The sequence below is a fragment of the Hyaena hyaena genome, unplaced genomic scaffold, assembly GCF_003009895.1.
Source record: "Hyaena hyaena isolate Hyena2069 unplaced genomic scaffold, ASM300989v1 scaffold_1619, whole genome shotgun sequence".
Classification (NCBI taxonomy): domain Eukaryota; kingdom Metazoa; phylum Chordata; class Mammalia; order Carnivora; family Hyaenidae; genus Hyaena; species Hyaena hyaena.
This window is the reverse complement of record NW_024082259.1, coordinates 49,842-121,930: the sequence shown is the minus strand read 5'-3', so window position 1 is coordinate 121,930 and position 72,089 is coordinate 49,842. Positions and strand designations below refer to the sequence as shown.

The 72,089-nt window shown below is 36.6% G+C and overlaps 1 long non-coding RNA gene across 1 annotated transcript; it reads right to left on the bottom strand.

Annotated features, from left to right (window-relative positions):
• Nucleotides 1–16,664: 16,664 nt before the first annotated feature.
• Nucleotides 16,665–59,865, bottom strand: LOC120226206. The gene is made up of 3 exons (XR_005526962.1): nucleotides 59,758–59,865; nucleotides 46,819–46,927; nucleotides 16,665–17,134 (listed from the first exon to the last, which is right to left on the bottom strand). It is a non-coding gene; the product is annotated as an uncharacterized LOC120226206 (long non-coding RNA).
• Nucleotides 59,866–72,089: the final 12,224 nt, after the last annotated feature.

The following is a 72,089-nucleotide window of genomic DNA, read 5'->3' as shown; positions in this document are numbered from 1 at the left end:
AGCAATGATATGTGGGCCTCCTCAGAGCAACAAAAGATCAAAAGACCATGGGGGAAACTTCCTGTTTCCTGATGACTAAGAGTCAAATTTCTTTTACCTGTGAGTCAAGTGGAAATTCATGACCACCCTGTATACTTTGAGTTCTTCCTTTGAAAGACTCTTCCTGCAGATAGAGTATGACAGGCCAGGGTTGGGGGAGTTTCTTTAAAGGGCCATGCAGATAATCCTCTCATCTGCTAATTTACCTTGTCTCCTTGTGGGTGGTAGAGATTCACATTCCCCTTAGGGATGTGATGCTGGGTTTTAATCCAACTCTTAAGTACTTCCTCATTCAGTACCCTGTTTAACTCTCTGAAAGAACTCTTGTAGGCTTCTTACTATCTCTCTTCCTGATAGAGAAACTAAAGGTTCAAGAAAGCAAATGACAGGTCCATATTCTGATACTCAGTGCAGCACAATTCCACTACCTTCTGCTGCTTCTATGATATCAACTTTTAGAGCATTATCTCGACTACTAAAAATGGTCAAGGTAGGATCTCCCAAAGAAACGAGGACAATATGAAGGAAAATAGAGTAAGAAAAAAAAAGTAAGTAAAACACAATTTCAAAAAAGCTAGAATCTCAGTTATATGTAAAAGAACTTTTGAAAAATATCTGGGTGAATCTATGTTTATGCTGAAATCACAAAATAACAACTTTCAATTCAAAACTCATCCCTGCTATACCTTTTTCTCTTATCTATTTTAATTAAAAGTTTAACTTGAATATTAAACTTTTATGTCATCCTTATCTATTTGACCTTCCGGAATACTGCTGAGTAATATGACATTCATAAGATTACCATTGTGTCCACTTCTGTGATTTGGAATGTATTCTCAATAACCAAAGTGTCCTCCTGACTCTTTGAAGCTCAGCCATCCTGTTTTAGAGAGCCTTTCACTCAGGCTTTCAAGCCACTCTACAGACATCTCTTTATTCTCCTTTATTTTATAAATTGGGAAATAGATCAAATACAAGTTAAGTGGCATATAGAGGTCAATAGCAGATTACTTGAAGAACCGGGAAAAGACATCACCTTGGACTCACTTACAGTTATCACTCAAATAATTTGACATTTCTCAGAAGGCTGAGCTAGCCTGTGAATGTAGGAAGCAGATTAAAGAGATTATTTTTCCATGAGGTGTTCTCAAGAAGATCCACAATTAACTCCAATTCATCCAGCACCTCCTCTCCCCCTGCTCCAAACTGTCTCTACAGAAATCAGGTTGACTGTTCATCCTTTCTTTTTATTTGTTGTATCTGCTAGAGACCAATGAAGATAAAAAAATATTTAGAGTTTTGGGTTCAATATAAACTTGTGCATGCAGTTGCTTGATACAATGGTTTTATAAGCAAGTAACCAAAGTATTTTTGCAGTGTTTTTGATAAAAATTGGTTCCTTATCTCTCCACTACTAACTGACAAAAAATTTCAAAGAAATTACTCACATTTAAAAATGATTGTTAAAAGTCCTAATGACTAAATAAATAATACTGTTGAGGAGGAGGTCTAGCTCAATAGTCTGTAAACTATGGTCAAATCTAACTGCTGCCTGTTTTTATAAGCAAAGTTTTATTGGAATACAACCTTCTCACTCATCCATTTGCATTTTGTCTGTGGCTGCTTTCATGCTGCAACAGCAGGCTTGAGTAGTTGGGACAGAGACTCTCTGGCCTTCAAAGTCTAAGATACTTAAAATCTAACCATTTACAGAAAAAGTTGCCAACAACTGTTCTGGATTAAACAATAGGCAGTCCTGGTAGGTATGAATAGTAACCTTGACTAGCTTATATCACTCATAAAGTTTAATTTCCATGATCCCAAGTAAAAATTTCCAAATATCCTTCCTTAAGACCACACATCAAGTCTTGAAGTCCTCTCTGCACAGGTTCCTTTGTAAAAGTCAGATGAGGAAAGCAGATGATGACAATTTTGCTGAAAGACCACTCCACTTGCATCAGGAAAAACAAGCAAGTGGAAACATATTTCGGGCCCTCAATTTTCCATACTTTGCTCTAATTACTAGAGTAGAGTACATGCATATCTCTTATCTTTGAATTTCTTGGCATGAATTTGGTAGTACAGTATTACTTTGATTATGATTTCTTATATCTGGTGTAAATATATTCCCTCTGTGCATATTCTTTTTAGATGCAGTACAAAAAAAAAGCATGACTCTTCCTTTTTTTCTCTCTCTCGCCTTTTTCTTTAGGAGAAGCAGCTGTGAAGTCATAATTATGTTCACTTCCCACTGGCAACTGGCAAGCCCTTTATTTTTGTGTATTTGGAGCTCACCAAGAATAAAGTCCATTCCCTCCTTGAGGGGCTATTATGCCATTCCATCTAGGAATTCACAGTTTGCCAATTCCTAAAACATCTATTGTTATAAATAGCTCTTAAAAAGGGGGCCTTATGAAATGAAGTAAGGGGAAAATCTCAAAAGAATATGAAAAAAATCAACATCATCTCCAAGATATAGCAACAAATTTGCTAGCTTTTAAAAACTTATAATTATCATTGTTGGTTAATTGGTGCCATAGATTACACAGTACTGACATGTAATTTTCTAAAACAAAGAGCTTTTTATTGTGTTACATTCTGCTGTAGATTTAGGGACTTTTTTATTTTATTTTTACACATTGAAGAACAAAGGGCAAAAGTCTTGAAACATGCAAGGATTTAGATAATGAATTGCATCCTAAATTTAGAAAATATATCAGACAATACCGAATGATTCATGGTAGGAATTTGTGATCCTGCAAAGGCAAGTTATTGGGACTTTTGTTTATAAATAACCCAACTTCTCTTGGCTCAGACCTGGATGTGGGCCAGCAACATTAATGAACATTTCTTCTGCTTCACACAGACCTTCAGAAAGGTCAGAACCAGAATACTTTATTTATGTTTTATGGGAAGATGTATTTAACGTTTGTGAATCCATTTGGATAATAACATTGATTTTAATGGGCTGATAGATGTATTTGTCTTTTAATGTCCATTATAATAATGATCACCTAGAGCCTATGAAAAATTCAACATTTACTTGTTGATTAGTCTGTTTTTTATTCATAGGTGCTCTTGCCTCTTAACCAAATTTTTAAGAATCACTAGCCTCTCAAAAGTTAACCCCATTTGTCTGAGAGTATGAACAGACTATAGATTCAAGATTCTGGCTTTACACTTTGTCTGGAAAAGCAAACTTGGGTTTGGTATTTGATGTCTTCTTTGCTGTCTGGCCTGTGAAGAAACACTTCTGAGGGGAGAAGGATGTTTGTCTAGGACTCTATTGTTTAAAGAGCAGGGCTCTTTCTGTAACAGCAAGTATGAAGGTCAGGAATAAAGACCGGGAGCCCAAATGAAAGCATTAGTACTTTGTAAACATAGACCTCATGCCCTAGTCTGAATTGAATTGATGGTAATACTGCAAAGCAAATGTAGCAAACTTGGGAATGAACCCAAAGGCACTGGGCCTGAGTAAACTAAAAAGAAAGCAAAGGGAGACCTTAAGAGCCCTCTGCATGTAAGATGAGATTCTCCTTTGAATTTTATTTCTTAAGGAAGAATATCACACACAAAGGTGTACTTATGGAATTTGCATTCAATAAGTGATGACTTTTTGACATTTATTTCAAGTTTCCTTTCAGAAGAAGTGGTCTGACTGGTACTTTGGAATTACTTCATAAATAAGCAGACCTTTTGGTATACCATATGCAACCACCAAATCTAAATTCATGTATCCTATAGTCTTTCCAACATTTTAAAATCTCACATTTCAGGGTGATTTAATATTTTATTTAGAGAAAAAGACAGTGAAATACAGGCAGTATCCATTTAAGCATAAAAAATATTCTCTAAAACGGATGAGAACTCTGACCCTGAATTGCTATTCCAGTGATAGCTACAGCCAGCACACAATCAGCCATACTAGCCAATGGATTGGCCATTCCACAGCAGACTTCACTTGAAGCCAATAGATGAATCCAGGAGACAGAGCAAGAAAACATAAATAAAGACAATAGTAAATAAGGTAAGCAAAATAAACTAATAAAACTGTAGATGAAGTGATAAAAATAAATTCATAAATTAATAATGGAGACAAAGCATCAATTTTCCATCTGATTTACATTACCATATTTGCACTTTTTTTTTTATTTTAAAGAGAGGGCAAGTGACTGGGGAGGGGCAGAGAGAGAGAGGGAGAAAAAGAATGGCAATCAGGCTCCATGCTCAATATGGAGCCCCATGTGGGGCTTGATCAGACGACCCTGGAATCATGACCTGAGCCGAAATCAAGGGTTGAATGTTCAACCAACTGAGCCTCCCAGATTCTCCTTCGTTTGTACTTTTTTACTGGTTTGCCCTAAAATGGTAACTGTCAGTGGTTGAACTGGTACTATAGTGCTATAGTCACTGGTTAAGATTTGTCAGTAGGAATATTACATAGTACAGAGCACCACCTTGCTTTCCTATCTCTGAAGTTCCTTTAGTTCTTCCATTTATTCACCAATTTATTTATTCAACAAGCCTCCATTAAATATTTGCCGTGATTCAAATTTTGAATCTCCCCCACCTTAAAATTGAGAATTATACATGTAAAAGATCAATTTGAGAAAAAAATTAGTGTGTTTTTAATTTTCATTTCCATTAAGAAGAAATTTGTTTTCTGGGGGTTTACTTTTGGTTTTAGTTTTGGGGTTTTTTTTTTTGTTTATTTGTTTCCAGAAATAAATATCCTACTATTCTATACATTTTTAATTTTCATAGGAACATTCTTAAAAGTTTTGTTAAAGGGCAGAATTTATCATATTAACTTTAAAAAGCAAGGTGTGTATCTCAGTCCTCATTTGTTTCCATTAAGAACATGTTAGGAATACATAAACTTACATAAACTTTCAAATGTTCTGAGATTTGATGAGGAAATCCAAGCCTGCCCAGTTCAGACCTTTAGGATGTGCCAAACTCCCATTATTTTAGCTTTACTGAAATTTCATAAATGATGTAGGGCCCACCATTGTCCACCAGAACGCAAGTTTACAATGACTTTAACCTAATTGTGAAGGATCTTGCTTAAACCTAATAAACTTTCATATCTTCTCTTTTTATTTTTGCCATTATTTGTTAAAGAAAATGATCATATTGGACTGTGTCTTCACTTAATGAACTGTCTTTGAACCTTATTGTTTAGCACTTAGATGGATTTTGCTAACAATCAGATTGAATTTTTCCTGAAAGAAATGTAGACATTGTGACTTCATGAGTAGAAGTATGTTACAGCTAATGGGCCCATACTTCAGAACGTAATACAGTCGCATTACACTGGCATGTGTATTCCTTGGCCATAGAAACGGTATTACAAATACATTTTTCCCTCTAGAACACAATTTGTTCAGCCATCACTTAAAAACCAGCCAACCAACCAAACAACTGCAAATCAGGAAAAAAAAAGTCTAATAAAGAAGTCAAAATTTTCTCCAAAGTTAGTGCAGGGTAAAATGTTATTATTAAAAAGGGGCAAATTTTTTCTGAGGTAACTGGTTTCATATCTGCTCAAAATAGCTCTTGAGAGCCATTCATTTGGGACAATAGAAAAAGGTATTAAGAACTACTTACAGAGCAAATATTGTCAGTTACCTATGCTGTTCCCCCAAAATTAAGTACTAAAATCTCCATGAGGACATTAGACATGAGGAAACAGGCTAAAATAACTTAAGAACTTTGTCTATAGTCCCCTATGCAGTAAGAATACACCAATGACCATTACACCTAAAACGTATTTAATATCAGGTATCTGCTGTCCAAGTCTTAGAACAAGTAAGAACACTGTGGTTAGAAAGACCCTGTCTCCTGCCCAGAGTCTTTCCAGTTATTTAATCTCTTGGGTCTATCATTTGTCTCCTGAAGCAAGACTAACAATACTTCTTTTCTCTGGTCTGTCTCTTAACAAAAATGTGAAGTCATCAGAAATGTGAAGTCATAGTGCATTTGTCGCCAGCTCCCCTTTATAAATTCCTTTCTCCTCTATACTCCCAACTGATTTTCCACTTATAGGTGGATATGACTCAGAGGAAATGAAAAAAAAAAAAACATAACATTTCATCCACGCTTTATTGTGGAATAAATTCCAATCTGCCAACAGTTGTTTATTGTGTATGTACAATGGGTCAAAGAGCTAAGGTCTGGGGGTTCAAAGAAAGCAAACACATTTCATTCTTGAGTAAATAGGCAATCTTCAGGAATGGGACAGAAACAATCAAATAAGCCCGATGTTATATCCTGCATTTTAGGCATAGATAACATGCTCCTAGGGCAAAGAGGAAGGAATAATTCCAACAAAAATGGCTGGGAATAACTGTGAGGTACTGGGACAAACTTCTTGGAGACTATAGCATTTGAACTGATCTGGAAGGTTGATTATAAAGGATTTCAACTGACAAAGCAAAGATAGAGAAAACTGCATGAGCCAATGCAAGAACATTCTTACATTCTCAGCTTTTTATATTCTCACAGGACATTATCTTTACTAATGTAAAAATGATTACACAAGGTAATAAACAAGCTATACAGTGATCAAGAGGAGGGCCTCTGGGACTAAATGTTCTGCCTTCAATCACTAGACTAAGGCCTGGGCTAAGGGGATTAACTCTCCATTCTGTAATATTACCAAGTATGCAATAAGGATAAGAAGAACACTTCCCCATTGGAGCATTCTTTATAGTTACTTTTATAAAGACTTAAGTGTACGGTAATCTGGCCCAGTGACTGATACATAACAAATACTCAATAAATGATTCTAATGTTTTTATCATCATTATTACTTCTACCAATAATAATTATATGCCTAATAAAAATAATTATTTCTCCCCAAGATCAAGAGGCAATTTAAATATAAAACAAAATTTTAAACTAAAGGTATTTATATTTAATAGAATTTTTAACTCAGTTACCTGATGGGAAAAGAATTTAGGAGTAAAGGAAACATTCTAGCATCTTTCAAGTCACATGAGGTAGTTGGCTCTATATTCCAAAGGTTTACAGTCCTTACTTAGTGGCATTCGCATTGCCATAGAGAAGATTTGCTGGCTCCAGGACATTATGCTGATGTATAGAATATTTGATCTACATAACATTTGGGTTATGGAGCTTTAGAATTCTTAATCCCAGTGATGACAGTATGGTTCTTTGAGTTATTAATTAAAGTATGGAATGAGGAGGACAATGAACACACTCTTTAGTCCACTGAAGAAAGAATTGGTATCTTTTAAGGGCTGCTAAACCATACTCTATTAAGTATTTTTGAAATATGTGTTAATTCTTTCCACAAATTTGTTAAGTAAGAAGAAGGAGAATCTTATGTCTTCAAGCAAATACTGAGACCATGGGAGGTGCTGTCAAGCCCCTACTGTGTCCTACAGCTCACAGAATGGGCTCAGCAGAAGGAATTTGGGGGGAACATGCTAATCCTCATGACCCTGATGGCCCTATCCAGTCACTGTACAAGCTTCAGCATCTGGGACTAACCTCTGTTCCCAAATGTGCTGTCATCTCTCCTCTATAACACTTTCATCTGAATGTTATTCAGAGAGTATTCATTCTATCACTATCCATCAGTTGCACAGTCTGTACATATATTCTTTTGCTTATCCACAGAAATTCCAGAAGCACCAGCATTTCTTTAGCACTCCAGTACTTGATAATTAATTCAATCCATATTTTAGTTTGCACATATAGGCTCTACTTGTATCCAATATTTATTTACTTAAAAATTAGAAATAATTCCTGTGTCTTCTAACTGTATCTAGGAAAAACTTTCTTTTACTACACCATTTTAGAATGTTTACAATATACTAGAAATATAATCATATTCTTAGCAATTTTTAATTAAGATAAAATCACATAGTATCCCTAAGTTTATTTTGTTATAGCATATCTGTCATTTTTTAAAGAAAGACTCTGCCCAGAAAATGTGGAAGAAATCATCTATCTCAAGATCTTGGTGTTCTTGACTCTTCTGAAATTCTTTAAATAAAATATAATATGGAAGGTGTGTTCTGCATGTCAAAACTGTTTCAGTGTGAGACCTTCAGAGCCAGAAAACAGGCTTAAGATAATCAGACATGAACAAAACACTTTAGCTACTTTTTAAAATGTCTAATAGGGAAGTGATTATTATGAGAAGGGCCATGAGTGCCCAGACAGCCCGTATAGATTCTTTATAAAATACTTTAAAAATAGGTAATATCTTCTTAAGAGTCTTGTGCATTTAAATCACCTCTTTTTACATATTTTTGCAAGAAACAGTTAGTGAATGAAAGAAGATGAATATAATCAATAGCAGTTTAATAACACATTCACCTAAATTAATCAGATTATCCACCGACAGCTCATTGGTGACAATAAAAGTATATAGAGAAGGAATCTATTATGGGGATGTATGTAAGTCTTTAATATTTCAAGCAAGATTTTTCTATTAATCATATATGAAAGATGCAGTCCCTCATGGTATATAATTGTTGGTTCTCCTTAAAAACATGGGAACAACTCCAGGGTACCTCAATAAGTTTGCGTTGGGCCAAATTCATGAATAAAAAAGAGATTTTTCACTCTGGAGGAAAAGACAAAAGCTTTTGAGTGGTGGTGGTCATCACCAAGAAAACTTTAGTTGAATAGTAGTTTTGTTAGATACCAACACGGACGACATTGCAGTAAATCAACCTAACCTGAAAGTGCATTGTGTGTTCTATTTAATTTTTCTATATGGCAACAAACTACTTGTTATAAGGCCTTACTAGGAATGAAGTGACCCATTTCCCAACTCACTCACAGAGGCACAAAAGTGAAGACTGATCAGTTCATTATGTTGTTGTTCTTGAACTATAGAAACTTAATCACTTAGGAAAATGTAATGCTCAATATTCCTTAGCTGTGACCAGCTAATAATGGATTATTTCCCTTGCTCGATACCATCTTTAAGGTTTTTTCTCTTTTTATTAAGACTTTGTTTTTTTTTAAGCAATTTAAGGTATATAGCAAAATTGGGAGTAAGATACAGAGATTTCCCATATACCCCTGCCACGACAGGCATGTAGCCTTTCCCATTGTCCATATAATGCACCAGAGTGGTACACTGGTTACAACCGATAAAACTGCATTGACATATCATAATCACCCAAAGTCCATAGTTATTACTAGGGGTCATTCTTAGGGGTGCACATTCCTTGGATTTGGGCAAATGTATAAAGATATGTATCCGTCATTATGATATCATCCAGAGTTTTTTCACTCTCCTAAAAATCTTCTGGATTCTGGAAATCATCCTTTCCCTCCACCAATCTCCAAGCCATGGCAACCACTGGTCTTTTCACCATAAGATCATAGTTTCTGTTGTTGTTCTTGTTTAGCTATGAGATCTCCATAGTTTTGTCTTTTAAAGAGTGTCCTACATTTGGAACCAGATAATATGCAGCCTTTCCAGATTGGCTTCTTTCACTTAGTAATATGCACTTAAGTTTCTTCCATGTGTTTTCATGGCTTAGTATCTCATTTCCTTTTAGCACTCAATAATATTTCCTTGTGTGGATGGACCACAGTTTATTTATCCATTCACCTACTGAAGAACACTGTGGTTGCTTCCAAGTTTCTACAGTTATGAATAAGGTTGCACTTAAGTTTCTCCCATGTGTAGATTTTTGTATGAACATGAGTTTTCAGTTCCTTTAGGTAAATACCAACGAGTTGATTGCTGATCATATGGTTAAGAGCATGTTTAGTTTTGTGATAAAATTGTCAAACTATCTTCCAAAGTGGCTGTGTCCTCTGAGCCATCACTCTGGGGACCTGTATCATCCTAGGCCAATGATATCAACCATAACTGTACTGTGAACAGTAATCCTATCTTTCTCTCAGCATTCCCTTCCCTCCTAATTAAGTGTTATGCGTAAATGTGCTGCTTTCTTCTGTGACTTTCATCACTTAAAATTTTGTTGATTTCACCTGAGACAAACCCACATCTATATTTAACCATCCTTCCTGCTTCCTTTTCCCTTTCAATTCTTCCTCACTTACCTGACTAAAATTTCCATTCCATTTTTCTGTTTCTTCTTCTATAGATTCCAGAAATGGCCACAATTTGAACAGAAAATACAAGAATAATTCAAATAAAAAGAAAGACATGTTTTCAAAGGTAATTTATAGATAATTAGGAAAAAAATCAATGCCTTCATCTTCAAAAATTCCTAAAAATATTCTGAATTCCCTTTCAGAATTTCTATAAAATATCTCAACTATATCTTCCTTTTCTTTTAAGTAAGCAAGCTTATTATTAAGCTATAAATATTCAAAATAAATACTACACTAGTTTATCAAATTGGAGTTGACATTCTATTGCATATATTACATATAAACCCTTATGCTATATTATATGTTAATTATACTTTGGAAGTTAGCCTAAAATTCTAACTACACTGGTCAAACAACTAATTCACTAGGATACTTTTAGAAAATAACTAATTTCCAAGTTGGGGGCTTACTATATAACTACAAAATCAAATCTCATACACCGTTTTTAAACTTTATGACTTAAGTATCAAGATACTTTGTATTTTTGCTAGGCTGCCATCTGTGTTCAAGTTACCTCTAGTGACTATATCAAAATAGAACAGATCTGAAAGCAAAAACAAAAAATTGAACTCCAAACATGAAATAAGTGACAAACAGAAAATATCTCTGAGAAATGCCTTATAATTCCAAAGTAAATGTAGAAATACATTTTCACAGAAATGCTGCTTATGAAATTAAATCAGTCACAAATAATAAGGGAATAGTTTGAAAGAACCATTAATTAGATTAATGGAAAAATTTCACTCTCCCTTTATCTCTAGATGCCATATCCAGCACAATAAATTAGACTGAAGTTCACTGTTGTTGTTTTTATTTCAGTCTGGTCAAAAAGACTGAGTGAAATATAAAAAGCAGATGACCAAATGAAGTCCAAATGAATTAAGTATAGCTCCTGGTATAACTCATAGTTAATATAAGTTGAATGCCATCTCTGTGTAACAAAATTTCACCATAGAGATAGGCTAGAACTCACATTCGTCATGTGTTTGCAAGAATGAATCACTTCCAGAACCCATCTCAATAATGAAACAATTGACCTTTGGTAGCGACAGCAGGGCTGACAAGCAAGTTTCAACTGTGATATAAAATCTTACTGATTGGCTTTGGAAGCCCAGAGTGCTGTGCTAAGAATTCGGAGGTCACTTCTGTGATGAATGACAATGCTATCAATATGCTTGGTAAATGGCTGATCTAGGACTCCCCTAATATTGATATCCATGATAGCAAATAAATTACGCTCATATTGCAACATCCTCTAGTCCATGGCAACTATCAGGTGTAATAATGGTCATGAACCGCAAAAGAAACACAGTAACCTGAATACCATTTATTTGTTATCATTGACCCAAAGAGTGTTTGAAAGGTGTTTTCAATGACTCAGAAGTACACAGGTTCTTTGTGTTGCCATCTTTATACCACCTGAACTCTCCTATTCACTGCCCAGTGGAGATTCTGTTCCAAGGTCACTGGGAAAGGTGTTAGTATCACTGATTAAGCAGAACACATTTGTGCCTAGAGTTAGAATGAAAATCATCTTTCCATAGATATAATTAAAACCATGCATGACCATTGTATATATATGTATTATATATATAATATTTGTTCAACAAATACTGAGAAATACATTATAGTTAGAATTAATGCATATATATTATATATAATTTTAATAATAGGCTTTGTGATGATTCCTGGTTTAATATTAAAATTCTGGACAAAATTCTGTAATATCATGGATTTTGATATCAAAACAGTTGTAGCTCCACCATTTAGCAAGCACGCTGACATCTCACTATTTCTCTCTGAGTTTACCTACTTTCAAAATATAGCAGGGTTTCAAACTTCAGAAAATTGAATGAGACAAATGAAATAAGATATTAAATATGTTTTGTGGCTGTAAAATGCTACCAGATACCAGGTATCCCAACCAATATGTTACCTTCCCTCTCTCACTCCTATTCTTAGTGCTTTCTTATGCTTGATTGTGTTTCAAGCTGTCCAAAGAGTCCAGAGTGACTCCGCAAATGCTTGGCTTCCTGTCTAAAAGTTTCAAATAAGACTTTTGGGTGTACATCTTTTCTTCTGAGGATAGGCTCCAGACCAAAGAGAAGGTGATGGTATGTGAACTGGTTCCCTGGGTGATACTTAGCTAGTTAGTCATATGGAGAAATATAAAAGCCCAGTAATTAAATTCATCCTAGCCTGGATCCTGGATATAGCAGAGGGGGTCCTGAAGAAAGAAATGTTAAGGAATGAGTGAAGTCAGACCAGCTTGGAAAATTAAAATTTTAATAAACATTCATTATTTGAAAATGAAGGGAAGGACTTATCCTATTCCACACTTTCTTAAAGAACAACACAAAGTAAATGGTCCTAAGAGCACATTTCAGTCCTTTGTAGTTATTAATTTGTAATCACTCCCCATAATTTCAATTAGCAGGCCATGAAAGGAGTAGACAAACATACAAGGAAGGGTATATACAAGGACGTTACAAACCCAAGTGAGCACTGCCTACCTGGATACAGGAAGTAAGTGCTGCAAGCCACAGGAACATACTTGGGAGAAAGTACTCAATAGAAAGTGGCATAGTTTTAGTATCTAGACCAATGGTTAGCAACTAGACCCACAGGCTGTCCCATTTTTATAAATAAAGCTTTATTGCAACATAGCTATAGCCATTCATTTGCTATCATCTATGGCTATTTTTGCACTACAAGGACAGGGAGTTATGACAGAGACATATGGCCTGCAAAGCTTAAAATATTTATTATTCAGCCCTTCAATAAACAAACAAACAAACAATAAATAAGTAAATAAACCAAAAACCCAAGCCAAACTCAGTCAAGACTGTAACTCCCTTAGAGTCAAAATAATTGATTGGAAATCAGAAGGACAGTTTAATGATTCCATTGGTTTTCCTGTGTATTGCCATTATTTCCTTCAATCAGCAGATAATTGTGAGCTTTCCATATGTCCTAGATATAACAGAGGATACAAAAGCGTATCAGTGCAGGTATCCTACTGTAATGGAGGGAGCTTGGTGTTAGGAAGACCAGAGCTTGAAGCTGCACTTATGAATTATGTGACTTTGGGGGAGTTAACTTAGAATCTCTTTAAGCCTCTGTTTTCATAAATCTAAAATAGGGTGAATTATAATCATTCTCTACAGATGTGTCTACCTGCCATCTCTTTGTCTTTTCCCCATGCCAATAGGGAGATTATTGGAGTCACCTAGGGGGAAAGGCACTATTTAGGGTCTGGGTGTAGAATCTATAAGAAACTTATCCACGTGAATGAATCTTTGCATGGTAGTAGAGCCTGGTATGTTGCAAACATGCAAGACAGCTTAGTATGATTATTATTTATTTATATTATTTACATACATATATGTATTTATGTGGTTTTCAATCAACTTAATTGTATTTTTATCTTCAACACTTTTTGGCTTTTATGACTTCAAACCAATTTGATCATTTACACAATAGGAATTAAGTGATATTTTCAGAATTTTGTCATGGGAGTAGTGGTACAAAACAGGATAACTTTTTATTTGGGTCAGGAAAGGGAGTAATGATTTATTGAATTAATCATTTGCTTCTTCACCATGTGGACTCAGCCACAGGTAAGAAAAACTCAGGGCGACTGACTGGTTGGCTCAGTCAATTAAGCGTCCAACTTCATCTCAGGTCATGATCACACAGTTCATGAGTTTGAGTCCCACATTGGGCTTTGTGCTGACAGCTTGGAGCTTGGAGCCTGCTTCGGATTCTGTGTCTCCCTCTCTCTCTATGCCCCTCTCCAGCTTGTGTTCTGTCTCTGTCTCTGTCTCTCTCTCTCAAAAATTAAACATTAAAAAAATTTAAAAACTAATTTTACAATATCCCTGCAAACCAATCATTACAAACATTAACTGCATCATTTTGCCTGGAAGTAGAATTATTCTTTCCCACAGTGCTTTTGTATTTCCCAGATTAACACTTTTTTTTGGTGTCACATTAAAAATGTATTCAAATGTCTAAATTCTATGTAAGCTGCTTTCAAAAAATATATTCAAAAGTAGAAACAAGGTTTTAGGGATACAAAAGTAGGAAGCATGAATGAATGATCACTACATATAACATAAGACCCTTGGTATAATGAAAAAGGATTAATTTAGCAGTTCAGCGTCAACTTCTGTTGGGGGGGTGGTGGGGGTGGAGATAACGTGAAGCATTGTGACTCTACTCATAAGGAAACCATTTTCAGTTGATTTCAAGCAGGATACCTCTGCTGCCTCCTGAAGGATTTGGTGCCTTTTCTCTGAAGCTTAAGAAATTATGTTACCCAAGAGTGGGTGAATCTGGGGTGTTGTCTCTTTACCTCTTCATGCAGTGTGACTGAGATAGGAAGATATTGCTGTCGGCCTCTGGGTACTTCAGTTTCTATTGCCTAAAATATATTTCCAAAATTAGAGAACATGAGCTTAACTTTTCTAATTATTGAAGAATTTTTCAGCCTCAGAAGACATAGCTCTAGATTTCTGAAATAAATCAAAAAATTATTTAAAAATTTTTCCTTCCCCAGCCTTCCTTCTTCCAACACAGAAGATTTTCCTAAGGGAAGACTTATAAGAACTTCCCAACAGAGGACATTTTTAGGAGATAAATGGAAAATTACAGTCATATCAATAGAATCTAAAAATAAAGCAAAATATATGAAAAAGAAAGGGATGCTCTTCCTCCGGCTTTACCTATTCACATCTTAACAGAGGACAAATCCTCTCGAAGAAGTCTACCTTGACCCCCTGACGTGTTGTAACAGCCACACTCATTTATTATCATATTCACTGCTTTCTCACTTTCATAGCATATTATCACTATCTGGAGTTTGGTGTGTGTGAGTCTGTGTGTGTGTGTGTGTGTGTGTGTGTGTGTGTGTGTGTGTGTGTTTTAATGTGGCTACTGACTATTCTTCATCTCTCATTTGAATGTAGACTTTATAAGATCAGGGACTCTTCTCTATTTAGCTCACTCTGGCACATAGTAGACATTGAATAATATGTGTTGTATGATTGAATGAGATGTTCTGTAAGAGTGTTCATCTGCCACCTCTCCTTGACATTAAGCCCCAGTAAAGATGGGCATCTATCAAAAAGTAAACATGTGTTCTAATCTTACAACTTGGGGATATTCTCCCTTCTATTGCTGCAACAAACTTCTTACTAATGTGTATGGAAATCAACTTGAAAACTCTAATGCATTATGTAAATATAGGTCCTTTAATAAATACTTTCATTTAATATCCAGAATGGTCTGTAGGTATTGTCTAATCCACTGCCCTTTATATACCAGTGAAGAGATTAAAGCTATGTGATTATTTTCCCCAAAGGTCACAAGCTAATCTTAGCTTAAGTCAATATGAAATTCGATGTCTCCCAACTCCTAGCCCAATGCTCATTTTACTCTACCTGAGCAGGCCCCAACACTTAACACTGTGTTAAGTAATATGTGTTGCTGAGCAAACATTTCCTCTTCCTTATAAGCCTGCAAATTTTTCACATAAGCAGACCATCAGTAGCTCCAAAGTAGCATTCTGCTTAATGTAAATGAATTCATACCCACCAGGTCTCCTAACAATAGTTACTGGTCCAAGAGTAACTGTCATATAATTTGATACAACTAAGCTTAAAGGAAAGAATGTGCTATGCCTGAAGGAGATAGTTTAATCTGTCAATCTCTCTCTCTCTCTCTCTCTCTCTCTCTCTCTCCCTCCTTCTCTCTCTCTCTCTCTCCCCTCTTTACTGTAGGCAGCCACTTTGTGGGCATGAAGTGATCCACCCTTGGGATGAAATGACTGCTGAGGACAACAGTGTCACTGTTTATATTAAGGGTTGGAGAACTTTCTGCAAAGGGCCAAATAGTAAATACTTTAGCTTTGCTGACCTGATAACCCATGGTTCCTATGGCAGTTATTCAAGTTGGCCACAGTAATGTAGAAATCACCAAAGTAGCATGACTGTGGTTCAATAAAATTTGATTCTAAAAAACAACCATTGACCAATTTACATCATTGAACCATTTTGATATTATTGAGTCACATAACATATATAATTCCTGGGGCTCCTCCTGCATATTAATTTGAAATTATTTGAGATGATAAACGTCCTTATTATTGAAGCCAGTTTTAGTAAAAGGATTTTTTAAAATATTACTTAATTAAATTATTAATAATTTATTAAATTAAATTATTATTGAAACCAAATTGGCTTGATTGAATAAAGGACTGCCTTTATGCATCTAATTGCTTATAATATTCATAAAACTCTTGTAAAGATAGTATTCTTAGATTCACTTTTAAGATTAAAATATAGAACCAAAGTTTCAGAGTTACTAATTGTCAAAAGCAGGATTTTGACCCAAATATGCCTGACCTTTCACTCTATGATGACCCAACCCTCAATTATCTATTCCTCAGCACTTAAAATAAGCGAGAGAACAACTGTAGTATCAGCTAAGTTCCAAAACCACATATTAAGCAGAGAGTGATTTTATTCAGGGAAGTACATGCTTACAAAAGGCTGGAGGAATCGATGTCAGTGATCTGCTCTTGCACTTTCAGTTTTAAGGTCATACCACTACACATGAAACCCAAATGACACACAACCGCTACTGCCAGTCTTGTAACTGTGGCCATCACAGCCTCCTCACACCAATGTCACTGATGACTATTACATGACTGTCATGTTGATCCCTTACAACTGTCAGAATTTACCTGTCAGCTACTACATCTGCAAGAAAATGGCCCATGCCAAACTTCTGGCTTCTGAATCTCATTCAAGTGCATCTAAGTGATGCACTTAGCTGCAAAGGAGTCCAGAAAGTGTACTTTTTAACCTTTCAATTACTCCAAATAAGAGGGTCAAATGGAGATTCAGTAAGGCATCTTCTCAGAAGCTGCAGTGAAGCTTCTCCTCTGGATGGCTTGCAAGTGTATCTCCCACACCTAACGAAGAATGAGGATTTCAAGACAGAGAGACAGAGAAAGAGAGGGAAAAAAAAAAAATCTTGAAAGCACTATTTGTTCATCCCCAGCCCCATCAGCAGCTGAGCCTGAGCAATAACTTCATAGTAATTTTTCACTGTATATTTGAGGGAAAGTAATACATTCATTATTGGAATAAAAATGGTTCATGTGTATAAATCTTGCCCTTGGCAAAATAAATTATCCAAGCCCATTCCAATGGGAAAGGCGGCAGGGCCATGATGCTAACAGCCAAGTTTCATAAATCGATAAGGGAAGCAGCTTGCTTTTAACCAAAAGAATTTATGTTTCATGGCTCAGTATTGGTGAGGTATTGATCTCCCAAATGAGACATTGTGGCTACTGTAAATAAATTAGATAGGTGTTTAATTGGCCTAAAAATATATCCTCAGTTATTTAAAGCATGTGGTACTTTATGCAGGAAGACATTTCAATGATGCTGTGGGGAAGGGCAGAACTGACATCTAGTACAAAGAACAGTCTGGAAATTCATTTCCAAACTCTTTACTTAGCATAGTACATATTTTGGGGTAAGAAACTCCACTTCTCTCCATCTCAATTTCCACATCCCTGAAATTTGGGGATAATAACGTGGGAGGATTAATGAGAAAATGTGTGTGAAATGATTTGTGCATCTTGAAGAGAACTATACTATATATGCAGGAATATTGTTATTTATGATGAGATGGTGTCAGATGCATAAATTTGGGTTCTTTGAATTATTGGCATACAGGAAAACAGGAAATCTAGGTCAACGGAGACCTTTTTCTCAGACTGCCTCTTCTATGAATAAAACACAAAGGAAACTTTTCTAACTTTCTCGGGAAAAAAATTGTCAACTTCTACAATTATTTCAATAAATAATCTTCCTCCAGGAGGATGCAGTTTTAAGGCAGGTACAGTGTTCTTTTAAAAAGAGGTTTGTAGGTCTCACTTTCTTACATTTCTAAGGTATCCTCTGAGAATAAGAGCTGTATATATGTAGTATTAAACAAGCTTCAGGACTGTGCACAGAATTCACTCCCGTGTATCTTATTTTAATCTTATTTTACCAAATTTTCCATGAGCTGAAAAAAAATCATCCGTAAATTTCAAATCCAGTAAGATTTCCACTTGCCCTGGGAATTAGAAAGATGAACTGAGTTTTGTATGAAATCATATTACAGCAAACACATACACACACACACACACGCACACACACACAAACAAAATAGTTACTGGTTTACTATGCATGCCTGTTGATCTATAAAATGAAACCATGATTTAATTTTTTTTCTAAATTTAAAAGAACATGCCATTTCTGTATATTCGTTTTTACAAAATACAGATCTAATAAAGTCTTTTCGAGACATAGACCCTATCTAATAAAGTATGACTAACATGAATTTTGAAAATCACTCTATTTGATATGTCAGGAGAGAATGATTTACTAGCAGATTTGATCTGTAAAAGGCATGTGAGTTCTAGAACAATGGGTATTTGGGACATTGTAAAAACAGCTTTAACTTCCTTTCCAGGATAGGTTATATAAAATAACAACTCTGCCCAGTTGTGCAAGGGATCTGAGCCCAGAGGGGAGAAGAATCTGGACTGCCTCCTGGTATATTTTCTCCTCAGAATGCTTGTGTTCATTCACCATATGTTGACCAGCCACCAGTAATGACATTTGTCAACATCACTTTAAAACCTTGAGTGTAAGGGCGCCTGGGTGGCTCAGTCGGTTAGGCATCTGACTTCGGCTCAGGTCATAAACTCACAGTCTGTGGGTTCGAGCCCTGTGTTGGGCTCTGTGCTGACAGCTCAGAGCCTGGAGCCTGTTTCAGATTCTGTGTCTCCCCCCTCTCTCTGCCTCTCCCCTGCTTGATCTCTGTCTCTCAAAATAAAGACATTAAAAAAAAAAAACTTAAGTGTAGAAAGGTAGACAGTCAGGGGAGAATAGGAACAAAATACTTGAGCATTTCTGCCTACCCTTCCCTGAAAGCATGGACTACATATCATCTCTCGATAATATAGATACTAATCATCAAGCAACAGCTCTGTGGTAGATTCTGCGAGTTTGGGCAGGGTTGAGGGAAGATATACAAAGATGTATTAGCTACATGTAAATGCTTAAAATCCAGTTGGCAAGTCAACACACAAAATAGTAAACCTCAAATGCATAACCAGTGAATGACACTCTAGCAGGTGTCATTGGAAATGTGGTCTGGGTGTTGGTAAAAGCAAAACAAACAACAAAACACACACACACACACACACACACACACACACAACCAGGAGAAATAAAGAGCCACTGCTTGCCAGCAAAACCACAGGGGGAAGACATCTGACATAAGGAGGAAAAAAAGAGAAAAGTATAACACTAAGCAAAACATATGGTCTATTCCACCCCTTATAAAGTAGAAGGTTTCTGAACATGCCTTCCAGTCTTTGAAAGTCAGTGAATGAAGACAATCTGCTGCTAAAGACAAGAGTTAGAAAGGAGAGAAGGGACCACCCAACCAATGAGAGGAATGGAGCAGACTCTATTCTGGGAATGAGGACTGCCTGCCTCTCTGGCAAAGAAGCACAAGTGAGATTCCCATTTAACTCCATCTTGAAAAAATTAACTGTCACAAAGCTAGTAATTTCCCAGTGCAAGCATGATGGGACAGTGTGACTTCCTATTAGGAAGCACTGAGCTATGTTAATCTTCTGTTTTTTAGAAAGAATTAAGTGTGTTAATATAATATAATATGCAGAGAATGCTCATAAAACTTTTGTGTGTGGAAGGACATCACTTCATTCAATGAAAAAAAAATTTCTGAACACAACATATTGTAATGAAATAAGCATATTCATAAAATATTAACCCTGAAACATCAACCAGCCACACCAGAGAGGCAGATGGCCCATAAGCTACTTTCTCCTAGAATATCACACTGTAGACCTATTCAATGAGGGTTATGAGCTCAGAGAAGAGAGATTCCTGTGTTTGGAGAGGTCGTATGGGCTTTGCGGACAAGGCACGAAAGTCGCTGGTCTTTTAGGGAAAAACAGGCATGAATAAAGTAAAAGAGGACATTTGAGACACTGTGGTTGGAAGGGTACCAGTAAATCTCAAACTCTGGAAAGAGCTCAGGCAAAGTCTCCAATGTTCTTCATAATGCTCAGGAGAATGCTGATGCATGATTTGCACATAAAATATTGAGCTTTAAAAAAAAACTTATATTGATTTCCCTAGCCATTTGTTGAATGCAGTATGGCACACTAATATGACAGAGGGGACATAAAACAAACAAATAAACAAACTCTACACAGATGCCTAAGGGAGAGGATGAACAACCACACAGAACTTCAAAAAGAGGAAAACTCTCTCTCCCAATGTATGCAAATGTGTACTTTCTGGGCAGGGCCAGGATTACAATCAAGCAGAGTCCAATATTGGAGAGGGCTCTATTCCCACCACCACCTAAGAACTACATCAACAGGCAAGCTGACTTGAAGACTGAAATCACATATTCTTTTGGCTTAAATGTTGTCTTCTCTCAAACAGCAACTCATCCCCCCCAAAATCATGCAATAACCTTATGTGACATTTATGCTTTAAAGAGAATGAATTCATCATAGTCTTTCTTAATATAGAGCTTTGATGGGTCAAAAGGTAGAGAGGGCGCCTAGGGAAAGGCAGCACGGCTTAGGGAAGGCATTTAAAATAAAGTAGAGGGAGATGCTTACAATAGCTTTCTTCCCAATTATCATGACCTTTAAGAGTCTGACTACACAGCCAGGAAACAGAAAGCCCCATTCCTTGATCAAAAATGTTGCCATTTGGCCTTTTACAATAGAAACGCATTTACCTTGTCCAAAGTATTCTTTTTGGTATGTAATGATGTATTTAAATACTCCTCTAATGGTAGTGATTTAGTTTGCTTCCAATCATTTTCTATAACCAAAATATTACATGAAAATTCTTGTACTTATATGCTTGCATTTTTATAAATTGTTTCTGAAAGAAAAAAATCAAGTGGAGTTACTGATTTAAAGAGTACTATGTATAATTTTAGTATATCAACTCATATTGCTCTCCTTAGAAATCATACCAGTAGATTGTCCCACCTGCTATGTGTAAGAACCCTGTGTTCCTACACTCTTGCCCACAATACCGTGTTATCAAACTTGTTGATCTTTGTCACTGTGATAGGCAAATTTTTTTTCATTGCTTTTTATAACAGTTTTTCTGGGTAGAAACCTTAGGGATCATATTTTCTTTTCTTTAGAGGTTATGGTCATTGTTTCTACTAACTCCAGCATTTTGTCACTGTGTAGCTAATGAGGCTACCCTGATGTTTTCTACTAGAGGACTTTAACTTTTTTTCTGGATGGGGGACCTATCATTATCTTTCAAATCCAGTAACTATAATAAAATATGCTGTGTTGTGTACTCTGTGTTGATCTTTTTCTGTGATATAATATGTCCTTTTAAAATGCAACTGTAAGTTTTTTTTCGATTTAAGGAAGTTTTCTTGAATTATATTCTTAAATGCATTTTCAGTTATTTTTGAGGGGATATGATTTTTTTAAATTTCATTATAATTTTCTCTCTAACTTTTTTAAAGTCCTGCTCACTTCCATTTGATTTGCTTGCTTTGTATCACTCACGTCATCTGCATCCTTTGGTATTATTTATTGTTATTTCAATAGTGTCTGCTTTTTGTATGCATGTGTGTGGTACTTCATCTTGTTTGGTGTGATTATTTATTATTTGTAATCTTCTATTTCTTTTTTGACCCCTGCCAGCTCATATTTCTTTCTATAGTCTTTCCTAAACTCTTGTAGATCTTCTTTGTGCTTTTGTTTTATGAAAACAGTTGCTTCAAGTCCTATTTCAATTTCATATGATGTATATAGTAACAACTTTTGATGTTCTATGAAAAGTAGTTTTGTTTTACAAAGTGTTGTATATCTGCCTTTGTTTTTTATGTTCTCTTCCTTCTTTTTTTAAATTTTTAAATGTTTTATTTATTTCTGAGAGAGAGAGAGACAAAGACAGCGTGATCAGGGGAGGGTCAGAGAGAGAGGGAGACACAGAATCCGAAACAGGCTCCAGGCTCTAAGCTAGCTGTCAGCACAGAGCCTGATGCAGGGCTTGAACCCACGAACTGTGAGATCATGACCTGAGCCAAAGTCAGGTGCCTAAGTGACTGAGCCACCCAGGCGCCCCTCTTCATTCTTTTTTTAAATAGTATCTTTGCATAAATACTATTCAAAATATTTTTTTAATTCATCTTTTTTCATTTTGGCTAAAAACCCTGGATCAGCTCTTTTCAGGATATATAGAGAGGGGACAGAGTCATGTCCCAGCCTAGGAAGACAGAATTATATGTCTTTCAGCCTCATGTCTCCCTAGTCTGCCAAAACCAGTTCTCCAGAGCTGATCACAATGTACACTTTCCTTATAACCTCTACCCTATCGACATCCTGCTACCTGCAAATGCAGCTTGTCTGTGAAAATTCTCCAAGCAGCTTTTCTCTTCTTCTCCTCAGAACCAACTCCATGGAAGTTCCCACCAATGGTCCATAAGCCCTGGTTATGTTGTTGCAAAGAAAAAAACCTTATTTTTGCAATGGAGTGTGCTATTTAAGGTAGAAAGGCATATTTTACCAATATTTTCCAAGATCTGACATCATGGACATTCTTTTCCTGCATATTTTTTCCACTTCTGTTCAGGTTTACTGATTTGGGCAGCCCCTCCTCCTATCTTGTTGTTCAAGAATATAGTAATTTGCTTGTTTTAACAACAAAAACAACAAAAATGAATTTGCATTTTTGTTTCTTATTTTTCTGATTTATTTTCCATATTTGAGAGAATAAGTGGGAAATGTGACTATAATTAGCCATACTAAAACTAGAAGCTTTTTTCAACGCCCTTTTTAAAAAAATTTTTTTAATATCTTTAATTTATTTCTGAGACAGAGAGAGACAGTGTGAGCAGTAGAGGGTCAGAGAGAGAGGGAGACACAAAATCTGAAACAGGCTCCAGGCTCTGAGCTATCAGCACAGAGCCCAACACGGGGCTTGAACCCACTAACTGACCTGAACCAAAGTCAGATGCTTAAGTGACTGAGTCACTGAGGCGCCCCTTCAATGTCCTTTTAAAGGGAATGTCTGTGACTCTATTTTGCTTACTTTATTGGAATTGTTCTATTAAGGTTATCTGCTCTTCTCGACTCAGTTTTAGTAATTTATATTTTTATAGAAACTATGCACTTTATCTGGATTTTACATTTTAAAAATATATGTATTATTTTACATATACATAATGCCATTCTTTTCTGTGAAAAGAAAATATTCTCCTTGTTTGTAATTATATTCCCTTATCTTCTTTCCCTCAAGTGATTTACAAAGTAAGTTGGGATGGGTCTTTTCAAATAACTATGTATATTTTGAATAATGTTCATTATTTTTTCTTTAAAAATTATTTCATTTTACTTGCATTTTGCTTATCCTGTTTATAGACTTTGAGTATAATGCTTTATTTTAAACTATGTCATTTTCTGATAAGTATTTTGGCTTTCTAAAATTAATTCTGAATACTGCTTTTATTGTAGCTAATAAGAATTGCTAAACAGTAAGCTCACTGATTTTAAAGGAGTTTCTAATATGGATTTGGATCATCAAAATTGGTCTTAGAAACCAACAAAGAATTATAAGTTATGTATCAAGAACAAATTATAACAGTCATGTATTTTTAAAAATTTCTTTCTGAATATATTTAGTTGGGTATTATTTTATTGCTCAGTTTTTAATTATTGCATTGGGTTTAAAGACATAGCCTGAATGATACTTATTTTTTTATTTTTGTGTATTTATTTTTGTTTTTTAATTTATTGAGATGTTCATTAATGCCTGATGCATGGCAAATTATTTGCAGATTTTTCAATACCATTAGAACACAATACGTATTCTTAATTTGGGTTACATACTCCTGTGACTAGTAAATAAATGTTAAAATGAAGGTTTTTAAATCTCCTATACTTCATTAATTTCCAAAAAATAAGAATTAAAATGCTATAGGATATTAAACGGCAATTGAAAGAATGAAGGGATCTTTGTGTTCTGACAAGAAAAATCTTCAAGATACGTTAAGCATTAAGACCAAGTTGTTGAATGCCCCCAACAAGTCCTACTCAGACGTTACCTTCAGTGGAGCTGCTTGACCATTCTGTTTAAGATTGCAATACTCTTCATCACTACACACACAGCAAGTTCTCACCCCTTAACTCTCCTCTGCTTTTCCACAACATTACCATATTCTAAGACATTAAATGATTTTTCTTTGAGAGGGAGGTGGGGGAGGGGCAGAGGTAGAGGATGATAGAGAATCTTAGCAGGCTCCATGCCCAGTGCAAGCCCAGTTCGAGGTTTGATACTACGATTATGAGATCATGACCTGAGCTTAAATCAAGAACTGGACTCAACCAACTGAGCCACCCAGGCACCCCCAATGGTTTTAAAATGGTTTTAATCTTATGTTGTTGTTAATTGTATCTTTTTCTCCACTAGAATGGAAGCTTCACAAGCCCAGTGATCTCTGCTTGCCTTGGTGACTGATGGCACCTACTAAATGTGGATGTTCCCAGTTATGTATTGAAAAAAATATGTATATATATTATTCTACTTCATAATACTTTCAAAACTATTTTGAAAACACATATATGCAAATGATTATAAAAGATCAAGAAGTACACTCATGGAATTGAATGTTTGATTTTAGTGTGGGACTGAAAAATTGGGGTGGCTTTTTACTCTTTACCAGACATATTTCCACATTGAATATCTTTTATAATTAAAAGTATGCATTATGCATATATTTACAATGTTAAAATTTTATTTGAAATGATACAGAGTAAATAAAATATTTTGATAGGGAAGAGTAATGGATGAAGACTATCCTTACCATATATGAAAGTATACCATAAAGTTCCAGTCACAGAATGGTAATGATAAAAGAATATGCCTAAAAATCTTGGAACAGGTATCTGATAGAGATTACTTAGTACAAACAAGAAAGTACTACATAGTAAAGAAGACATTTCTTTTTTTTAATGTTTTTAATGTTTATTTTGAGGGAGAGAGAGACAGAATATGGGGGGGCGGGAGGGGCAGAGAGAGTGGGAGACACAGAATCTGAAGCAGGCTCCAGGCTCTGAGTTGTGTACACAGAGCCCAACACGGGGCTCGAACTCATGAACCACACAAGATCATGACCTGAGCTGAAGTTCAATGCTTAACTGACTGAGTCACCCAGGCACCCCAAGAAGACATTTCAAGTCAGGGGGAAAAAGAAAGGTATGTAAATAATTATTGAGCTACTGGGGGGAGGGATAAAACAATGTAAATGTTCACCTTACATCAAAAAGGGATATATAAATAGATTTGAGGATATAAAAGCATTATATTACTCACTGTAGAAAATACCATAAGTAAAATAAAAAGTCCAGTACCACTGTGGGAAAAATTTTGAACAAATATAAGATATATCATATTGGATTAGGATTCTTAATTAAGTCAAAGTCCTACATAGCCAAAAGAAAAACACTAGAACCTACTAAATGAACCAAGCTCTTAAATATGTAAGACTAAGGGGCATCTGGGTGACTCACTCAGTTAAGTGTCTGACTTCGACTCACGTAGTGATCTCACAGTTCATGGGTTGAACCCCACACGGGGCTTTCTTCTGTCAGCACAGAGCCCACTACAGATCCTCTGTCCCTCCTCTGCTCATTCGTTCTCTCCTTTCTCAAAAGAAATAAACTTAAAAAAAATGAAAATAAATATGTAATACTGATTCAACCATAAGCCACCAGTTTGTTTCTCTGCCTTAAGGGACAAATATGGCACTTGAGATACTTTATATTGAGTGACCCTAAGAACAGGCTATGTAATCCACAAACAGAAGACTTAGAGAAATTTCAAAAGGCTTTAAAATTACAGGAGCACTGGTCTTTGCACAAACTGAGACCTTCCACATTTTTTTGTTGTTGTTTAAACACAAATCCAGGATGCTGGTTCAACAACAAATCTCTACAAAGTAAACTGGGACAAGAGGTTATTTAATTGTCCAGAACAGGAAGAATCTGTCTATCATCCCTGTCAATAATAATTAGCCCTTTCTGAAAAGAGTGTTGCAGATACACAGTTGAAATGATCCTTAAAGGGGGAACATAATTTGGCTTACAGAAATCCATTACCAGCAAATAACTACCGTGCAGGAAAAATACCACAAAGCATCACACTTGGAAGTGATAATCACAGTAAGTAGCATCCTGAGCCTAGACTGAGTCTTATATAAGAAGCTCTCATATTGCCAATTAAACAGTATTTTCTCAGTGTGATGACATTTTGAAATGGCTAAATACAAAATTGGGAGGAGAAAAGGGATTGTTCTCAGTCACCTCTCTGTGTCCCTCCCCTGCCTCTACAGCCCCCTCAGCAAAATTACACAAGAGAAAATCCAACAATCTTGCAACAGTGATTTTCCTGGCTCAGTTTCAGAAGAGACCTGGAAATAATATAGAATCAGTTTATAAACCAGACAGGGCCTGGCCTGCTGTGTCAACATAGAAAATCAATCCAGGAGTCCCAACCCTGCTTTGTGGCCTTTAGGGCTGCTTCAGAAATCAATCCCAGAGAAGAATAAAAGGGCAGTGCCACGAGGTTCGGGAACACACACCTCAAATCGACAGCTGCAGAGCCTGATTCCCCGGGAGACCGCACTTTGAGTGTTAACTGTGGATTCGCGAGGGAGAGCTGCCCTGGCCAAGCACACATGCTCATTTGAGGGGATGCCTTTTTTTTTCATGCTAACATTCCCAAGGACTTCATGGGTTAGGGACTGAGCTAAGGCATTACATGAATGATCTCAATCCTCACACTGGACCTATGAGGTGAATGCTACCATCATGCCCCTTTAGGAAAGGAATAAAGACACTTAGAGTAAGTCAGTTGGCCAAAGTACTGATCTAATAAGTGAAGTCAGCTCTTTTTATCATAAATGTTTAGAAAATAAAAACTTTTTCTGGTATCTTTGTATTCATTTGTTAGGACAGTCATAATAAAGTACTGCAGATGGGATGGTTTAAATAACAAAAATTTATGGTCTCAATGTTTTGGAGACTGAAGTCCAAGATAAAGGTGTTAGTAGGGCTGGTTTCTCTGAGGATTCTCCCCTTGCCTTAGAGATGGCCCTATAATCTCTCTGTTTGCACATGACTGTTCTTTCATGCTTCTCTGTGTCCTAATCTGCTTTCTTTCTAAAGACACCAGGCATAACCTTAATTACCTCTTTACAAGCCCTGTGTCCAAATACAGTCACATTCTGAGGTACTCAGAGTTAAGACCTTCGACATACAGATGTTGGAGGAGAACACAATTCAGCCCATAAAAATCTTTATTACTGCCATTTTTACAGATCCATCATTTAATCTTTTATAAAATAATGACCACAACGTGTAAATCTAACTATTTGCTTATCCCATAAAAATTATCTGACTTTTGGTTGGAAAAAAACCAACAATACACTAACTGGTCTCATTTAGCCTGTATTCCACATTCAAAGTAGTTGGGGTGACCAAAAGTGCATGTAGTAACTATCTATCCAGTGACTCGCAAACTTCAGTGTGCATCAGAACCCCTGGGAGACTTGCTGGTCACCCCAGAGCTCTTTATTCAATAGGCCTGAAGTCACCCCTGAGAATTTGCACACTTAACAAGTTCCCAGGTGCTGCTGCTGCAGTCTGGGGAACTATCCTTAGAATACCTGTTCTACTTCATCCCCGTAGGTGACTCTTCCGAACCTACTTTTTTTTTTTCTTTGAACCTCAAATACCTGCTTTTCCATTGTCATTCTCAGCTCATCATTCTTCCTCCTTCACTGAGACAGAATTTGCTCAGATCCCCACGGGGTCCCCAGTGGACCCTCTCAATGTCCTCCGCGCACTGGCACCTATACTCTGCCTTTCTGACTGTTTTGAAGGATGAATTTTCTGCAGTCTTTCTAGAGCCAATCCTTCCACATGTATACTAGATCCCAGGCCCTGTGATCCGTTGGCATTGGTCCATTTATTTTTCCTGTCTTAGCACATAAGGATGCTATTAATTCTCCTACCTTAAAAGTATAAAACTGGATCCCCTGGCTGGCTCAGTCAGTTAAGGGTCTCACTTCAGTTCATCTCATGGTCTCAGGGTTCATGAGTTCGAGCCCTATGTCAAGCTCTGTGCTGACAGCTTGGAGCCTGAACCCTGCTTCAGATTCTGTGTCTCCCTCTTTCTCTGTCCCTCCCTGACTTGAGTTCACTCTCTCTCTCTCTCTCTCTCTCTTTCTCTCTCTCTCTCAAAATAAATAAATAAAGATTTTTTAAAAATAAAGATTAAAAAAAAGCTGGTCTGAGGGTTGTGGGTTATCATTAAGCTGATTAAAAATAAAGATTAAAAAAGCTAAAATTAAACCGAAGTCATACCTGTTACTGGACTCACCCTTCCTATTACTTATTCTATTTCTTCTAGCCTTTGCAAAAAGAAGAACAGAAACCTGAAAAGGGGGGTCTAGACTCAATCTATCCAGTTTTTCTTATAATCCAACTGTAATCAGGCCTTAACTCCCATTACTTCACCAAAACTTATTATGATTAAGGCCACAGATAACCTCTAGGTTGCTAAATTTTATGATGTATATTCCTTACTGATACACATCTTTCGGTTTCTAGGGCATTATACTTAACCTGTAGAGGACTTATTATTGTTATTTTAAATATATTAATGAATAATTTTTAAACTGTTCCTAGTTTTTATTCCAATGTAGATAGCTGTGATCCACATATGGAAAATAATAATAATAATGTCTTTGAGGCCTTCAGTGTTTTTTTTCCAACTGTAAAGAAGTCAGTACCGGAAGTTTGAGAAGCGCTACAATCCCATGATGCTCCTGGGTGTTGAGTATTCACTGGTTTAGTGCCTTCCACACCACTATGTATCCAGTGCTTACATAGAATTTTGGCAAAAAGTGGGTTGTATGTTGTTGACACATAGATAACAAGGCTGTGATTTTCAGAAAAGCATACCATACATAAGAGACACAAATCTCTTTAATGTGGGTAAGGTTACTTTTGTCCTCATGGAGGAAGGAGCATCACAGAGAAGGAATAAAGCTTCCAGGGTCACAAGCCCTACAGGATTCTCAGCTGCCAAGTGTAAGGTCCCACTGGGTTCTTTGGAAGGAGTTTCTTTGCCAGTGTAAACCATTTGGGGACTTCATTACAGCCGTGCCTACTCACTAAAGGCAAGGAACCAGCAACCTGCTGAAGGGTTTATTGAAAGAGTGGGTAATCAGAGTTTTTGCTCCCATGTGAATAAACCCCTGAAATTAGAAGCTCTATATATACTTATTGATATTGATTAATTGGTTGATAAATAACAAAAATTATAAATCAGGGAAAATACCATATATTAAAACATCACACCTGTAAATATACTGAAAGACATCATTTGGTTTTGAATGAAATTTGTAAGTCTATATAATATTAGGAATGGATAATTTGAGATAAATTATAGCCCAATAGTTTTAAAAAATCACCACAATGGCAAAAGCTATAACATTATGTAATTCACATTGGCAGGTATCCCATATCTCTTGAATTATTATAAACCAGGACACAAAAAGCTCAGGTATTTAAAAAGATGATTAAGTGATTCAAAAACAGTATTATTTCAATTATACAAATAAAGGCTCACAAGAATTGTACAGAAAGCTGAAGAAAGTGTGGTACATTATCACAGCAGAATCCTGTGTTGCCTTCCTTTAAAGAAAAAAAGATTACTGATACCTAAATTGTATTAAAATATTGTACACACACACACACACACACACACACACACATACACACAACTTGGGCAATGCATGAAACATATTTTTAGTGTTTTCCCCCTGAGTTTCAAAATACAATTCAGCTATTGTTTTTTCTCCAGGATGCCAAAAAAATATTACTATTTACAAATTAGGCAAATAACATGAAGAGAAGAAAATATGTTTATTTTTATTTTCTCTGCCATTAAAGTTCTGTTAACATTAGCAGGGAATAATCCATTAATACATAGCAAGCACTATGCCCTATTACTATTCTACATCATCCTAAACAGGAAAATTATAATAATTCTTTTAACTATCCACCTTTTATTTTCCCCCTTTTTAAAAATATATCACTGTGAAACATATATATATATGTTTAAATATATATATATACATATATATATATATATGTCAGTGTGAAGTTTTCAGAGTCACAATATTGCAATTCATTCTTTCTGAATCCAAAACACCATTTGCCTATGTAAAGAAACTCCGAGTTAGAGACATTATCTTAGAGAAATAGCGGAATACTCTTTCTATTAGATAAAGAAATCAATTCCTGTGGTCTTATCTAGCACCTATGTATAAATCATCTTTTCAGTCTGTATCACATTTATAATCTTCCCACTACATAGTACAGCTGTGTAAGGGTAGAGGCTGTGACTTCTCAGGCTAGGACCCAGCCATTACCTGGTTCAAAATAAGATCAAGAAGCATTTGCTAAGTTGCAAAATTAGATGTTACCATTTGAATCATCATCACACACCATAAATTCAATTTTCTTCTACCATTGTTACCTATTTTTGTTGACTGCTTCATCATCTATCCATTTGTCAAAAACAAAAATGTTGGCTTCAGTGACTGCAAACCCTCTCACTCTGAACTTCATATCCAATTAATTACCAAGTGTTACAGACTCTGCAGATGCTCTATTAGTACACAAATTTGGGTTTTGTGTTACCAGAATATTCCTTTTGATGCATTTATTTTCCCTAGTGTAATGTCTTCTCCAGCCCATTTCATTGTAAAGTTGGCAGTAGTTGCTTTCTAAAAAGGAGTTTAACTAATATGCTAAGAAAGGAGGAAAAGGAGAATCATAAGATGCTCAATTAAAACCATAACAGCAGAAAAAGAGTGGAAGACACAGAATAAGGACAACAAATAGAAAACAATAACAAATATAGTAGATATTAATCCAACTATATTGATAATTACTTTCAACATCAAAGGTCTAATGCACCAATTAAAAGATTTCTGGGATGCATGGGTGGCTCAGTCAGTTGAGCATCCAACTTTGGCTCAGGTCAGGATCTTGCGGTTTGTAGGTTCAAGCTCAGAGTCAGGCTCTGTGTTAGCAGCTGGGAGCCCGGAGCCTGTTTCGAATTCTGTGCCTCCCTCTCCCTCTACCCCTCCCTCACACTCATTCTCGTGCTCTCTCTCTCTCTCTCTCTGTCTTCCTCAAATGAATAAACATTAGGTAAAAGAAAATTTAAATAAATATAAAAAAGAGATTGTCAGAGTGGATCAAAACACAAGATCCAGCTAGATGTTGTCTACAAGAAATCTACTTTAAATACAATGACACATATCAATTAAAAGTAAATGGATGGAAAAGTATATGCCATGCTAACACTAATCAAAAGAAAGTAGGAGTTAGCTATATCAATTTCAGACAGTAGATTTCAAAGCAAGGAACATTATCAAGGATAATAAAGGGCATTGCATAATGACAAGGGGTCAATTGTCTCAAAAGATACAACAATTCTTAGCAGAGGAGCACTTAATCACACAGCATCAAACTACATAAGGCAAAAACTGATAGAACTGCAAGGAGGAATAAACTATTATCATAGTTGGGGACTGCAATACCCCTCTCTCAGAAATGGACAGATCCAGAAGGCATAAAATCCATACGAATAGAGTTGAACTCAACAACAGCATTGAGCAACTAGATATAATTGACGTTATGAACAACTACATCTAACAGCAACAGAGTACACATTTTTCTCAAGTTCACATGAAACATTCACTGAGAGACCGCACTAGGGCCATAAAAACATCTTAAGTTTAAAAGAACAGAGAGGTGCCTGGGTAGCTAAGTCAGAAGCTAAGCTTCTGAATTTGGGTCAAGGTCATGATATCATAGTTGATGAGTTCAAAGCCCCAAGTCAGGCTCTGTGCTGGAACCTGCTTCAGATTCTGTGTCTCCCTCTCTTTCTTTGTCCCTCCGCTGCTCAGTTTCCATCTCTCTCTCTTTCTCTCTCTCTCTCTCTCTCTCTCAAAAATAAACATAAAAATATAAAAATAAAAGAACAGAAACTATCCAGTGTCTGCTTTCAAACCACAAAGGAATTGAACTAGAAATCAGTAACAGAAAGATAATTGGAAAATCCCAAAATACAAAGAAATTAAACAACATACTTGTAAATATAATACATGGGTCAAAGAAAAAAGTCTTGTAGAAATTTAAAATATTTTGAAGTAAATGAAAACAACTTATCAAAATTTGCGGGATGTAGCAAATGGGATACGTACAGAGAAATTTATAGTGTTGAATGTATGTATTAGAAAAGAAGAAAGATCTGAAATCAGCAATTTAAGTTAAAACTAGAAAAAGAAGAGCAAACTAAGCAGAAGAACAAAATAATAATTAGAGCAGACATTAATAAAATTGAAAAAGGAAATAGAGAAAATCAGTAAAACCAAATGTTAGTTCTTTGAAAAGATCATTAAAATCAGTAAGTGTCTAGCGAGACTAAGAAAAAGAGAGAACACAAGTTACTAATATAAAAAATGAGTGGACATCACTACAAATTCCACAAACATTAAAAGGATATTAAAGGAATACTGTGAACAACTCTATGCCCACAAATTTGATAACAGATGAAATTCACCAATTCCTTGAAAGACACAATTTACAAAAACTCACATAAGAAGAAATAAATGATCTGAATGAACCTATATATGTTAAAGAAATTGAATCAGAAATTAATAACCTTCCAAATCAGAAAGCACCAGGTCCAAACATTTAAGGAAGAAATGATTTCAATTCTCTATAATCTCTTTTAGAAGATTAAAGCAGAGGAAATACTTATTAACTCATCCTGTGAGGCCGGCAATACCCTAACACCAAAATAAGACAAAGGCATTACAAGAAAATAAAACTGCAGACCAATATCTCTCATGAATATAGATGCAGAAATCTTCAATAAAATCTAATCCCCCCAAAAGTATAAAAAGAATTATCAATTACAGCCAAGTGGGATCTCACCAGAATAATATATAGAAATGTCAAATAAGCAAATAAAAGCTGATCTACCTCATAAGTCATCAGGGAAATGCAAATTAAAGCAACTGAGATTCTACCATGTACCTTTAGAATAGCCAAAATCTAGACCACTGACAATACTAAATAGTAACAAGGATGTGGAACAGGAACTCTCATTTATATATATATGTGTGTGTGTGTGTGTGTGTGTGTATATATATATATAAAGAGAGAGAGAGAGAGAATTCAAAATGGTACAAACTTTGGGAAGATAGTTTGGCATTTTTTTCTCAAAATTAAACATATTCATAATATAGCAATCATAGTTTTAGTATTTGCCCAAAGGAGTTGAAAATTTATGTCCATACAGAATCTTGCATACAAATGTTAATGGAAACTTTATTCATAATTGCCAAAATTTGGAAATAACCAAGATGTCCGTTAGTAGGTGAATGGATGAGTAAACTATGATACATTGAGACAATGGAGTAATATTGGGTATTAAAAAGAAATGAGCTATGAAGCCATGAAAAGACATGTGAACCTTAAATACATATTACTAAGTGAAAGGAGCCAGTCTGAAATGTGTAAATACTGTATGATTTCAACAATATGACATTCTGGAAAAGGCAAAACTATGGAGACAGTAAAAAAAGACCATGGTGGGGCATGAATAGGCAAAGCACAGAGAAGATTTTAGGGCAAATACTCTGTATGATATTATAATGATAGATATGTCATTGTATATTTGTCCAAAAGCATAGAATATACAACCCCAAGAGTGAACTTTAATATAATCTGTGGACTTTTGGTGATAATGATGTGTCAGTATAAGTTTATCCTTGGTAATAAATGTACCATTGATGAGTGATATTGACAATGGGGAAGGTTATGCATGTATGAGGGCAGAGGGTATATGGGAATTCTCTCTCTGTACGTTCCTGTCAATTTTGTTGTGAATTTAAAAGTGCTCTAAAAACATAAAGCCTTTAGGGGCACCTGAGTGGCTCAGTTGGTTAAGTGTCTGACTTTAGCTTAGGTCATGATCTCACAGTTCCTGAGTTAGAGCCCCACATTTGGCTCACTGCTGTCAGCATAAAGCCGGCTCCAGATCCTCTGCCCGTCCCCCTTCGTCTGCCCCTCCCCTGATCACACTCTCTGTCAAAAATAAACAAAACATTTAAAAAATAAAGCCTTTTAAAAAGTGGATATGAAATATTGTTTCCACTTCATTCCCAGTTTTCCCTCTCTGCCTTAGACTTTTTTTTTCGTTTTATAGTCAGACAGATCATACCCAAGATTATCTGATTCCTAAAAGTTGGAGCCCAGACTCCAACCTAATACTCTTTAACCCACACTTCTACTTGATTCAGCAAACCGAACAACCTTGACATGAACTAAATTTGTATCTGCTACATGAAATAATTAAATACCAATTAACCTAAATAAATCCTCTGGCATTCAGAGGATTAGCATTGCAGTGTGGAACAGATTTATTTAAGACAAACACTTTATATAGATTACTCCTATATGAATTGCTCCACAAAATTAGAGTACAGATATGTCTATATTCCCATCTATAAATAAAGTATCACTTGCCTTCTAACAAGTAGTTTCTCTATCAGTGTTCATCACTCCCCTAGATTCTTCATAATCATGGTGGTTTACATGCACTAAGAAGAGAATATTACAGACTTCTACACCCAAGCCTACAGACAGGCTTTCCAATAACCACTTCCCTGCATCCTGCAATCAATACTGATCCTGCTGTGATTGTCACATTGGCCTAAATGTTACCCAGCTGATTTTCAAGGAAGTGCACTGATCTTGTGCCCTCAGGGATACATTGGGCTTCCTGTATTGATGGAAGCAATTAGTGCTCAATCCTTTCAGTCTCCTGCACAGGCAGTTCAGGGCATTTCCTGGCTTCAGAGCACCGGGACAAGATGGCTCAGGTACCTACCTGCCACCCAATATGGATAATGATCTTTTTCCTTTCCTTTTGCCCCTTTGCAGCCCCAACTGCTGTAACCTCATTCCAATATTAGGGTGTTTATCATTTTTAGCCCTATTAACATGTACGAAACTCATCCCACAAATTCAACTGAGCAAGAAATACACAATTATATAATTTATAAAACTCAATTTCTGTTTGAACACCCATGTTTCCCACAGAGGTAGTAGGAAACTTAAACTCCGTTCTATTCATAATTTTCTGTCTCCTTGTGGGGCTCTAAGAGTGCCCTGGAATTCAGGAGTCAGACCTCTCTGATCTTCAACCATTTGTCCACACAGATAGCCACTCAGAGGCCCTCAGCCCCAATCCACATAATGCTTCTGGCCTCCTGGCCCACTTGTGCTTTCAGAAGGACTTGAGACATGGAACTCTTCTCTGAGCTTATACGTAGATCCTGTCTTCTCGAATACCACACACAGCTATTTCCTCTCAGAGATGTTGCCACTGCTAATCCTTAGGATTGATGGCAGAGGCCTTGGTCCCTCCCACACAGGGCTTATAAATGTTGTTTTCTCTATCCAGGCTAAGACCCGTCTCTCCAGTCTTAAGGGGCTGGATCCCGCTCTGCCTGCTGGATCCCGCTCTGCCTGCTGCTTCTGACCAAGATGCTTTGTCCAACCTGCCAATTTTCTCTCCATTCTGGGGCTTTTGAAAAACAAACAGATGAACAAAAAAACCCAACAGCATTAGGAAGCGATTCCTACTTTCTGCATTTTTCACACACCTCCCCTGGATTGGATGGAAGGAAAAAGGAGTAATTTAGAGAGAAAAAGATTCTAGTTTAATATTGCAAGCTATTATCCTAGACATACCTAAAAACACAAAGATATAATTATAACCCTTTCATCACATTGGGATTGTAAGCTCTGCCTTCTTACTCTACATAAAGCCGCTATTCTAAACCCTTGTGCACAAATATTCTTTTTATACTCCGTTTCTGTGCAAAATAAGCATCCTTGCCCAGCTCCTTCTCTTGTATATATAAAATATTTCAATGATTCCAGAAGACCTTGTTCATTCCCCACTGACTTTTAAAGAAGAATTGTTCCCTAAAATTCCATGGTGGTTTTCTGGCTACAAATTTATTCTATAATGGGACATCTATATAGACAAACAAAAAAATAAATATTTAAATGTACCAATTGATATACTTGTTAAACTTTAATACTAATACATTCAGTGCCAAAAGATATGGGTGGAGAGGACAGTGAAGATAACCAGTGATTGGGAGGCCCAATTCTGAGCCAGAACCTGGTCTTCTCTTTCTAAAAATGTCACTTTCTTGTAGAAGACAGATATTTGTAGATAAAGCAAACCTTTACTCTTGTCCAAACAAGGAAAATATTTTTGTGAGGGTCTGTTCTCATATTCTAACAAGCATCATCTTAAGGAACCAAAGGAAGGATTGGAAAATTTCTGAAAACAATGCTCCTCTTCAGATGTAAGGATCATAGTCATCCTCTTTGTGACATACTGTGAAGATGCTGTTCAGAGGCTGCTTAGGAGAGAAAAAAAGAAAAATGTAAACTGTTAGATCTCAGTTAAATAACTGTGTTTATTGCAATTGAAGCTAATAGTTATTCATTATTTAGTCAACTATTTGGTACAGACAAATAAATATTCTCTTACTTGTAAGTCCCTGGGGGCTTTCTTAATCCTATCTGGATTTACTTTCTGTGAATTTCTGAGTAATCAGAAGTTATAGGTTGGATACATCTTGTGCTAGGGACACCCATGGTGTAACTGCTTCATTTTTACTTTTCATTTCAAAGGAAATGGTCCATCCAAAGTGAAAATTGTTGGGGTTTTTTTGGTGGTAGAGTATATTTTCCTCTTTGTTGGTGTTGTTACTGTTGCTATTGTTTTAATCAGATAGTTATTTCAAACAGAAGCAATCAAGTTTCTTTTTTCATTGCCACCTCCCTCCACCCTATCCACTCAATCCATGCTGTTAAGGAAATACTCTTGTTAGTAAAGTGATTCATCTATTTTTTTTTTTTTTGTCTGTAGCTAAAGCAGCTGGAAAGATCATTGTAAGAGCGTCTTTTCAGAAGGTCTGTATAAGCTAAAATGTCATTAGAAATATGACAGTGTCTCAGGGTCACAGGTATTTTCTAAGACCTAATGTGTCTTTTAGAGTAAGGAAAAGAAATTTGCATTCATCAGGATACAAAAGAGAACATTTAATTCCAAACTCTAAGATCTGAAAGCATCCTATGCTTCTCCGTCTGCCCCTAAAACTTGAGGCCATAGTCAACTGCTCTTCATTTCATGTATGCATTAGTGCGAGAGAGAGAGAATACTTTCTCTGAAGGTAAACAAAATGTAGTCTTTTCTGGTCAGGTAGTACATAAACTTTCCACTGTGATAGCCATGACTCTAGTTTTTCAGATGGATAGCTAACATGTTCAGAAGCTATTCCTCAAAAACATAGTTTGGTTTACAGATTCAATTCTATTACTCCATAGAGAGCAAAACTGTGAGGGATGGAATATAAGACAATAAAGTATGGCTGGAGGAAGACTGAACAAGATCTAAAGCAAGGGACACTATCTGGAGAAGTCAGATCAAAAAGTAGCATGAACAAAGTAGAGTGAAGGGGGAAAATAGGCATAAAACTTGTCAAAGATATATTCAAAAAATGTGCTCAAATGCTATTTGGAGTGTCTTCTTTCTATTCAAAGGGTATATAGATTATAAATGTTGGTTGTTTCTCATGGTAACTAAAATAACTTACTGAAAACCACCTGACCAATTAAGTAGTGCATTAAATGAGTCACAACCAGAAAAATTTCAAAGGAAGTGTTATTTCATATTATCTTTAACATGTAAAAAATTTCCAGCTTTTAATCAAAGTCAATATAGTCAAGAGCGCTATTATGATATTCATCTGTAGATATTTCTTTTTTTTTGCTTTGGTCAGGTGAAAAAATAACTGAGAGGAAATCAATGAAGAGATGTTATGTTTCTTCCTCAGCACTCTACTTTAGTTGAGAAGAAGCAGAGACGAGATCATTATTGAAATATAGTTCATTTTTAATGGATGGTTTGAACTTGTTCAAAGCTGTAATTTAGGAGAAAAAAAGAAAAAGGTAAACTGTTGTTTCCTAAAATTCCATGGTGGTGTTCTGTCTATAGATTTATTCTGTAATAGGACATCCTACATAATCTTCTTCCCCTACTCACATATCCAGAGCTGACTATAAGACTAATGCAAAATGCCTTAGAAAGTTCCAGAATGCACTTGCACTTATACTTGGGAAATATAAAGAATTTGTCAATGAGAATGGACACTGTTGGCTGTGTGTGTGAGTGTGTGTGTGTGTGTGTGTGTGTGCACGCGCACGTGTGTGTGACAGAGAAAGAGAGAGAGAAAGAGGGAGAGATTGAAAGAGAATGGGAAGGAGAGGGCATAATAAGAAAGAATAAGACAAAGAAATAGAATGAGTCTGTCCACAGTACCCCAAAGTGGAAAAGACGCTTCAGATAAGTTCAGAAGCAATGTGGTATTCATCCACTCATTTTTTGTAATTATTCTTCTTCCATAGTACTACTTGAATGCGCACAATATGGCAGACACTGAGGCTCGGGGACATGATGCCAAACAATCTAGTTAGGACACAGTCCAGTGGTAGAAGTGGCAGATTTAAATCCAGTGTTGAAAGATCTGTTATACCTGCAAAGCCTTAGGCTTTATGACCTTATCATCTGATAATAGCCACCCTCTCTTGTTCTTCCAAACACCTAAACTATTTGAAAACCCTCATCTGTATGCCCTTACACAACCCCATTTCCTCAACCCCATTTTGTGTTCACCTCAATTAAGTAATTATTTCTTCCACTAATTCTGTCTGCCTGGAAATTCCCACTCACCCTATAGGACACAGCTACAAATTGTCAGTCTTCGGGAAGTTCTCCTCTGACTTTTTAGGCAGGTAGCCTGTCCTCCTCTATGGTCTATTTCACCAGACACATAACATTCTTCTATTTGATTGTCTTTTCCCCCACTAGGCTGGAAACTTATAACAGGCAGAGATTATGATCTATTTGTCTTAGCATCCTCAGATCATAGCACAGCTTTTGGAACAAAATAGATACTATCAAGAATTTAGAGAATAAATCAATGATGGCAAGAACAAACTCCAAATAGGATAAGAAATGCCACTTTCCTTAACTTTCAGAGTTTTATAGAAAAAAAAAACCAAAATAGAACATGTGAAAATGTCTCAAGTACACAATACCCCGCACAATTATTTAACAAGTAAATGTATATTAGATGTCAACATATACTAAACACAAAATGTGTGGTATTAGATACATCCAAGGTTACATGGTGTGTGCTCTCTGTGACTTTATTAAAAGGCTTTCCAGAAAATAAAATAATCCTGTCTCCTTGATTTTAAAGGTTTCCCAGGAGCCTTCAAGTTCCCTGGAATTTCTATTAATAATTCCATTTATTCCAGTAATACAATATATGTCAAACATCACAATGTCTATGAGAGATTAATAACCTAAGTTTGTCTTGACATGAGGGGAAAAAAAAGATTGATGGAAAAATCTCTGGAAAGAGATTTTGATGCCAAATTAAGATTTCAAGGTGAATTGATAAAGAGCTACTTTAGAATTGGCATGTTGCCCTATGAAGTTCTTTTTAGGCACCGCACCCACACACCATGTGGCCTAGATTCACCTTGTGTCCTAGGGGCCTCAGCATCTCAATTCTGACGTGGGCTCCTGTGCTCTCTCCTCACCTGTAAAAGGCCTGTCTTGTCTTTAAATATACTCTCCAGCTTTTAAATATATTCCTCCTTCCCATTTTTGTGTATCCTTCCTCCAGTTGGGTTTTGAGACAAAGCTTCTTAAAATGATGTTAATTCTATTCCAGCTAGTTTTCTTCGGGCTACTTTAGGTAAATCCCCTGCCTGGGATCCTCTGTTATCCTATGTTCAGTCAGAACCAGGCACCTTGTAAAATATGACACATGGTGTTATCATAGTGCCCTCGGCTCTGAGTCCCATTCCTGGCACATTGAGGGTATTCAATAAATATATGTTAAATACATGAATCACACATTTGTTTCTTACATTGTTATTGTCACAAGACAGAGACAGTAGGAAATCGGTGACATAGAGTTTTAAGTGGAGATAGGTAACACCAGAAAACAAACCAACAAACGAAACCAGGAATGAAGTCTAGGAGTGAGTCTGGGGGGCAGTGTGAAACAAGAAAGTCAAAGGGAAAACAAAACAGTAAAGACTAGAGGCAGAGATGGATCTGAGGGGGAGAAATGAAGTTTAAATTTCAGATCTCAGGGCTCCTCATTTGCACAGGCTCATTTGAAGGACCTGTACCTAATTGTACATTTATAACTTTATATTCTGTTTTTAAAGGAGGCTGCTATAAATTGTATAACCTAATGTCCCACAAAATGAGATCTTCCCAGATAAAAGATTATTATAGTAATAATTATTCATGCTGTCACTCAACAAATATTTATTGAGAGTTGGGTCCTCCTCTGCTGGAGTCCCCCAAGGTCAAATAAGAAGGTCTAGCAAGTATATTACAAGTGTTACAATATACTGGCAAGTATATTATATATTACTTTCAAGATCTTGTCAGTTGATATAATAAGTCAGTGAGTGAATCTTCCCAACAAAACAAATGAGAGCTGTTAGTTCCATTGCACAGATAAAGAAACTGGCACAGGGAAGTAAATGTCATTGTGATAGGTGAATAATAGCCCCCATTATGTCCAGGCTTTATGCCCAAAAGCCTGTGAATGTTGTCTTATATGGCAAAAAGGATTCTACAGATGCAATCAAGCTTACAGACTTGGAGATCAGGAAAGTATCCTGGATTTTCCAGGTGGGCCCAATCTAGTCACATGAGTGATTGGTGGATTCTTATAAGACTAAACATGATCTTACCATATAGTTTAGCAATTGTGCTCCTTGGTATTTACCCAAAGGAGTTGAAAACTTATGTCAACACAAAAACCTGGACACGAATATTTATAGCAGCTGTATTCATAATTGCCAAAACTTAGAGCAACCAAGATGTCTTCCAGTGGGTAAATGGGTAAGTAAACTGTAATACATTCAGACAATAGAATATTATCCAAGCTAAAAAGAAATGAACTATCAAGCCATGAAAAGACATGGAGGAAATGTAAATGTACATTACTAAGTGAAAGAGGCTAATCTGAAAAAAAAAACAACTACATACTATATGATTTCAACAATAAGACATTCTAGAAAAGGAAACACCATAGAAACAATAAGAGATAGGTAAGTATCAGAGGTCAAATTGCTGGGAGAGACGAATAGGCTGAACATGGAATATTTTTAGGTGAAAATATTCTGTGTGATATTATAATGATTGATTCATGTCATTATATATTTGTCCAAACCCATGGAATTTATAGTATTAAATGTGAATCCTAATGACCAGTAAGGGATTAAAATCCAAAATACATAAAGAACTCATATAATTCAATACCAAAAAATCAAATAATCCAATTCAAAAATAGGCAGAGGACCTAAATAGGCATTTTTCCAAAGAAGACATACAGATGACCAACAGACACATAAAAAGATGCTCAACGTCACTAATCATCAAGGAAATGCAAATAAAAATCATCATTGTCCTCTTAGTAGTTGATGCCTAGCGTATAATAGATATCTAGTAAATATTTGTTACCTGATTGAAGTACCAGACAAAAAGCAGAAACGGGAATGGACAAGACTCAGTTCTTACATCAAAAGAGTATTTCAGAGTGTGGCCCAGATAGAAGAATAGCAAAAAAAGTATCACCAGATCCTTGCAGGGGCAGGTCTTACTTTACTCTAAAGTAGCTTGCTGAATCTTGGGGAAAAGTCACTAGAAGGAGGATGAAATGACAAAGCCAAGTGCTAGACAGGAACTTGGCAGTCAGGATCTGTCCTCATAGGCCTGGTCATTTGGGCCAAAGGTCCTACTGAAGGAGCACACACCCTTCTGCCCATCTTAAAAGCACAGTTCAATGAACCAAGCATTGACAAGAGTTTTGATCTAAGATTTATTTGGTAGAGGATGCCCTTTCAACCAGCTGGCACACACTTTGAAATATATATATTTTTCTTTACCTAATCGTATGGACACAAAGAAGTTTCATGATGAAATAGACCAATGGGTACAGTAAATCCTGAGAAAGCAAGCAATAGCTTCTTTCCACTGCCTTTCTTGCCACCTATCTGAGACAGACATTGTATATAATTAGAGTATTTCCTTGTATAAAAACTCCCTTTTGTACATCATGTGTGAATCCAAATATTTTGAGCTATGTCCCAGCATGACTACATAAAAAGCATAATTATAAAGGAATTTAATGTTCATGTAGCCAGGAATCCTAACTCACACACTTATGTCATTAAAAAAAAGTATGCTCCAATCTTTGCAGTGAGTAAAATAAACTAATATCTCCTCATTTTCCATGGGTATCTCTTGCAGTCTGTAAGTTACAAGTTTCAGATCCAGAGACAGTGTCATTTGAAAGATTAATTTGGTTGGAGCTGTGGTGATATTTGTGCAGTGAAGAAAGCTATTTATATATCTGTGCAAGATGGACATAAATGATGCAGCCCTTGTAGGGCTGCCTCGGAGTGGCACTGAGCTGTCCTTGGCTGACATGTAAGTATGTTACAAGAGCCCTTTCTCTTTAGGGTGGCAGATTTCAGGCGGAAGGTGAAGACTCAGTGGACCTGTTTACACAGGATAACTGGATGCTGAGACTGGACTCTTCTAGTTGTTGAAAATAACAGATCGAATGATAAATTTTATTTTGCTTTTTATCCCACTACTCTATCTATTTGACCAAACATATGGGTTATGCTAATATCTTATAAATTCAGCTTATAACAATTTCAAAATAATGAAGGATCAGAACCTGTTTAGCTTCACTGCAAATGTAAAATAAAAGGAAGTTAATTTACCTTCTAATGTGAGACATTTACCCTACTGTCTTTGTACAGACAACATGATTGCTATGGAAAAGGTAGCTTCTAAGAGGAGGAATTATTTTGGCTCCTATAAAAGGGACATCTAAGAAGTCAGAAGACTGGCAGCGTCTTCTAGCTCTGATGTTATAATGCCTCCTGCTGCTGGCCAAACATACAGTGTGGCTTTAACAAAAGCAAGCCCCAGACACGTTTTAACTTTAAGTATGTGGATTAGAAAAGCTGTGATTTTGCATTTCTGTTGCTGCCTTGTGCTACTATACGTTTGCATTACGAAGATAAAAATAACATGTCACAGAGGCTCTGTAAATTGAACTGCAAGATGGCAGAGAGGTGGCTATTGGGACACAGGAAAAATAAATGATCTTAGTTTATTTATTAAAAAATGCACAGCCATGTGGAAAACTTACCTTTCTCTCCACCCCAGTGGGCCTTTTCATCTAAGGTTCACTTGCTGCACAATAGAGGTACTTTAAACTTCCTCTTTTACAACACTCAGCTACTTCCCTCACATATTATCATTTTGAATATATTTTTTGAAACACTAGATATTATTGGCTCCTAACAACACAACAGCTCTGGGCTCTGAACTAGACATTTTTTTTCTCCTCATTTAAGAATCTTCTTGTTACCAGTGGCCTCCATTTAAAACATGCTCATTAGCTTGAATATACTATGCCCTGTAACACATCACAATGCTGAGATTACCTCTCTTTGCTGTTAAAAAAAAAAAATTGCCTTCAGAAACCAAAATGAATCGACAATTTCATATTTGAGAGAGTTGGAGAACACAAGGTGGTCCTGTCCCAGTGCCAAAATAAAAGACTTGTAAAGCATTTAAGAAGTTTATTCTTCCCAAGACATAAAAATATAACCCACCTTAGCTTTCATTTGAGTTATGCATGCACAGTGAGTGGAAGGTAGGCCTCCCCCAAGTGAATAAATCTCTTTGAAAGAGGGGATATTGGTTTGCCTAAATAATATGCTGTACATAAAAATAAAAAAACATATCCGTGTAGTAGAAGACAGGTGTGAGCAGAATTGAGTGGTGGCCAAGACTCCAAATAAGAGGTGTACAATGTGTGAAGAACATATGGTAATGTGTGAGAAATGTAAGCCTATATACGGATGACATGACCTATGTGTTTATGATGTGCTCAAAAGATCATTTATGTCTATTTCAATAGCTTTTTAATCAATATTAAGGTGCTCCTTGTGACAAAGTTTTGCAGAAGAGAAACTCAATTGTATGAGTGACTTCTATACCTAGTGGCTTATTGAAGCTCTTCATACTAGGTGGATATATTGGGGGCCACTAATAAACTTTGCTAATTCAGTATCACTATTACAAAGCTATTATCAGTATGTAACATCTTATCAAAAAGTTCATTCATCTTTCAAAATTCAGGCCAAGTTTATGTATTTGTGCGTGTATGTTAAATTACAACTTATTTCAAACTATAGAGCCACTGTTCACACACCCTCTCCCATCTGTACTGATCACACGAGGTCCTCATTTTTATTGTGTCAAAAATCTGAATACATCCTCCCTAAAGAGAATCTCTGTTCATGCTTCTATAAATCCATCAAGGTAAGTTGTCTACCATGTTGTCTAGCAAATCTGTGACTGGAAACATACTCATTGCTGTAATCTACACAGAATGCAAGAAAGGAGGTAAAGGGTGAAATCATTGACACTAACCTGTCCCCAGAAAGGAGATGTGAATTATGAAGCTGACATAAGACCTAAAGAAAAGTGATCTAGAAGAATTGGGGAGAGTCCTCCAAACCAGAACTCATCCAAGAAAATGTTACTTTCGCTCTTATAATCAGAAGGAAATATTAATTCTACTCTTTACAAACAATGCATCCAGAAACATTCACGAAATGTATAGGAGAGTCAGGTTACCTGAACATCAATTTTTATAGTTATAAAAGGAGAAGGAAAAGAATCAATATTGTAAACTCAGTTGCTCAAGTGAGATTGCCAGGGGATACATATAGGGAAAGGAGAAGCTAAAGGCGAGAAGCCCAAGAAATACCAATGTAGCATCAAACTGGGCTGAGAAAAAAAGTTACACAAATGAGAATGAGAAAGGGTGTTTATAGGACAATCAGGAAAACATATAGTTGTGGAAGTCCGTGCAAGAGAACACCTCAAGAAGAAAAGGAATCAGTGACACCAAGAAGTCAAGGGAGACAAGAACAGAGAAGAACCACTGGACTTAGCAATTAGGAGGTCAAAGATGGGAGACCTTGGGGAAAGCAGAGTCATGGCCTCAAAAATAAAGGTGAAGAAGTGGAGGCCAGTTAGCAGAAAAGTTTGGATCTGAAGGGGAATAAACAGATATAGATGAGAGATAGGAGGGAAATAATTTGATTATTTCCATGTCCATTTATTGTTTTAAGGTAGACCATCTAAGCATGTCTTAATATTGCTGTTTTGGAACCGGCAGATACTAGAGAGTGTTGATGTGAGAAAAGAACAAAAAGAGGAGATTTGGGTGTGCTCCAGTTAATTAGTTTGGTGGAAGGACCCTGAGACACAGTCCCCTTTTATGATTTCTGATTTCTGCGTACTGTAGAAGGCAAAGTCATTTCCCAAGAGTGAGGAAAGATGACAAGGTCAGAAGTCTGAGCAGAGTAGAAAGTTCTGAGGTCACTGTTGAGAATGCTAGAGGGATAGATGACTAGACGAAATTTAGAAGGGCTGCTAGCAGGTATGAACATGCCCTGAGCCTGGACAGAATGAGATAATGTTCTCAAATCTTCTAGCCTCACCTTTGGCATAGAGTGTGTGCCCAGTAGAGATGATTTTGTGTTGCTGCTTTTGTCATTTAAACTCCTTGGACAAAAGTTGTTACTATTAGTAACACTATACAAATTTTCAGATACTGTAACCCAGCAACAATTGTTTATAATCTCTGTTAAATTACTCCTAGCATAAACTCCTAGTAGGCCAGATTGAAGGAGAAAATGATTTGTACAAAATTATTTTAAGAAGATAAATGGGAGAAAGGGGCTCCTATATTTACAGAAAACAATCACAACCATTTTCCAGCACTCTTACGGGATGTTAACAAATAGTCTGTTTCTGTTTCCAGCTTTTATGCCCTCAGCAGCCCTCCTTCAGTTTGTGTGTTCTCAGCCATCTGTCTCCTGCCTTTCTCCTATCACTACAGAAAAGGGCTTGAAAATTCCTATTTGAAAAGATATTTATAAATCAAATTTGTTCATGTAAACTTAATATGATTTGATTATCCCTAAATACAATGATACGTTTAACAGATGATCTTTTTAAGGGCCAGTGTGTTAACTACCAAGAACTGTGTAACAGAACATGGAAGAAACATGCCTAAGTGACCATTAGGCAGCAATTACCTTGCTTTATAGGCTATGTCAGGAGAACACAAGGTGTTTTTTCATTAACAGGTATTTGTATTATCCTATTGCCTAAACTTATCTTAGCCTCTCTTATTTACCTTTCTCTTTCACTCTCACTCTATCATTAGTTCCAAAGACTGAGATGTAGCAGAGGAGTTTGTAATAGCCACGAAGCATCTCTGTTAAGGTGAGGTGAAGTAACATGGCCTAAGAACAGAAAAGGAAAAAGAGTTATGTCATTGGATCTTCTATTTGGCCCATTTTTTTAATACCATGAAGTATTTTGAACCTGGACAAAATATTTGCTGAGGATTTTACTAAAGGACTTTGAGTAAGATGAAATGAGTGGAGGAGCAGCGGCATCTCTGATAGAGAATAGCACAGGAGACAAGCATGTCATCCAGGAGAGTGGTCAGGAAGCACTGCAATAATCCAGACAGGGGATTATGGTGTGGACCAAAGTGCTAGTGGTGGAAGTGGTGAGAAATGGTATGATTCAAATATACTTTGAAGGTAGAAACAGCAGAATTTTCTGATGGACTAGATGAGAGTATGAGGGGGGAATGAGATTCAAGGATGAATATAAACTTTTGGGCCTGAGAACCCAAAAATGGGAAGTTGCAATGACCTTCATAGAAACACAGTGGGGGGATCACTTTTACAAGGAAGATCAGGAGTTTGGTTTAGGGCATGTTCAGTTGAGATTGCTATTATCTAATCCAATGAAACACGTTGGGTGGCAACTAGAGAGCGAAGTCTGTTGTTCAAAGGAGATATCAGGATCCAGAAGGTAAATTTCAGAATCATGAGGATACAAATAGCACTTAAACCCGTGAGACCAGATGAATTTACAGTAAAATTGTACACCAACAAAAGAGTTCTGGGGACTGTGCCCTGGGGTATCTCAGCTTGAAAATATTGGCCTGATGAGAAGGACTTAACAAAGGACACTGAGAAGAAGTTTGAGAAATAGGAGGAACACCAGAAGCCTGTGAGGTAATTTAAAGCTAAGGGAAGTAGACTGATTCAGAAGGAGAGAGTAAGCTGCTGCTAGTCTCCTGCTGCCAATAGGTCAAGTAAGGTGAAGGTGAGACTCACCAGTGGGTCACCCTGAATGGAGCTCTTAGGTAATCTTGAAAAGAATAGTTTCAGTGCACAGTAGGGGTGCATGTCTTGTTGGATCCAGTTCATTAGAAAACAAAAGAGGAGGGGCGCCTGGGTGGCTCAGTCAGTTGAGCATCCAACTCTTGATTTCATCTCAGGTCATGATCTGAGGGTCATGGAATTGAGCCTTGCATCTGAGCATGGAGCCCCCTTAGGATTCTCTCTCCCTTCCTCTCCCCCACTCCTCCCCTGCTCATGCTCTCTCTCTCTCTCTCTCTCTCAAATAAAATGAAATAAAACAAAAGAAAATAAAGTAAAATAAAATAAAATATTTTTAAAAGGAGTTCTTTTAAAGAGGGGGATTTTAAAGCATTTTTATATAATCATGGAGATGATTTTAGTGTTAATAAATTCCATGATAAAAGTTGAATTACCTGCCGTAGGGAAACTAGAGCCTTTTGGAGAAAAGGGAATTCATGTACTAACCGTTGAGGTGCATGAATTATTTGAGTATATTATGAGCCACATTTAACAAACTATTATTCTAGAATGATAGGGTAGATTATATCAGAATTTTTCTGAAAGTCACATTCTCAAGACTATAAATGCCACAGAGTGTTTGCAAATCATTTGAATACACCTACTGGTGATATGGCTGATGGAAAGATACCAATGGCACAGTTGGTATAAAGTTCCAATAGTAATAATAATGCATACTTACTATGTACCAGGAGCTCTTTTAGGTGCTTTATGTATATTAATGTATATTCATACACTTATGTATATTAATGGATCTAATTGTCACCCCAGCAAACTATGAAGATTGTTACTAATATCCCCATTTTACATGCAGTGTTCCCAAAGCATAGAGAATTTAAGTAACTTGCTAGTTGGTATAATTTCTAGAAACCAAGCCCCACAGTCTATCTACAGTATAGATAACCAGCAGCCTATTCTGAAATTCATAGAGATAGTTATACAAACCAAGAGACAAGTAGTTGGACCTCTGATGGTGGTAAGGGCTTTGCACACCCCGCATCGCCATGGGGTGTCTACTTATTGATGGTGCGTGCTCACTGAGGAGCATCCCAGGGGGCAGAGGGTACATTTGCATCCATTCCACCTCATATTTGGAAACTAACAATTAGTATGTAAACACACACACACACACACACACACACACACATCCATACACACCAGTTTAAGGTTACAGTTAAAGTTATTTTTTCCTTATTTCTTGTTTGCTAAATGAATTTATAGAGCTAAGAATATGCCCAAGAGTTGAAAACTATTTTGAACAGCAAAAAAAGCTGATATTCCTCTAAGAGTTTAGTAATCTCACCTTCTATCCCTGTTAATTCATTTCCTGATGAAGAATATAAATGCTTGTAGGTATATAATGGAGTCACTGAGTATTGGCATTAGCTTTCCCATAAATTTTATAAAACAAATCTGAAAGATGATAAAACACTATTTCTAAACGAATAATAAGTCATTTGCCTTTCCAGATTGAATAAAGATCTTTTTAGCAGCCACTGAAGGGCCTTTAGGTTCTTTTGTTTGTTTTTGTTTTTATATTTGTACATTTAACAGAGATCTTAAGAGCTGGATTTCTTTCCAAAACATCATGTGGGGTGCTTGCCTTGCCTTTATGTTGTCTGGGAATGCTGAGAGCGAGCTTCCAACCTCTTGTTTTTCATTATTGCTTCACTGACTCATCCAAACAGTCTCTTTTAAAGACAAAACAACAACAAAATTCAACTGAAGCCATGCAGCTGGAAGGGAGGAAGACAGGGGAGGGAAGAAAAAGTTCTATATTAATAAAAAAAAACAACCACATTCTGTCCACGTGCTAGGCACTAGCAAAATGGAATAAGCAGAATTCCATTTCTAGTTTGTTGCCTTTTCCTCTTCTTGAGAAAATCATAAAGTTGTGTCATTAAGGGCAGGGGGTGAGGAGGAGTCTGACTCTTAAAGAATAACTTAAAGATCATTTTACATGAGAATGTTTACTGGACTACATCAAGAGATTTGTTGAAATTGCTTTCAAAGTGAAGACAAAATAATCTAGATTTATAAGAGTAAGTGGAAATAAATTTTTAAATGCAAGATCAAGGAGACAGCATAATGTCTCCCAAACTATCACCCAATCAGCTAAGCATGAAGAGATCAGGAATTCAAGTTTTATGCTTTCAGAAAATAATGTTTAAATAAGCCATATAAATAACACCAAGGCATAAAAACAGCATATTCTCTTTAAAAATATGCTCCTAGAGATTTACATCTTGACTTTCTAGTATAGAAATAGAATTGTATGTTTCATCTTTCAAAAATTTATGAAATTATCTCATCATTATTACTACAAATACCTGAGATGTTTATTCACTTATTCAGATGTCAGCCATTTTTCTAGGGTGACTCTAAAATCACTTGCGGCTATCATTTGATTAATATGTAGAATGACACAGTAACACTTCATTCCTTTTGCTGTGTAAAAGTTTTCTTACCAAATAAGACCACCTGTTCACCCATTTTCTGTATATGATCATCTCCAGTGACCTTGTAATGAATACCCTTGCAGAAATCTTACAACTACATCATAAATTCCTTATCAGATGATTCAACAAGAGCGAGTTTACAAGCCAGTATGTGCTCAATAGCCAGTTGGGTTGCACAGTTCATAGACTAGATTGGTTGCATTCCAGAACACTTACCACAGGAGTAATGTGGGGGAAGTTCTCCAGGAGAGAACCCCACAGGGGACTTATCCTTTCTAGGATTAATAGCATTTCAGCCAACATGGCTGGATGTTGGGCAACATTTCAAAATGGAGATCTATGAGGAAATGGAATAGTCTTCCAAGGGAACTAATAGGAGTGTAATTGCCTTTTCCATTTAAAACTGAGCCAGACAAAGCCTTTCTAGAAAGACCCATGATATTATGCCAGAGTGATGGACTGCCCAACTCATGAGGTCTCTTCCATCTCTAATTTTATGACATGAAAAATAAAGAAACACATTAAAATTAATGCATTTTAGCACATATCCATCTATCACCCCAAAATAATTCATAGCTGAATGAAAAGGACAAATAACAATTTCTAAAATCTATTACTAATCATAAGAAAGCACTAGTCATCAGAAATACTCTTTTAAGAACAGCCACCACCTATAGTGACTATAGTTAACAGTCTTCTACTGTATACTAGAAATTTGCTAAGAGGATGGATCCTAAATACTTTTAACACACACACACACACACACACACACACACACACACACGTAACTATGCCAGGTGCCGGATATGTTAAATAGTTTGACTGTGGTGATCATTTCACAATGTATAGGTCTAACAAAACATCAAGTTGTATACCTTACATATATATAATCTATATTGGTCAATTACACCCTAATAAAGCTGGGGTGGGAGAAAACAGTCACCACTTAAGTTTTGGCATTTTTAGTTAGCACATGGGGAGACTGCCAGACAGTAAATCTCATAACTGGTATATCCTATGAAACTCTCTATAATAACGTAGTCAGTGTTCTTTTAGAAGAAAAGAAATTTAAGCTTTCCACATGCTCTCTGCCACTGTTTTTTTTTTTCACTTTTTGTTAAAATATAACAATATTTCATACAAAACAAAACTCAGGTGTTACTGGATATAAAATACATTCAATGGTTCTCTAGGTGTGGCCTAGCAACCCCAGAAAGTCCCAAGACTCTTTCAGGTGTCCATGAAGTAAAAATTATTTTTACAAAGCTATAAAGGCATTATTTGCATTTTTCACTCTCAGTCTTTAAGGATAGGCTACCGGTATACTCACAATGATCAGAAAAGCCTTTAAAATGCATATCTGCATGAAGTCTGATTTTCTTCATATACTTAACCAAGGAAATATATTACAATAAATTGAATGCAGAGGCTGATATGAGAACCTATCTTTTTTCTATTATGTCACACATTAAACAGATTTGTAAAATTATTTAAAAATGTGGCCTTTTTTGCTTTGGAAAATATAGTTATTTTTTATTAAAAATGTGTTATGTTAACACGTGATACCTTATTGTTATTTTTGAATAAATTAACAAATATGTTAAATATTTCTACATTTTAACTTATAATACAGTAAATATCACTAAGTATATAAATTATATTTAAAGATAGTCTAAAACCAAAAACTTTAAGAAGTGCTGACAGAATCTTCAAAAATGGGGTGCATGGGTGGCTCAGTCAGTTGTGTGTCTGACATCAGTTCAGGTCATGATCTGACAGTTTGTGAGTTCCACCCTGCATCAGGCTCTGTGCTGACAGCTCAGTGCCTGGAGACTGCTTCAGATTCTGTGTCTTCCTCTTTCTCTCTCTCTGCTATTCTCCTGCTTGTGCTCTGTCTCTCCATCTGTGTCTCTCAAAAATAAATAAACATTAACTTTTTTTTAATAGAGTCTTCAAAAACTTTAGATTGATTCTATGTCTCTTGGTAGGTACTATACAGTTTCTCTACCTCTCTCATTTTAAGTAAGTTACCTAGAATGGTGTCTATATTTGGTGGCTCTACCTCCTTACAACCAATCTTTCTTTAACTTACTCCAATCAGGCTTTTTCTCAGAAATTTGCCCAAGCCACTCTTAACAGGCCACCAATGACCTCCATTTTATCTAGGTAGGGCTCAGTTCTCACTAATTTTAATCAGCCTGTTAGTACCATTTAAGAGTTGACCTCTCCTTCTTTCTTCACTTAGTTTCCAATTCAGCACAACCTTTTGGTTTCCCTCTTCCCTCAGAGGCCATTTCATGGATCCTAGATCTTTGCATGCCTTCTTCTTCAAAAGTACTATCTCTTTGAAGAGTCCTTCCCTTCAAAAATAGCCACCTATATACTTTATCCCTGTATCTTGCATTATTTTTTTTCATAATTTTTATCACTATCTAAAAATGTGTATTTATTTATTTCCTTATTTACTACCTTTCTAAATTCAAAGAGGATAAGGACTTGGTTTCTTCATGACTTTTTCTTTGGACTGGGAAATGAGCCTGATTCCCAGTGTTCATGGAGTAAATACCAAAGTAAATACCAATGATGATGATCAAGGAACACATCTCCCTCAATAAGATATAAGCTTTTTCATGGCAAAACTGTGTGTTGTCCATATTTTTATAGGCAGCATTGAATACTAGGCCTGGAATAGAATATATCTTAAATAAGTGTTTGATGAATGAAATAATAGATGTTAACAATGTATTGTTTAATGTCTACAAAATACTTTCATATCCACTCTGTTAGCTAATAATCACAATTCTGTATAGATAAAATTGCTCTTCCTATTTTTATTTGCAAATTCTTGCACTGTATTCTAAATCCCATGCTCTTTTATTTAGAAATAAAGTAATAAATGAGCAGACAGACTTCTTAAAAGTAAAAAATAGAAAAAAGAGCTGAAAATGTGTCTTTCTGTTAATTATTCAATTTTCTATATTCTGGAATGATAATTTTTTCTATACCAACTGACTATACTTCTATGATCACAGACTAGTAATAAAGAAATGGAGAAAAATGCCAAAATTGAGAAACTAAAATGTCCTTTAAACTTCGCTCTGTTTAAATTCATCTTTCAGAGGGCTTAAGTGGTCTAATTCAGAAAATATATTAAATATTACCCATGAGGTGGGGACTCCTTAAAATCTAGTTGTTATGAAGTGCTTCATGGAGTCTGTCCAAAAGCAGCCACACATTTTTCAAGTCTACGCATATTCCCCTTATATGTGTGTAAAGGGCTGGGGAGGGGTTGAATACGAGGTTAGCATGCTAACTCTCTGCTGACCCCATCCCATTAATATTTTGAACTTGAGACTCTCTGTAACCTACCAAGACAGTAGCTTTCTCAGGTGAGCTATGGGACATTTCTTGGCTATTTTCTGACCATCAAAGACAGTCTGTGTTTAGAATCAGAAAAAAACATTTAGTATCTTCTATAAAATATATCTCTTAGGAACAGCTTTGCAAACCATGATGGAATAATGGCAGCACCCCTACTGGGGGTGGGAGCATTTAGCATTGCTGGTATCAAAGAAGGCATATATGGATGATGTAACAGATACAGCAGGAGCCTTTCTGCCAACTGGGCATTCAGGAAAACATGACTTGGGATGGGAGCCAGAGAGACAGTGTTAACCATGCTGGATGCGTTGCTGTGATTTTTGCCTTTTTTTTTTTTTAAAAATGACTTCCCAAAAACCCAGATTTAGTTCCAGTGTGTTCACTTTTGGAGAAATGTAGATAAGATTATATCTCTTGGGTCTGGCTTCATGCAGAGTGGACTGACTTCTGGTTCGAGTTTTACTGCATCATTTGTACTTTATACATGAGCTTAGGAGCTCTTAAGCATTTGGTGCACTTAAATCAAACAAGTAAATAATTTGAGTTCATCTTCCTGTTACTAAGATGCTTTAATAGAAAGTCTATGGTTTTTAAAGTAAAGGCATTAATGTTCAGATTTTAGTCTTTTGTGGTATGCATCTCCATAGCCTCAGAAATAGGATTTCAGAAGATTATGTAGATCATGTGCTTTCCTTGATGTCTTCGGAGTGCCAAAGAAGAGAAGCAGAAACAGGATATTCCCTTCCACGGTGTGGAATAAATTACATTTTCATGTAACATTTTTATGAATTCTAATTTGAAAGTGACCTGCAAATCTAGCTTACTTCTTATAAACAAGTTTTCAGAAGATATTTACAATTAGTAAGACACTGCTGCAAAACACCAAGCAGAAGGGAGAAGACAGGAATCTGACTTCAAAGCCTTCCCAACTCTCCACTTCCCTTCCCTAACCCTCAACTCCACCCAGAAGCATGTCTCTTTTTAACCTCTGAAATTTCACACAAGCCTGAAGTCTGGCTCTGACTACAAGGCAGGAAACAGCCCATATGCAGCACCCAGAGAGGAAGGGTAAAATGCAAAAAAAAAACAAAAAAAAAAAAACAAAAAAACAAAAAAAACCACACATACACAAAAGATTTTGTTTTAATCTGATACTCTACAAAGTTTATTTAGAGAAAGGGTTGGATTGTGCTTTTTGTTTGTTTTGTTTTAAAACTGCCTGTTCCCAAGTGGATGTTGAGCACTGAGTTGAGGTGAGGACAAGTTGGCTTTCAGCCTACAGGCTCTTCCTTGTTACATTCAAAGGGGATTTTAGGAGGATTTGGAATTCTTCAGATCTTGAGTTTGGAGATCATGGGTGGAGCCCAGACACAGAGCATTCAGCTGATGGTTGCTAATTAAATGTTTGCCAAGTGACCTCAACTGGCCAGACTGTTTCACAGGGGAGGAAACAACACTCCATGAGATAACTGCAGGGGGGCACCAAGGGAAGGAAATGGGGATGTCTGGAAAAGCTTGCTGGAAACTGGAGATTCTGGTTTAGAGCATATACTGCTCTGATGGAAAGAAGGTTAGCCAACCTGGAAATGTGGGTCAAAGAAAGCATCCTTTAAACTCACCCATAGTAAAGGAGCATAACTGAAAAAAATTCTAAAACAGTTCTACTAAAATAATGAACCACGTTTAAGCAAATAAAGTCATACTATTAAGATTTTTAATAGTGGTTAGCAAGAGTTTCAAACTGGTAAGTTTGATTTCATTCTCCTTTAGATTAAAACATGTGTAAATATTAGTTCTAATTCCCCTACAGATAGGGGAACCATAATCCCAGTTTGGCTGGGTCGATTCCTATTTACACCAGAGTAATTATTAATAATTACTCTTACACACACAAAAGAGCTACAGTTTGGGTGATAAATTATATGGTCACCCTTTTTTGTGACCAATGATTTGTAAAATTTAAGATGGTTTCTAGTAATGTAGAGTGCTATTTAGGGAGTCACTGACAAGCCTACTAAACCTAATTGTATCAAAAACTTCTTAAAGGGACAACCAGAATGAAGGATCCAACAGTGCTTCAGCAATTAGCTTCAGTTAAGTACAAATTCAAAACAAATTAAGTCTGTCACAGAGCTGCCAAAACAAGTTAAGAACTTATCTTAAATTGTATAAATTGAAGTTTGATGTCCAGATCCAGAGAAGATATTGGAATTTCTTTCTATGCTTTAAGATTCCATCTCAAGAGTACTGTTTGTTCTTCTTAAGCATACTTCTTAAGAAGAATTAAAAAATTGAAGCACATTCAGAAAACAGGGACCAGGATGGAAACATTTGGGAAAGCTATGGCATTCATGTCCTGGTTGAAAAGACTAACAAAAAAATACCCCAAAGGAAGAAAGCTGTCAAGCCCTGCTAGAGGTCCTCAAATACTTTAAACACATATCATATGAAAGAGAAAGTTGACTTAGTCTGTAAACCTTTAGGTTAATATAATAGGTTGAAGTTAAGGAGCAATAAAAATCTGTTCACTATGAGGGCAAGCTTTCCAACTAATAAAATCTTCCCAAAATGGAATGAGAGATCTTTGGAGATAATAAATATTGATAGAGGTGTTCAAGCAAAAGCTAAATGATATCTTAATAGGAATATAATGGGGTAAATTAATGTGCCACATAGAAGTTAGGATGAAGAGATTCTAAGCTCATTTAAAACTGTACACTAGCATTCTAATGAAATAGTGGGGAGGTAATTCAGGAAAATCCTCTACCACGGCGTTAATCACCATAATCCTGTCTGTGTTTTAAAGGGTCTTTGAACTGGTCACACTGTCCCTTCTTTATAGTAAATATAATACTATGATACAATTATTCCTTCTCAGTCTATCAATTATCAGTGCCATGTCTAGATCTGGGGAGCTCATTAATAGAGCTGAGCTGGCCCTACTCCACATATACATAACCAAAATCTCTGGGGAGATACATATTCTAGAATGATCTACAATCTGAATCTGTCACCCAACTAACAATAGTCACTGGAAATCTTTGAAATAGTCTGAAGCCTTTTTTTATCCCTTAAAGCCAGAAACAAATAACCCTGTCTCAAACACGTTATTAATGTTCCTTGTTTAAAAGTTGTTTTAGAATCCTTTAGGATGCATATGACAAAAACCTAACTGAAGAAGGATAGTAACTGGCTCAAAAAACTAAAAAGTTGAAAAGATGAGATGGATTCAAACATAATTCTAGAGTTCAGTGTTGTTAGGGTCATGTTTTCTATTCCTTTCCTTTTTTGCTTGCTCCATTCTGCTAGACTCCTTTCCCCAAACGGTTCTCTTTATGTAGCAGCAAGATGTCCACAGCATCCTTACCCCTCAAGCTCACTGAAAAATAGTAAGCATTTCTTACCAAGAGTTCAGAGAAGCTCTAGGAGTATTCTGATTAACCTGACTTGGGTAGTGTGCCCACCCCTGGAGACATGGGGCTGAGGGTGCCAGTCCCATTGTGGCCATATCGACTAGCGGAATTATTATGAAAGGATGACTAGGCAACCAAACGTCTACTATGAAGGGTAATCAACTGAACTGAAGAATAGAAGGAAAGCTTGGTTGTTTTTCATTTTATTCTCCAACAAGATGGCCTTTTCATGATAATAGTTAATAGCAACTGACCCCAGCTATGGTGTCATGCTATAAATTTATATTCTTTCCCAGAAACTATCACAACACATTAGGAGAATCCACACTCTCTGTAGTCCAGTGGGCCTCTGTGGAATTGTATTATAAGAATGGGACTCTACATTATGTATAACTCATCACTGGATCATACTACCTATTACCCTAACTTGTAAAGTTCCTAATAGGAGTGTCTCTTCATCATGCACAATTCTGGGCTCTCCTCCAAGTGGCTCATTAACATGGTTGAGTTGCTGATCTAGATTAAAATGTTCCTTCTATAAAAGACAACAATGGAAGTCTACAGACAGTACAAATATTAATGTATGAATCACACATGATTGAGGTGAAAAGGACTTTTCTAACCCTTAAGGTTTGGGATTTAACTCCCTGGTAGAAAGCCAACAGGAGCTGAGTACATAATTCTTTATTATAAAATCCTCAAAAACTAAGGTCAGATTCCATTCAAATGAAATTATCACTTCTTAGAAGTTCAGTAGATTTGATTTAATTCACTTTTTTGATTTTCAAGTAACTGATTAATTCCCTTTCCAGTTGCTTTTCTGGTTCCCCGTGCTTGCCACCTTTTTATAAATTCCTTTGATTGGTTCATTAAGTTAACAGCTAGTTCTTGCCCTGAACATCAGGCTCTTAGGAGAACCCTGGTTACCTTTTTCCTCAACAACTTAATTGGAGACAAGGGAATTCTGAGCTACTCTCATTTCAGGGACCTTTAAAAACCCCAAAGAAAAGAGATTTTAATGGGCTTAACTACCTGCTATCAAAGAGAAGTTAGATACCTCTGTCCCTCATAAGTATCACAAATGTGTTTAAACTTCCACACATCCACTCCAAAACAGAGTAGTTTGTCATTAACAAACTAGATAGCAAAAAGATATCTTTATTCTGCAGAGAGAGAAAGAAATGGAGGGGAAAAAAGATGGAAGGAAGAAAATTTTCAAAGTGAAGTAATGAATATTTTGAAGATAAAGAGTTAGAAATGGAATATTTGGCAATATGATTATCTTCAGCAGAAATAATTAGTTGGAAAATCATACTGTTATATACTGTGCAATTAGAAAGCCTTCCATTAGATTTTCATGGAATAACTTACCATAATCACCTAAATAGAAAGTAATAACTTATCTCACCATACAACTTAATAAATGCTATGCAACCCTTTGATATCACTTAATGGGTTTGCCAAATAATTACTCTTCCTAGATAATTGATCTTGTTGCAGAATCTTGGAGCTGCCAGAGGAAATGGTTTCCTGTGTATGTGGAATGTAATACTAATTAATAGCTTTTTCCTGTTGCCACCTACAGTTCCCAAGGGATCAGCCTTCCAAAGAGAATTCTTTTATATAGATTGTGAATATTTTTTTCTTTAATTTGTTTGGAAAGGGTCGAAGTCAAGGAGGGGTATTTTTTTTCATTGATCCATTTCCTGTACTTAATTATTTGACACAGTTGACTCATGATTGTGTAATTATCTCTTGGAGTGTTTACCATTAATGTAAAATTGTACTGTATTTCCAAGCCAAATGGAATTTTTATGAGGCCATACAACCCTTCTTGGCTTTACTTTTTGTTTAATGGTCATGCTGTAGCAAATAGCAATGTGCAATATGAACAGTTAAACTATTCTCTTAATTATTGCATCTGGTTTACCATATCCTGCCCATCTAATGTGTTTTAATTGAAGGGCAGAAAAGATCTCTGGTTGATCATTGATGGTTTTAAATTGGCACATAATGATAATACTGAGTTCTGGAGGGAGTTCTTCCTAAATCTCAGCATATGTCTTTATGTTAAACAATTAAACCACATCTGGAAAGAGAAAGCAGATCAGTACATTCCTCAGTGGACTCTGAGAAAACTGATTCAGTGGGCTGAATACTTGTTACCAAAAAAGAGGGGGAGGGTGGATAACCTTGAACTAAAGAGAATTTGCAGATTAAAAAAAAAAAAAAAAGAACAGGTGTTTGAAGGAAAAATTCCCACAATGAAATAAATAGTTTTATATCGGCAAGGGCATTTAAGCAATAATGAGGAGATTTCATGCATTTTATGCAAGGGCACCAGGGGGAATTAGTAACAGAAGAATATAAAGATCTTATTTCAAGAAAGTATATTATTATTAGGATTTTCCAAGTCTCATGTACAAGTTAGCTGAACAAGGACTTACTTAGCATTTAAAAGAGAATCTAGAGTATGTTTAGAAAGGGTTAATATGCTGTTCACATTGCCTGAGGCAAATCGAACTAAAAGTTACACTTGGGCACATATTTCTAGGTGAGAGTTAAGAGGAACTTTCATCGACCCCAATCTCCTAGGTAGACCACAGCCAACACTGCCTATCCCCTGCCCCCAATCTCTCACCTTGAATTCCTTCTAACACCTTCCTTTGGGATGCCAAGAGAAGTCTTCAATAAACAGATCTTTTATCAGCACTTTCTTGCTGAAAAACCATCAATGTCTTCCCATTTTTTGCCTTTAAGAAAAAAATCCAAATTAAAGTATCTGACAAACTCTGTATATTCTGCCTCTGCACTCTTTTCCTAGGCTTACTTTTTCCTGCTACTTTCTCTAGAAACCCTCTATTCTACCCTTACTGGTTTGTTCCTACTCCACAAACAAACAGCTTTTGTACTTTCTTATTTTATTGAAAATTTTCCTTGCCCAGAATCTCTTCTTTTTGCTCTTAACTAAAACCTTTCTGATTCAGACTCAAATGGCACCTCTCTAACAAAAATTTTCCAGCCTTTCCAGTTCAAAGATATCCTCCCCCACCTTTCCTGAACATCCCTAGAATACCTGTGTTTATATTATTCATTTACCATTGCTTGATTTATGCCTATTTTTGGGTGTTTTTCATGTGCAAATGGCTTACATACCCAAATGACTGTAAACGTTATACATTCCAGAATTTTGTCTTATAATTGAGAATGTTCACTCTACTACATTACTCCACATTCTTTCACATAATTGGTGTACCTTTTTATGTAATCGGCAAACCCCACCAAAAAAGTGCATTTACTCTTGAATTTAAATTCTACTTCTGAAGGGAACAAGAAACAGGAGATGCATTTTGTATTTGTTTGCTAGGGCTGCCATAACAAAATACCACAGACTGGCTGCTTAAACAATGCCATGAAGTCTAGGAGTACAAGATCACGATGCCAGCAGTCTTCAACATAGGAATTTGGGAGGACACAATTCAGCCCATAATAGATACTATGCAACACTCTTTGTTGTTCATCCTCTTGTGTCTTCTGTATTTCCAAAAAGTTGCAGTTATCAGAAGGTAGGAGTAGGGATTAAATCTAATTGGTCCCAGCACAAAATCAAAAGCCTTAGGCTTTAAGCTTTAAATCTGAACCTCAGGACTTTCCATTTTCTCCCTTTTTCTTGTCTCTGGATTTGTATCCATGTATACTCATACATCCATTACTCTCTTACTTTTTCTTTCAATTCTCTAGTATCAGATCTAAATTTTTAAAAAAATGAAAATTAGAATGTGAATAATCAACGTGCCAATTAAGAGTTCTTCAACTGCAATAAACGGTAACCTAAACTAAATCTTCTTAAACATAAGTGGTATATTTTGATTCCTGTATTTAAGGGAGAAAAAAGGTACTGGAACATTAGGTTTGGATCAATCCAGGAGCTCAAATAATGGCACCAAGACCTGGTTTCTCTCTTTTCTTACCGCTTTGCTTCCTCTGGGTTGGCTTCATTATCTGATATCATTCATCTTGTACTGTGGGGGAGGGGGGGGGAATTGGCTCTAGTACCTTAGCATATGTATTTTCAAGTTCAATGTTATTTTCTGGTAGCTGTTCCCCAAGACTCAAGACTTGACTTTTTCTCACCAGAATAGCTCATTACTAAACTATCTCTATGACAAACACAAGAAATGTTAAATGACCAGAGTTCAGTCCCATGTACCACCTCTGGAGGTGAGTGTGGACTAGCGCCCCTGCACAGTACTGTAAAAGGAGTAATTCTCCAAAAGGAAATTTGAGTTTTGTTAATAAAAAGGGAAGATACTGGGGTATCTTTGTGGCTTAGTCAGTTAAGCATCAGACTTTGGCTTAGGTGATGATCTCGCTGCTTGTGCTGACAGCTCAGAGCCTGGAGCTTGCTTCAGATTCTGTGTCTCCCTATCTTTCTGTCCCTCCCCCCACTCAGTGCTATCTCTCTCTGTCTCTCAACAAATAAATAAACATTTAAAAATTTAAAAATCAAAGGAGAAGATAGGAACATGGCAGGCAAAGTTTAGCAAAAAACCTACAGCAACATATAAGCTTTAATCCACCACCCTTTGATATTCGGGGGTGTGGGGAAAGAGAGTAGCAGAGCAGCAAGAACTGATTAAGCCATCAAGGCAAAGAAAAATGTTTTCAAGGCAGAGAACATTTTTGAACAAAGCTCCTCCCTTGTACCCCTGAAATTGTATCACAGAGGAGTCAAGTCAGCCCTGTTTGATTGCACCTTATCTGACCCACTTATAAGAACAAATTTACTCTACTTGCTGGTGCCCCAGTTTTCTCAATGTCTAAAAGCCAGAGTCAGGATTAGGGCTGGAATTCAAGTTATTGAGGATTGCCTAATAAAAGGACAAAGCAATTTGAACATGGAAATCCACGTCCAAACTCTTATTAATAATTGTGTCTCTGCTGAGCACATGTAGGGACAGATAATTAGATTCACATCAAGAGTGGTCTCTAATTGGATCCAGATGCAAAGAAGTCGACAGACATTCACTAAAGGGAAACTGTACAAAATAACCAAGAAACAAATGGAATTGCAACGTGCAAGTTTATGAAGAATGATGGGTTGAATGACTACAAAGCCTTTCAGGCAGCTTTTAGTCACACACTTAAAGAAATTTATTGTTGTACTGCACATTATTACAGAGCAGCATTGTCAAAAACCAATGATGTTCCCTGCAGAAAAAATACAACATGGCACACAGAGTCCTTGGGAAGAACGTCTTAAAGATTTTAAGTATTCTAGAGATGTCACCCTTTTTTTCATCAGCTTTGGTTAATATTAATTCAGTGGGATGAAAAACTAAACTCCATCATTTTGGAATCTCCAGTTTATGTCTGTACTAAGTGAAGAGACTCTCAACACTGCTAAAAACCTAACTTGCCTCCACTTACTAGAGTAGAGCTAACCAGATGTTTGTCCCACATGGATCGAAATGGGTATATTCAGTCCACATATAACCAAAGGTTAGAAGGAGACAACAGTCACCATCAAAACTATTCACATATGGCATACCAATCGATAAATGCAAATATATACAGTCATACTATTTGAGGTTAAGATGAGTTATATAGGTCTTGTGGAGCATTTTAAATTTGAAATCTATCTTCTCCATGGCCCACTAAATAGCCATTTCAGAGCAGGAGAGAGAATAATCCAAATTGAGAACGTGGCATATGCAAAAGTCCCTCAGTTAGAATGAATTTGTGAGCTTGGGGAAGTGGGGAAAATGCAAGATGGTTGGCTTTTAAAGAGAAAGGCGAAAGGGATAGGCTGGGGACAGGCAGAGTCTCCACATCCAGCTTCACACCTGAGCCTCAGAGTCTGCTCTGTCAAACACCAAAATTCATGCTACTCTGCTCTACATAGCCACCTGTTCAGTGAGAATTTCTTTGTTGGTCTCATACAACACATTTCATACTATAGTACTTCACTTCTGGTTTGCCTGTATCCTTGGACATGAGGGCCTAAAGCCAGCCTACTGTATGGATCAGCTAGATAATGTGATTTCAGGGATATTGGGAAGGCCAAAATGTCCTGAGTTCACAATGATTGATACATAATTCATTTTTTACCTTAAGATTTTGGATTGCAAAATTAATTGCAAGCTTGACACAGAAAGGTTATATCTTACTTGCTTACAAAGTTAGTATGGGTGAAAAAAAAGCTGGGAGAAGGTTTTGTTGCCAGTAGAGAAAAGGAAACAAGAACAGTGAGTACTTGAGAAGATACAGGAGAAAAGATTCAAAATTGGTAGAGTCACCAAAGGCACAGAGAAGTTAATAGGTATTTAGCAAATAAATGAATAAATAAAAGGTAACCTTGAGCCACTTCTCAAGTTTAGCCCATGGGAAACTCTGACTTTTCTTGTGTTCAACGTTCTTCCTGGCAGAGTGACAGGGCAAGGAGTCTCCCTTCTATCAACATTGCCCTTCAACTTAATCAATTGGGAAACACTGATAAATGGTGACTCTCATCCAGTATGAAAGCTATGGAAGCAATTGCCAAGTGATCTACTACTTGCATTATCTTTAATTCCACTGTGTTAAATATTGTGCTATTCAAAGACATCATCAAATGATTTTTGAGTAGTCTGAGGTTCAAGAAGTACAACGCATTTTTCCTCTAGCACTTTCCCCTTGGTTTTTGTGATCAAACATGTCAGAGTAAAACTAATTCACGGAACTTATCAAAACAGAGGACTTAAGACACGGACACCTCACCTACTATAGTTCTGAGGGTTTCAGGGTCAATCCAGATACTAGGGGGCAACGACATACACTATGTACTGATGTGGAGACTGTGAAGACAGTGGATCATGGTCTTGGGACTGGGAATCAAAGTAGGAAAGCTGGGAATGGACTAGAGACAAATTAGAAACTCCCATATATCCCTCTACTCCTAAGTCATACACTAGAAGCCAAAGTTTGCTCGTCCAGACCTTTTCTATGAGGCTATGTTCAATTCTTGTGTAATGTTGACAGGAACAAATGGTGTAACCAGGAAGGAGAAATGCAGTTAATCAAGGGTGGGAACTGGATGGTAAAGTTTGGACGAGAAACTGTGTTTTGTACATCTGTAACATGAATTTCTGACAGAGCACTCACATGAAGATGTCCAGTATAGACATGAGTCTAGATATTAAAAAGAAAGTGATTGGGGCTGAACATAGAGATTTGGGAGATATCAGCATATAGAGTGAATTAAAGTCACTCTAGTCCAGTTCTTGCAGACTCAGAATCCAGTTCTTCTTGCTGAATTTGCCAGACACTGGACCTGATTATGCTCCAGTTTCTGTACCTGGATCCCTGCCCTGTGCTTGGTGCCTCAGCTCCTCTTTTGGTACTTTACCTCATTTAGTCCGAGTCTGCAATCCTTCTCTTGCTCTTTCTTTCTGGCTTCTTTTTAATTGCCACTTAACTCTGCCTTATGTGGTATAAAGATTGACCCGATGTCTGTGCCTGGTACATCAGCTCATCACTGCAGTGTGAGCCTTGTCAGGCCCTAATACAAAGGATAGTTTTACTAATTGCCACACCTCACACAGGGGTCACATTGCCTATCCGGGCATCACTGTAAAAGTCACTTGTGTGACCATTCCTAAGGTCCAGGCCTATAGCTGTCTGACCTCCAATTTTGTGTTCACCAAGCTGCCACACAAGGAGTATATTGAATATATTGACACTTAGTCCAGTGTTATACTGAGCTCTGATCCATCATATTAAAAAATATTGTGATACAGTCTCAGCCTTTCTAATCCACATTATCTAGTCTTTTTTTTTCTGCCTCTCTAAATGGCACTCCATAGCCCCTACTCAAATTAATCCATCTGCATTGCCTTTTCTTTGACTCTTTCTCTCACTTTCTCCATCACTGTAAAGATGCTCATTCTCCTCGGGACTTCTGATGAGACTTCTTAGCTCTTTTGTGCATGGCTATAACTTCAGGTTAGGATTCCCAGGAAACAAACCTCCAGATGGAGATCTGCATGTAGGATTATTGGGAACAGTGAATGGAATATCACTTGTAAGGAAGTGAGGGAAGTAGGATGTGCTGAGCAGGGACAAGTTGAACTATATTGCTTTTGCACCAAGGGCTTCAGCCAATCCTACAGGAGCTCTGAAGCTGGGTGGCACATCAAAGTTATGTGAAATTAGAAGCCAAAGGGCCAGGCCTTCAGGACCCAACATTCCTTCCAGGAAGGGGAGAAAATGTTGGGAAAAACAGCTCCCTTCTTCTGAGAATCATTGCAGGAAGAGGAATCCCCCATTGCCAGGGAGAAGTACTGGACTCTACAAGAATGTATGATCAGTCTTGAAGGGGCGTCTGGGCTCACTACTACATCTCAATGCATCTACTGCTAATCTGATGAGCCCAGCTTCATTCTTCTCTTGTTTTAAATAAGTCCAAATTAACTTTATATTAAAAATAAAAACCTTTCCTGACTCTCTTTCCTTCATAAAGATTACCCTACTTAATTATGTAGATGGAACCAGCTATATGTTGCAGCCTTCATGATTACTTTAGGTAGAACAAGACCTACATTACCAAATGAATTCCATGAATACAGAAATCAATAAGCTATTAAACTGTTATGACTATTTCACTCTAAACCATCTGGTCCACTGGGAACTCCAGGTGCTATTAACACAACAGACTATACCAGATACATTGAATCCATTACATACAATTTTAGTACATGGTTAATATACTTTAATAAAAAAAAAAAAACAACCCTTTAGGGACCCTGAAACTCTACCCAGTAAACACATTGATGCCTGTGCATTAAAAAAAATTTAAGTACTTCTCAATATAAAAAAATGTTTATTTTTCTATGAAACAATTACTTATCCTACTTTTTGAGTAAGAAAGTCTTCATCAAATATGCACTATGGCTACCAGGAGAAAATCTACTAGGATTATTGTCAAGAAACTTAGATTTGAGACCAAGCTAAGAATACTTACCCAGAAGATATCTTGCACAAGTTAAAACCCATTTTAAATCTAAATATTTCTCATTTGTAAAATGGTAATGACAATAATAATGAAATCTACTTCATAAAATCGACCAAAAGTTGAACAGTATTAACAATAACTAATATTGATTAATTACTGCTTGCTAATCATTCTGCTAATTGTATTATGTATATTTTCCTATGTTAAGCTTACATGAACCCAAAGAGGTATGCACCATTAATGTTTCTACCTTAAAGAATAAACAAAGTGAGGGGCGCCTGGGTGGCTTAGTCGGTTAGGCGTCCCACTTTCGCTTAGGTCATGATCTCGNTCGGGCTCTGTGCTGACTGCCAGCTCAGAGCCTGGAGCCTGTTTCAGTCTGTGACTCCCTCTCTCTCTGACCCTTCCCTGCTCATGCTGTCTCTCTCTCTCTCTCTCTCCTAGAAATAAATAAAACATTAAAAAAAATTAAAAAAAAAAAGAATAAACAAAGTGAAACTTGCAAAGATTAAGTTATTTCCCATGACCACAAAACTCGTAGCCATCAGGTCTGCCCAATACCAGAGACATGGTTGAACCCTCTTTTGCATTCTCTCGGTAAAATATATCTGGATGTATTTTGAAGCTGGTAAGGTCTCATTTTAAATGCTCCTTTGTTTCATTCTTTGTCTTTGTTGAGCTTCCTTTGTCCCTGGGCTTGTCTTTGTGGTAAGAAGGTGATTCGTGTGAGTCCCATGTAGTCTATCAGCTTGTTGGGTCAGTTCATCCCGGAGCTTTATCCCAGCGAAAGAGAAGCGGCAATAAGGGGATGTCCAAGTCTAATTCACAGTTGGTGGCACTTCCTGGTGGCAGAGTCACTCCCAAAGTCCTGTAAATCAACTACAAAGAGAAGTTTTCACACTTCTTAGTAATTCTTACTAAGAATTGTGTATTTTAAGTGATACTTCTTACTGATTTATTTGTAGGTTCCTGAACATCCAATGATATTAACATCTTACTCCTTTTATGCAAATTCAGAAAGGCTCCACTCTCTATATTTTATTATTCCAGTGATTTAAAGGGTAAGCTCAGCCTATTTCCTTTTTTAATTACTCTATTTCACTGTGCCAAAAAAAAAAAAATCTGATTCAAAATATATCAGAACTCAGTCCAAATTATAAGCTGTTCACCTGTAAAAATAGGGTTGAGAGGATTTTGGGAAAAAATGCAATTATATATTTTTTTTAAGGAAACAAAAAACTTTAATTGCTCACTTTGTTTTTCCAAGGTCTCTGAAAACTCAAAAGAGGGGCTAAACAGATTCTGGACTTTATAAAAGAAATTAACTTCCCAGATTAATATATTGTTTGCCAAGTTTCAGTTTAGAGTGAGGTTTTACAACCAAGTTATAAAACTCCTGAAAATACCATGGGGACTAAGAATGGAAAAGCTCAGAGAACTCCAATATATCTGATGATAACCTAAGAGCCAAAAACACATGGTTAGATTGCTATCCCAAATGGTGAAAAAGGGACAGAGTCAGTTCATATGGTAAAATAAATGATATATTTTATGGCATTCATATATTTTGAAAGGCATGCCATAGGGTATTCTGTAAAACTTTATTTGGATCTGTGGGAGACTGAATGACTCATTGGCTGGTAATGGGATACAGAGCTCTCTGCTTCGGGGCCACCAATACAAATCTTCCCTGGGAAGAGAGTGATATAAAATTGTTACAATGGATTGACTTTTGTTTAATCCCCACTTACCACCCACCCCTGCGCCCTGCACTCCCCATGCCTTCCCCAGACCTCCAGTCTTGAGGCTGAAAGATCCCATTTATAATTGACAGCTATATACATGTTTGATATAGCAAAAAGGAATGCTTTCCATTTATTTTATCTCTAAGTCTGCCAATAAATAATTTGTGGAAACTTTAACAAAGACATTAAGAAACTGATGTCACATATCACAACTTATTAACAAATGTGCTTCAAAGTACATTAAGCACCTCCTTGGTGCTCAAAAATCAGCACAAAATACACAGAAAGTGTCCAGCTAATGAAAACTTATGCAAAGAATGAGGTCATGACTGAACAGAGTATGTAAAAATAGAGGAAGGGGAAGCATTCCATTGGGCATGTCCTATAGGCGGAGCATCAGCTAAGTGCTTCCACTTAACAGGACATTCAATTTTCATAATCCTCTGAGTATATTCATATTTTATTTCCATTCTGATAGGAGAGGAAACTGAGGCTTAAAGACGTTAAGTCACTCAGGACTACACAGCTTAGAAGAGATAGAGCTTAGAATTAAACACAGATCTGCATGATTCTGAAGATGGTTTCTCTGTTTAATCTCCTCACCTTTGACAGTGTGTTAGACATAAAACACACTGCAATATGGCCCACAACCATCTAAAACAACTATGCTGCCAATTAAACTCTACTACCTAGTTTTCTAAACACAACTATTCTGTACTCTCCACCAAAAATCTGAAGTGCTTTGGTAAACTTGACCCTAAATCTTCTATGGGAGCTGGACCCCATAATGGTAAAAACATGTATCTCTATTCTATTAATGGAAACGCTCCACTGAATGGCAAATCTAGCACATATGATACCCAGAGCAGGTCGTTTTTATAACAACCCCTCCTTTCTATGACAAAATTCGTTTCGGGAATTATCAAGAAATGAAACAAATAATAATAATGGTCAGAAAAGAATTGCAGACAGTAAGTTCTCCTTTTATCAGACATCATGTATAAATTATGTAAGTAGTTGTCCAGTAACTAATGAGTAGATTTAATAAAATGGAAACATCCATAAAAAATACAATTTAAGTAAGTACTAAATTGTACCACTGATGTCACACTGTTATTTAGTTTTAAAACAATTTTAAACAATTAAATTGGATTTCAAAGCTATATTTCAATCACAGTAAAAAATTTCATCTATGAGGTAAAATATGCCTCCCAGTAGAAAAACTTTGCAGTTCACATTGTACATTTTAAACACAAATTTAAAAATCCAAAAGGTCACACAGGAGGATAGAATTGAAGCAATCCACATTGTATTCCTATTTTTACAAGTATTTTATCACCATTTATTTGAAATCCACTGTTTACAACACAGGAACAGGTAGTGTCATCGGAATCAAACAACACAAATCATGCCTGAAAATTCCAAATCCTCAACAAACTTCTCCAAACAGGCACAACTGAGTCAATATGTAGGAGAACAGACTGAGGAACTGAGAGCTTTCCAAATTAACTTCCACATAGAAAACAATGTATATTAAAGGACAAGCAATAAACACATGCTAATTTGAAGCTTACGTATACATTATTATTAAAAGTCACCATTATAATTGCCTAGAGCTTTACCAAAAAGAATTGTTTTTTGAGAAAGAGAAGTATTTGTTACTGATGTCTAGAATTGCCAGCACATGGGTATAATAAAAACCGAGTGAGTTTTATTATGCTTTTATGTTTTCTGCATTTCCTACACCCGACACAGATGACACTCACTGCCCCCACCATCCGTGTGCTGTCAGCTCCGGCGCCTGTTTAACACTGACTCACCAAACATGTCTGCAATGGGATGATCCCTCCTCTAAGGCATGGAATGTTTAACTCTTCCTAACAAAGTACAATAAATTATTTGTGGAAATCTTTCTTCATGGAAGAGATATCACTTTTTCTGACAGTATGTGGCACTTTCCCTGCCACCACCATCCCCCCCCAACTCATTTGAAACTATAAACACTTAACCACCACCCTCAGTAATAAAAAATAGAAACACATGCCTGCCTTGGGTGTTTTTGTTATCTTAGTCCTATGTCCTTCTCCCACCACAAAATGTATTGACCTACTTACATCTGTGCTCATACATTCTTCTGTCCATCATATTATAATGGATTAATTGTTTATAGCCCTTCCAAAGGCAATCTCCTACATATTTATTTATTTTTAATGTTTATTTACTTATTTATGAGGACAGAGATAAAGAGCAAGGTGGGGAGGGGCAGAGAGGGAGGCAGAAGATCCTAAGCAGGCTCTGTGCTAACAGGGGCGCTCGAACTCAGGAACGGTGAGTTTGTGACCTGAGCCAAAACCAAGAGTCAGATGCTTAACCAGCTGAGCCACCCAGCTGCCTCACCCCTACATATATATACTACATTTTATTCCCACCTGCCTACTCAGGGACTTTGCTCTTAAATTTTTTACTTATTTCTTCTGCATCACCAGTTTCCCTTCTTTTCCAAATCATTTTCATCAGTATAAAATTATGGTTATGTACCATTTAAAAAAAAAAGAATTGCTCATTTAACCCTCCTTTCCATCTCTATTGCTGAACCCTCCTCTTCCTGACTTCTAAATGTTAGTGTGTCCCAGGTGTCTGTCTGCATCATCTTCCCTCTCTCTCTACACCCATCTCCTAGATGGAGATTAGACAGGTTTGTCTAATCACATGGCCTGCAGAAACTGCTACTGGTATCTACATTTACATATCTAGCCCAAGCTCCCCACTGAGCAGTCAACTGGAACATGTAACAGCCTAATGACATTTTCACTTGAATGGCGGATAAGCATCTCAAGCACAACATATGGTTCCCCTACACAATGTACCTAGATATTCTGCTCCCCCAACAGATTTCTTCATCTCAGTAATTGGCCCATTGTTCAATCAGTTGTCCAGTTTTTCTTAGGCCTCACATATAAACCGTCAGCAAAGTCAGCCAACTGAACATCAAATGTATCTCAGTTACAACCACTTCTCAACAGTTTTATTGCAAGCCATCATTGTCCCTGTAGGGAACGCCACGACAGTGACTACCTGGTCTTGAGGTGCCAGTGGCCCATCCTCCACACTGAAGTCAGAGTTGTCCTTTAAAACTCTGTCAGGTCACATTACTTCCCTGCTTGAAACTCACCAGTGGCTTTTTTACCACACTGACAAGAACATCCAAAGTTCTTATGACAACCTGTAATGTCCTCTGTCACCTATCTCTGCCTACCTTTTTAGTATCATCTCCTGTCACTGATTCTTTATTCATTCCACTTCAGCTCCACTTTAGCTTGCACTTTCTCAAAGAGGCCCAAACTATGTCTACTTCAGGACTTTGTATTTGCTCTTCCATCTTTCTGGAATATTCTTTCACTTGATCTTGGCATGGCTCGCCTCTGCATCTAATTTAAGACCTTGCCCACCTGGCCCCTTATCAATCAGAACGTTGCTAAACATTCTGTTTAAAATAGCACACTCTCATTCCACTTTATTTAATAATACTTATTACCAACTGATATTTTACTATTTTACTATACATTAAGCATAATGTGATACTGGGATATGAAGGTGGCATAAGAGAACTTGAGCAGTTAGTTGTGACCAAGTAAGACTAACTAGAGCCCAAGAACTAGCATTGAACTCAAAACTCTGAAATAGAGGATAGACCCAGTTACCCAGTTACTAATGCTAAAGCGTCCAGTGCCAGAACAAAAATGGGTCATCGAGGCAGACCAGCAGTGTTGGGGTAACCAAAGGGGTTGTCAACTCTTCCAAAATGTCCAAACACCAAGCATAACAAAGTGGATATGAATGTCCAACAATCATTTAGGTTGCTGTCCTAACTCTCTTTATATGTGTCAGGTTCACTTATCTGTTTCATTTCCTATTTAGAATACTGCTCTGCTCCTGTTTTTTGCTTAGGATTTAATATTTGTTTTTTTAACCAAGTTTTTAAAATTTGTTTAATATTTATTTCTTTCTGAGAGAGAGAGAAAGAGAGAGAGAAAGAGAGAGAGCGAGCACACGTGGGGGAGGGGCAGAGAGAGACAGAGACACAGAATCCAAAGTGGACTCCAGGCTCACAAACTATGAGGTAAAGACCTGAGCCAAAGTCAGAGGCTTAACCTACTGAGTCACCCAGGGGCCCCTAATTATTTGTTTTGAAACCTCACCACCTGAAGCCAGAAGAGATCCTAGGTTAATGGACAA